The sequence below is a fragment of the Lactuca virosa genome, chromosome 2 (genome assembly GCF_052849685.1).
Source record: "Lactuca virosa cultivar CGN04683 chromosome 2, Lactuca_virosa_CGN04683_v6, whole genome shotgun sequence".
Lineage (NCBI taxonomy): Eukaryota > Viridiplantae > Streptophyta > Magnoliopsida > Asterales > Asteraceae > Lactuca > Lactuca virosa.
The window spans coordinates 51,859,793-51,931,881 of record NC_136427.1 but is presented as its reverse complement, the minus strand read 5'-3'; the positions used below and the strand labels follow the sequence as shown (position 1 = coordinate 51,931,881).

The following is a 72,089-nucleotide window of genomic DNA, read 5'->3' as shown; positions in this document are numbered from 1 at the left end:
TTTTGTAGCATCCCTTTCATGTGCCCGGAAGTCAGCGATCTCCTAGGGAGTTGCAGTGGTCTCATCAATCTCCTTAAGCTCCTTGTCAAGGACATATTCTTTGTCCTCGTAGCGGGTAATCATCCTGATGTTTCTGATCCATTCATTGAAGTTAGATCCATCAAAAGTGACTTTCCCACACAAGTTCATAAGGGTAAAGGAGCCATTACGATTAGAGCCAGAAGCAGCATTGTTTGAAGACATCTGAAAGAAGAGAACAAGATTAGTTTAGATATTAAGAGAGTCCTTAATAAAACACCCAAATGTAATATTAAGGCTAGGATCCAATCACAATATATTATAACTTATAAGAGGTATGCCGTAATCCAAGCTATAACATATTTGAAAGGTAGGTGAATGACGATTCACCAATTTCCACCATGAAAAACGAAATATAAATATTAGGTTTTTAATTGGTTCTTAGAAATTCCTAGATTCTTTTGAGATTCAATGAACTTTTCAAAGGCATGTTTCAATCTCGAGTGTGCCCTCCAAGTTTTGTGACTGGGATACCGAGGATCACAAAACGAGGTGTGAAGTAACCATGCAAATCACTTGGTACCCTCAAGGTTTATCACTCAATCGATGTGCCGGTAAACCACACACGCTCCACCGATGCTATGGTAAACCTTAAGTCACCCTTTACCTACCTTGTTAAGTCCAAGTTAGTGTGCCGGTTAACCACACACGCTCCACCAACGACTTAAACAAAATGTAAAGTGTAATTTCATTGATTAGCACCTTATTCACATTTTCCTAAAGTAACTAAGATTGGGAATTTAATAAAAGCATTTAGTTACTTTATAATATTCATCATACTTTTAATGAGAATTTATAAGTCCTTGTCTTACCCGTTCGGCTAACGACCCTCCACCGATCAAGGAAGCGGTGGGTGAGAGTGGACACCCATTAAGTTGCCATTTTATAGGCAACAACCTTATACCCCCCTTATAGACCGGCTTCGTGAATGAGGCGTACTAGCGGTAAGACGACTTGACGTTATACATATATATATTAGTAACTTATAATATTATAAAGTATAAGGGTTGAATTTTAACTTTTAAAATTCTAAGGGTTGGAACTAAAGTTTTAATCAAGACTTTACATGTTCCAAAACTTGAGGGCAAGTTTTGTAAACTTCCAAAACTTTTCATTTCTTATAACTTATGAATTAATTGAGTAATAAAAATGAAGACTCTTCATTTTTATAACTCTTGTGTTCTTTTAATGGCTTTAATAAAAGTGAGACTTTTGGTTTTCCATAACTTGAGGACAAGTTATGGACTCCATTAAAACACATTATGATCATGAATTAAACTACCGTGAAGGTTACAAACAATTCCTATGATCATCTAATCTTTATAAGTTCAAGAACATGAATATGAACACTTTCAAGAATCAAAAATTACACTTAAAAAAAAACTTGTAATTTTAACAATTGCCATTGTAAATGGATTAGCATAAACATTACACCATCTAAAACAAGCTTTAAAACATCAAAACAGTTTAGGGTAATGTTTCTAGTCCATTTCCAGCAACAAATGTGCAAACTTTCATACGAGCAGAAAACAGAAAAACGGTTTTTTTTCAAGCTGTTTGCACACAAAAAAAAACAACAAACGAACCTAGGCTCTGATACCACTGATGGGTTTTGAGCATTCTAACACTTCCTAAGTGTACATGCAACCCTAATAACCTTGGATCTATGTTTGTCTAATAATCATGCAAAGTTGAATTCCAAGGTTATATTCCTATCTAGCATACATGGGGAACATTTTTAACTTGAATGAAAGATAGAATAACTTACCTTGTTGTTGATTATGATCCTTGAAACCTTGTGAGCCTAGCACCCCAAGTGTGATGCCTCAAATGCTTCACACAACACCAAATGCAAAGGAGTAAACTTTGAGAGAATCTTACACTTGCAAAATCGGCTCTAGCCCTCTTGTTTCTTAGTGTAGCCTATTTTGGTGGAGAATGGGTTTCTTATATAGTGTTGACACATCTAGGGTTACACCATGTAAACCCTAATGTGTCATGACTCTTCATTTCCATGACCCATGGGTTTGTAACTCCCATGGAGCATCTATGGAGCATCCTATGGTTGGAACCCAACTTGATAATCCATGGAGCCTCTTAGCCCACTATATAAGATATGGAAGATTTACATAATCTACCCATATATTTAATTAGTTATCTTTTGATCACTTAATTAATTCTAAATTAATTCTTGATCAAACTAATTAAATAATATTATTAATATATTAGAACTTATAATATATTAATAAACCATAAGTGTTATTTCTCTCATTTTAGTTTATCTAATTGCATGGTGCCATGCAACCCAAATGGACCATGCCGGGTCGGGTCAAGTACATACCAGAAATAGTTATGGACTTAGTCACCTTATCCAACAATACCAATACATGATAGGATCTTTACTTTATCTCACTGCAAGTCGACCAGACATCATGTTTTCAACATATCTCTATGATTCATTCCAGGCTAATCCGAAGATGTCTCACCTATTAGATGTGAAACAAATTTTCTGATATCTCCGTGGAACCAAAAGCCTCGGAATCTAGTACCCAGCCAATGACGGGTTTTTAAAAAAATACCCCAACTCAAATTATGGAGGCGTACAAATCGATAGGAAAAGTACCATAGGACGATGTCAATTCTTCTGTGGTAGAATGGTAAGCTGGACGTCCAAGAAGTAGAATTGCATTACACTTTCTACAGCGGAAGCAAAATACATTGTTGCTGCAAGTTGTACTTCGCTAGTTGTATGGATGAAGTCCCAATTGTTAGATTATGGTTTTCGGTTTAAGAAAATTTCCATCTATTGTGACTCAACAAGTGCAATCACCATCTCTCACAATCTGATTTCAGCACTCTATGACAAAGCACATAGAAATGTGATAGCATTTCATGAAAGACCATGTTCTGAATGGAAACATAGAACTCATTTTTGTTCCATTTTATGATGAAATTGCAGATATCTTTACTAAGGAATTAGACGAAACCAAGTTCAATTATCTCTTGAACAAAATGGGAATGATACGTCTAGATCCCCAATTCTTCAAAGAAGTTTACACTCACTGATGTTCTCATCCGAGAGTCAAATTACTCGGTGTTCAAAAAATTTCTCACTATAGAAATATTGCACCTTAGAAAAATAAGGATCATTTTCATGTCCTTTTAGTCTAACTTTCGATTTCATTTGAAGCATCTTTTAGAAAGTCCTAAATCAAGTCTATCTCTTCCCGAGAAAATGCATCCGATGAAATCAAGAACATAGATCAACCGAGAAAAATTGACAAATCCGAGATCTTATTTTCCAAAAAAGAATATTTATCATAATCAATCTCATAATTTTAAACCAAAATAGTAATGTTATCTCGATTCTTTGTATCTTCAGAAGTTTGTTTAATCAAATCTAGGATGGCCTCATGTCTCTCTATTTTTCAAAAATTTCGACCTATAAGGTCTTCTTACTTCATTTTTCCTTTGATAACCAGTTAACAAACTTTATTGTTTCTCATATCAATATCATGTATCTAAGGTTTTTTTGTTTCTCTAAAGTATCTTATGCCATAGTTGCAATCTATTTCAGAAATCTTGAAGTCGAAGTTGGTCTCTTTAAAATAAAAAAAATTTACATTTTATTTTCATTTAATCTCCAATTGGGACAGTGTCGCTTTATTTACTTGCTTTACACATGGCAAATTTTAACTCTGTGATTGATTCAAATTCAAATTTCATGCTAAGTTATAAAAAGGGGCTTTAGATGGTTCCATTTGATCTTTTCTGATCTCCTACATTCTCACAAGAACCCTAAACCTACTTTTCTCGATACTCTGTACGATTTTCATCTCGATTATCTTGTCAACTGCGCAACCTTCTGTCGATCACTTCAACACAACTAACGAGGAAGTTTATGTTCCTCAGATAAAGATTCAATCAAACAATTTTTTGTTTAATCCTAACTTGGCGGCGTAACCGGTTGAACTGAAGATGCTTGTTCAATGTATGAACAATTTAGTTTTTCTCGTGCTTTGACATCTTCTTTTTCTATTCCAATTTCTTGGTTGTCACTTGCATGTTCAACAAAAGTATTCAACAAAGATATGAAAGGTTTTACATTCCAAATGGAATCAAAAGGAACCAAAAGATTATGGAAGAAGCAATTTGCTCAGATTCTTCACTTACCACCTGAGGGTCCATTTGAAGTTTTTCCTCGGATCAGATACTTCAAATGTTTAATGAAGAGGGTATAATCCTCCAATTTCGGTTATTAGCAGTTTTAAGAAGTTCGGTCTTCCTATCAAGTGGAATTTCTTCTTTAGGGTCACTATTCGATGTTTGACGGGAAGGAATTGTGGTTTAGACAAAGCCAAACGTCAATTTTATTTTCTGATGGCTGGTTTGTAATATGGTCTTAAAGTGGACTTTGCTTATCTATTATGGGATGAACTCACCACTCATGTGAAGCACTCGAAGAAGTCAACTGCGATTGCTAGTGCTCGATTTTGGAGTTTAATTCTGCGTGAAGCCTACAATCAATATAGCATTATGATTCCTGAAGGAATTGAAATTGCTCATTTTTTTCACATCTACAGATTCCTAAGGTTGCAGTAGATAATTCTATTGCCTTTCCTTCTGTTGGATGTGTACCAGATGCAATGCTTCGACTAGTGTATGATTCAAATCAATTGCTAATTCAATACAAAGTTGCTTTGCATCTTGCTCCTTCTGCTTCTATTCCTAAGAAGGTGACATTTCGAGCTAAAGAGGGCTCAACTCAAGAGACACATGTTGTTTCTTTGAAGAATAAAGCATCATCTAATCCCAAGGTAGCGATTGTTAAAGATGTTTATAAGAAAGACTGAGTCTAAAGGTGTTGTCATCAAGGAGATTACAGATGAAGAAGAACAGCGAAAGAAAAGGCGAAAAACTCTAGGTTTAATGAAAAGGTTTTAGAATATCATAGCTCAAAAAAACGGAGACCAACCTATCACAACAATGCCTCAGAAGAAGATAGTTGATGATGATATGGTTCAAGTTTAGACAGATAATGAGTTCACTAATACTGAAGATCAAATACATAATGTTTCACCACGAAAGGATGCCTCTGTCGAATAGAATATCAAGAAGACAAGCAACTTGGATGTCACTGTATACACATCTAATTTGGATACAAACATCATCAATAGTGAAACTACTTCGACTTTGATTCATGAGTCGACATCTATTATTCCACATGAAGTCCCTTTTTCCAAGTCCAATATGGAAGATGATAGGTCTTCAAGTATCCTTGAGAACTTATCTAATAAGGACTTAAATGTTAACATGGGTGTGAATCCTTCGACTTCTGCTCCAAAATTTTCAAGTGTCTTACCACCACCTTCATCACCACAATCAACTTTGATCATTCAGCCTACATCAGTTCTTTTTCATTCACCTACTTTTGATGGAATCTTGACTCAACCAATTACAACTTTATTTTCTTCTCAATCAACTGATCGTGATATGAAGAATACTGAGGAAGAAGAACATATTGAGTTTACTGAATTGGAATTTGATCATGAGGAAGAAGATATTGAAGATCATGTAATCATGTATGGGAAGCAATACACGATTCTTAATTCAAACTTGAATATAGTTCTTCAGTTCTTGAATAATTCTTCGGATTTTTCAAATTCTCCTTTGAGTAAAGACGATGCTGAGTTTATTTTAAAGTCTCAAGAAACAAAGACGAAGACTCTTATCACCAATGAAGTTACACAACTTGAGACTCGTCTTACTGACAACATGACTTCTTACACGTTCGGTATTACAGAAGTTCAAAATGTTGCTCGTGAAAGACATGGGATTTTTGAGAAGATGTTAACTTCTTCAAAGGAGTCTATTCTTTTGAAGATTAAAGATTTGGTTAATATGGTTACAAAGGAGATTACAAAGCTTGATAAATTCTGTTTAGGAATTCAGCAGAATATTGATGTTCTAATTGGAGCTACGAGAACATTAATCAAAGACATTTTTTCTTTCAACAAAGCTTATGCTGCTGAGTTGAAGTTAAAGAAAGAATTTGATGGAAATATGTTTACAAGCAGTGAGAGTTATCTTATGGGTTTTAATGATTGCATATTTAAGTTTGATGTTAAATCAACTTCTTCGATTTCCGAGGAACAAATTTCAAACGTTTTTTTCTTTAGTGGAGTATTTTTTTAAACCATATCTTGCTCCCATTCTAGATCTCGTTCTTCGATTTCCCACAAATGCTCCACGTCCATCGATGTTTGTGTCACAAGCAAGAGATAAGGGTGGTTCATCGAAGTATAGAGGCGAAGACAAGGGAAAGGTAGTTGGGAAGGTTTTTACCACACAAATTCCAATTCCAATTTCAGTGAAACCTATTCTGACAGCTTCGACAACAACAACAACTCCAAATATCAAAGTTGAGCTTCAATCAAAGAAGGGCTTGAAGATAAATGAAGGAGGTTCAGGTTTTTCGACTTTTAAACCTGTTGCAATCTTAGTACTGGAGGGAAAAGGAAAAGGTGTTCATGTGGAGCCATCTGAACAAAAGAAGAAAATACTACAATAGGTGACAACCGACAAGCTTCTGGTCAAGTCAAAGTCAAGTCAAGGTCAACGGGTAAATCTGGTCAACTCATCTAGTGATTATATGTTAGGGATTACTTTATGTTTACTAATGTATGACTCTAAATCTTAATGCGAAGTGTCACTTGAAAGTTCAAATGTTCAAAAATTCTAGATCCAAATCAGGATAAGGGTAGTAACAACTCTATAAAACGCTATTACGTGCCCTTCGGGGGTGTATAATACTCAAAATGGGATGTAACTGAGTCTAAGGTCGTTGCCCTACGAAGAAAAACATTAATAAAGGCCCCCGACAAAGTCTCTCCCAATTCTCTCCCAAATCTCTCCAAGTATATGAAATCTCTCCCAAATCTCTCAAAGTGTATGAAATCTCTCCCAAATCTCTCCAAGTATATGAAATCTCTCCCAAATCTCTCCAAGTATATGAAATCTCTCCCAGATCTCTCCAAGTATATGAAATCTCTCCCAAATCTCTCCAAGTATATGAAATCTCTCCCAAATCTCTCCAAGTATATGAAATCTCTCCCAAATCTCTCCAAGTAAATGAAATCTCTCTCAAATCTCTCCACGTATTTCAAATCTCTCTCAAAATCTCTCTATGTACCTTCCTCAGTCGAAAACAACTCAAAACCTAAGGAGAAAACCCAAAAGGACCCTATTGGTCCGGAACCCCTCTCTACTTTGGATCTTCTGATGGATTCCGGAATGCCCTAGTTTACTTCGGACAATCTCGCAAGCCCCGAAAGGTTGACTCCGGAATAAGCCTCTCATCCGAACCACATCATTTCGGAGTCTTCAGGTTGCTTCGGAACCTCGCACCGGAAGAACTAGTATCGTTTCGAAAATTCAAGCCGGCTTCGCACCTCCGGTCCGGACCTCCAGATTTGAGCAAATGGCTTTGGAAATTACCCAGTTGACTCCAGATTTTGCTAAGAGGCTCCGGAACTCCCTTAAGCACTTCGGACCCTCGCAGGAACAAGGCTACACTCCGGATTTTTGTCCATTTCAGACTTTTTCTTCAGTTTAGGATATTTTGACGTCGGGAATTCCTCCAAACTCGTATTTTTCATGTCTTAGACCCCTTAAACCCCTATTTTATGCCAAAATTGATTATTTTAAACACATTTATATAAAATAATACCCAAGATTTATAAAAGGAATCTAAGTAGATAAGGGGGTTTGACTTTATGATGTGATGTAAATCCCTCATTTCCCATGCAAATCTCAGTAAAACACATATTATCCATAGATAACTAAGCCTTGTACACCAGTCCTCCAAGCAAATGTCAATTCACCCCTTATCCCTCCACTTAGAATACGTGAACTCCTTTCCCCCATATTCCACTTCTTATTTTCATACTCAGTAAACTCCTAAGAAGTGCTCTCAACTCATTCAAGCTTCAAGTCTCATTCCTTCAAAGAAAATTCCCAGATTTCTTTTTGTAAGTGTTTCATCTTCTTTGACTAGTGATTCTCCACATTATTCCTAAGATTTCATTATATTTACACATAAAATTGTTCTTAGGATATTCTAAAGTTCAAAGAACCTTTCAAGTGTTGGAACTTGGAAGCTCCTTAACACTTCTTCAAATCACCCAACAAGCTAAACCAAGGTGAGCTTCATACCCCACCTTTTTCAAAGATTTTATTGTTTTTGGGGGAGAATACAAGTCAAATCTTGTCTAAATCTTTGGATAATTGCATGTATTTGTATGTTAAATGGGTGTATTAAAATATTATTATTTCAAGATGACTTTTCACGCACGTGGGATTTTACAAATCTCATGAAGTTGGGAGTATATTTTAATCACCACATAAAGGATATTCTATTTACAAAAGTACCTCCCTAATGTGTGGTTGTGTCCAGCAGACTCCCTTATTCCATGACTTCATGCCTAGAAATGAAAGTTGCTGAAATAGACCTTGATAAATTGACACTATTTCTAGAATTTTAGAAATGTGGAACTTTTTGCCATATTAATGACTTTTTACAAACTATTAGTGATTATTCATAAATACTTGATATAAATAATTTCATCAAGAAAATATACAAATAGAGCCCTTATGACAGAAATATTTGCATGTCATAAAGCTGCTGTCATAACTTCACACAAGTCATAGTTTTATACAAATCTAACTTGACACCTTCCGACAAATTGGGTCTCACTAGTAAATTATAAAGGGACGGGCTATTTTGCCGACTTCGATAATATTGGGTCACTTTGATAAATATTCAAAGTGGATTAATTCCAACAAACGAAACGAAATATCTACTCAACGAATACAACTATTATTATTTATTTAGTCAATAATGGATTTCAACGATTTGCTCAAAAAGCTGTTAGTATTCTAGTCAAACAAATCTTCACAGTACATATATTTATATATAATAATGTACGCTTAAAGTCCTGTAAGAGTTATAACCAGAGTCTCCTGGAGGGGGAGCGTGAATTTGTGTATAGATCTATACGGGGTTGACACCCCGCACCTTCGCTGTTCGCTACTGCTAGACTGGCCAGTCTAGGGTGACAAATGTCTTAAACAAAACCAACGCTTGAAGAACGTCATAACAGACACTCCGTCATATTAGTATGGTTATAACGACTCACTAGAATATGTCTGAAATGTATTTATACATATTTCACCTTTGGTTTACGATCAACTATGTTTTGATTACCTCAAATGAGACCTTTTTCACACAAGTTTTATTGTTTTGTTAAAGCTACTATTTTATACATCAGAAAATATAGGATTTTCTGGAGGAAACGATTTTATACGATTTCGAAAACGACGAACTAAGACACACATGCAACTATACTCGATTTGAAACAAGACTTACAACTATTTTGATAAGAAAATATTGGATTTTCTGGATTTCTAAACTATCATCGAAGTTTTACACAAAAATGCTTATGAAATCACCAACATATTTTATGTTGACGCTTTTCAAACGACTTGTGTTCTTAGGAAACCAATAAGCAGGTTATGGATCGCGGACTCAGGATTATTTTGCTGTATTTTGGGAATTGCTTACTGATGTTTCTTTTGTGTAAAATTTGAGAACATAAACATGATGTAAAACAATGTAAGCTTGTTCTATTGATGTATGATGTTTGGATTTGCTATGTTTCATTTATATGCAATTGTTATGATACTACACAATGAAGTCACCCGCCTCCGGACGTTTCCGCCGTTCTGGTCCGGGGGTGTGACAGATTTTGTATCAGAGCATTGTTTATAGTGAACTAGTATATCTAGCCATACAAGATATACAACTATAAATACAATAGGACTAAAACACTCTGACTAATAGTATACATACTTGCTAGGACCATATCATAATAGGAATATAACAAGATAACTTAAAAGTTGAACACTGCAGTCAAACCTAGACAGTTATGTACTCATAGCTGGGATAAATATAGCCTGATCAACTATATTTATTTGAGATATGACCAACATGTGTTCGGGAGTGGTAGTAGTGTTGCAACAAGTCTAAAGATTTCCAACTTGTTGCCCAAAAGTTTTAAGGACCAGACCTAAAATAATTAAAATACTATAGGAGTATTTTGGCATTCTATCTATTTTCTCGTACTCATATATTCTTGCACAGACGACATGGCAGGGTTCCACCTCCCCGGAGACCCTTACTTTCCTAATCAGGGGAATGGGGGCTGGATTGAGGAAGACCCAGAAGAAGACCCCGAGGAACCCATGGAGGATCCCGAAGAACCGATACAGTTTGAAGAAGAGGACATCGATGAAGAAATCGAGGAAGATGACGAGGAAGAGGTTGAGGAGGACGAGGAATCGGACGCAGAGTCTGAAGTTATCAACCCTCCCTACATGGAAAGGGTACCACCGCATAGGATGGGCTACAATGGCCCTACACCTCCTTGGGCTGATGATATCGAGAGATGGGGCCGACGTCAGGGCCAGCAACCACCATTTGGGATGAACCGAGGTTACTACAACCTCCAGCATGGAGGACCAGCGGATCGCGCACTCCCTGTCGTGGTCAGACGTATTAGGGACATCGGTGACCAGGCTCAAGTGACCACCGACCGGGTAATGCAGATGCTGACGGCTATGCAGGTTACGGATGCTCGCACGCGAGACCTAGAGCGAGACTTCTACCCAATGGAACGACTCATAGAAGATCTTGCCACTGCACGAGCGGAGGTCATAGAATACCATGAGAGACACACCGCTCTGGAAAAGCGTGTACGGATCACCGAGCATAGGTTAGCCGAACTCCAGGGCGCGTCTACCTCATCGTCAGCACCACCAGGCCCTACTAGTATCTGTTTATTTGCTACCGTATCGATTTTCCTTTGTGCATTTCCCTATGTATTATCGATGACATGATTAAGTGATTACACTACTCATGGAGTCGTTACTCTGTATTTTATTGCACTTCATGTATTTGTATGCCTTATGAAGGCAAATTTTCATGTACTTAAGAAATTAACATCAATGAAAAACGGATATGTATATTTTCTTATGATGTGTTATCTGTGATGTGCTCTATTACTATTATTACATGTTAATTTTATGTCCACACTTGCTTGTATGCAACCAATCAAGAAACCATGAAATAAAATACATTGGATACTCATTGTCCTTCTGATCCATGACAGAAAGATGTCGAGGAGACCAACCCGAAGGAATAACAACACAGCACCACCATCGCCGCCCCCGCCGGAAATGAACTCTGCGGCCTTTCAGCCGCAGTGACAGCGGCTCTAGCCCACATCTAACCCGGAAATAATGGTGGTGGACAAGGCCAAGGGACATGAAGCTCCTACCACGGGATGAATAAAGGGCCTGTAAAGGCCTGTACCTATAAGGAATTTTCCAATACAAGACCCCACACATTCAACGAGACTGGAGGAGTCATAGCTCTGAAACGATGGATCGAGAAGGTGGAGTCGGTGTTCGAGATATGTGAATGTCTGGAAGGAAGTAAAGTCAAATTCGCGGCCTGCACTTTCATCGACCAGGCACTGTCATGGTGGAATGGTCACATCGAGGACATGACACTTCCCATTGCAAACGCTATGTCCTGGGAAGAACTCAAAGAAATGTTAGTCTCCGAGTACTGTCCCCGAGGGGAAGTACAAAAACTTGAACAAGAACTGTGGAACCTTACGGTGCAGAACTCGGACATTGAAGCGTACATCTCAAGGTTTAATGAACTCGCACTTTTGTGTCCTGGCATGATTACATCCGAGGGAAAGAAAGTCGAACGATTCATCTGGGGATTGACATCTCCCATTCAAGGTAACATGATTGCCTCAAAACCTGAGACCTATGAAAGTTCCAAGGGCCTAGCCAAGAAGCTTTATGATCACGGTGACAAGAAAAGTACCAAAGCGACCGGGGGAGAAAGAAAACAAGAATGAGGTAACAAGAAGAACTGGAGAACAAGAGTAAAGGACGACAGAATCCAGAGCCATCCAAGAAACCACAGACAATAGCGGTCCATTCTGCTACCGCTCCAGCTGCACCAGCTCCAGCCACCCCAGCCTCAACCACAACCGCACCAACAAAGCCATACGCGGGATCCAATCCCAAGTGTGACAAGTGTAACTATCACCACTACGGGGAATGCAAGGATTTCCAATGCACCAACTGCAATCGAAAAGGACACATTGTCCGGTATTGCAAGATGCCCCCACAACAAAACAAGTTGGCCAATGACAACAATGCCGGAGCCAGCCGCGCATGTTACGGATGCGGGGAAACCCCATTTTAAACGCAACTGCCCCAAGAACAACAATCAGAACGCAGGAAGGGTCTTCACCATGGGGCAAGGAGAGGCGGTCCAAGATCCAACAGTGGTGACTGGTACGTTTCCCCTCAACAACTCTTATGCGTGCATTTTATTTGATAGTGGTGCTTAGCGAAGCTTCGTAAGTCACGGATTCAAACACCTACTCAATCAAAATCCTCACAACTTGAACGAAACTTATACGGTCGAAATGGATAACGGTAAAACAGAATCAACCAATGATATCTATGTAGGGTGCACACTAACGTTAAATAATCACTCCTTCCCAATCAGTTTGATGCATGTTAATATTAGGAGCTTTGATGTGATTGTTGGCATGGATTGGTTAAGCCCCCACCATGCTGAAATTATGTGTCACACGAAGGCCGTTCGCCTTCATCTACCCAACGATGAAACCCTAATAGTTTATGGCGATAAACCCGACTCAAACCTCCGACTTATTTCTTGCATCCAAGCACAAAAGTGCTTGCATAAAAAGAATCACGCCTTTCTTGCTCATGTTGTGGATAAAGCGAAGGAGGAGAAAAACATTAACGATATGCCTGAAGTATGTGACTTTCCTGATGTATTTCCTGAGGAATTTCCAGGAATCCCTCCCGAGCGCCAGGTCGAGTTCCGAATCGATCTTGTACCTGGAGCCACTCCAATCGCCAAATGACCCTACAGGTTAGCTCCTGCTGAAATGCAAGAGTTATCGAGTCAACTAAGTGAGCTTCTCGACAAAGGATTCATCAGGCCGAGTTTTTCACCCTGGGGAGCTCTGGTTCTGTTTGTCAAGAAGAAAGACGGGTCTTTCAGAATGTGCATAGATTATCGAGAATTAAATAAGCTCACCGTCAAGAATCGATACCCACTTCCCCGAATCGATGATCTATTCGATCAACTCCAAGGAGCCAATTACTTTTCCAAGATAGATCTGAGATCTGGGTACCATCAACTAAGAGTACGAGTGGAGGATATTCCAAAGACTGCCTTCCGAACCCGACATGCCTTTTGGTCTCACAAACGCGCTTGCAACTTTTATCGACCTGATCAGCCGAGTCTGTCGGCCGTTTCTCGACAACTTCGTAATTGTTTTCATCGATGATATACTCGTTTACTCTAAGAGTAAGGAGTAGCACAGTCGACACTTACGACGGATTTTGGAAACATTAAGAATAGAGAAGCTCTACGCAAAGTTCTCCAAATGCGAATTCTGGATTCGCAGAGTGGAATTTCTGGGTCATGTAGTTAGTGAAGAGGGAATACATGTGGACCCTACCAAGATCAAATACATTGAGGGATGGGCAACCCCAAAAACCCCAACATAAATCTGACAATTTTTGGGCCTTGCTGGTTATTACCGAAGGTTCATCCAAAATTTTTCCAGAACCTCCAAAACTCTCACCACTCTCACCCAGAAGGGTGTACCTTTCCATTGGAATGATAAGCAAGAAGCTGCATTCCAAAGCCTGAAACAAGCCCTCTGCAGTGCTCCGGTGTTGTCCTTGCCAGAAGGAACGGAAGACTTCGTAGTATACTGCGATGCTTCTAGTCAAGGGTTAGGTTGTGTGCTTATGAAACGAGTAAAGGTGATAGCCTATGCATCAAGACAACTAAAGACCCATGAAGTAAACTACACCACTCACGATCTCGAGCTGGGAGTTGTGGTCTTCGCTTTAAAGATTTGGAGGCACTACCTATATGGTACAAAGTGCACCATTTTCATCGACCACAAGAGCCTCCAGCACATTCTGAATCAAAAGGTATTGAACATGAGACAACGAAGATGGGTCGAGCTGCTAAACGACTATGAGTACGAAATCAAGTACCATCCAGGCAAAGCAAATGTGGTAGTCGATGCCTTAAGTCGAAAAGAGTACTCGGGTCGCCGAGTAAAGACATTAACAATGACCGTCCATTCCTATCTATCCTCACAAATCAAAGGGGCTCAGTAGGAAGCCTTGAAGCCAGAAAACGTCGCCAATGAGGCATTGCGCGGAATGGAGAAGAATCTGACGATCAAGGAAGACAGAGCATGTTATCTTATGGACCGAATCTGGACACCGAGGTTCAGTGGATTTCGGGACGTGATAATGAATGAGGCTCACAAAACAAGGTACTCTATCCATCCGGGTTCCGACAAGATGTACCTGGATATCAAACAACATTATTGGTGGCCGAATATGAAAGCGGAGATTGCCACTTACGTAGGCAAGTGCCTCACTTGTGCCAAATTTAAAGTGGAGTATCAGAAGCCCTCGGGTCTACTACAACAACCCGAAATACCCGAGTGGAAATGGGAAAGGATCACAATGGATTTTATAACCAAATTACCCAAGACGGCAGACGGTCTGGATGCTATCTGGGTGATCGTTGACCGACTAACAAAATCCGCCCATTTCCTGCCAATAAAGGAGACGTACAAAATGGAAAGGCTAACGCGGATATACCTGAAAGAGGTAGTGAGACTCCATGGAATCCCCATACCTATCATCTTGGATCGGGATAGCAGATTTACCTCTCGTTTTTGGCAGTCGCTCCAGAAAGCATTAGGAACCCGACTGGATATGAGCACTGCCTACCACCCTCAGACTGATGGCCAAAGGGAGCGAACTATTAAGACTCTAGAAGACATGCTCCAAGCATGTGTAATAGATTTTGGCAAAGCCTGGGATACCCACCTACCCCTTATTGAATTTTCATATAACAACAGCTATCACACAAGCATAGGAGTTGCCCCCTTTGAGGCCTTGTAGGGCCGAAAGTGCAGATCGGTCCTTTGTTGGGCTGAAGTGGGTGACACCCAGCTAGTAAAAGAGCAATCGCCAAACAACACTCTCACAGGACCCGAAATCATACGAGAAACTACAGAGAAGATAATCCAAATCAAAGCCCGACTCCAAGCATCGCATGATCGACAAAAGAGTTACGCTGACAAACGATGAAAACCTCTGGAGTTCCAAGTCGGAGATCGAGTGCTATTAAAGTTCTCTCCCTGGAAAGGGATGATCCGTTTCAGGAAATGAGGAAAGTTAAACTCGCGATACATTGGGCCATTCGAGATTCTTGCCTAAATTGGTCTGGTGGCCTATAAGCTGCAGCTACCCTCCGAGCTCAGCAACGTGCACCCCGTGTTCCACGTATCGAATTTGAAAAAGTGCTTATCGGATGAAACCCTTGTTATTCCTCTAGAAGAGATTGAGATAAACGAGTATCTCATATTGGTCGAAGAACCAGTCGAGATAATGGATAGGGAAGTGAAGCAAACATAACAGACTCTCATTCCTATTGTGAAGGTTCGATGGAACGCAAAGCGCGGACCAGAATTCACTTGGGAACGCGAAGACCAGATGAAGCAGAAGTACCCCACCTATTAGCTAACCCTTGAAGGCTACTTCAGAACAAATTTCGGGAGGAAATTTCCTCTAACAGGGGGATGATGTGACAACCAGAAAGCTTCTGGTCAAGTCAAAGTCAAGTCAAGGTCAACGGGTAAATCTGGTCAACTCAACTAGTGATTATATGTTGGGGATTACTTTATGTTTACTAATGTATGATTCTAAATCTTAATGCGAATTGTCACTTGAAAGTTCAAATGTTCAAAAATTCTAGATCCAAATCGTTATAAGGGTAGTAACAACTCTATAAAACGCTATTACGTGCCCTTCGGGGGTGTATAATACTCATAATGGGATGTAACTGAGTCTAAGGTCCTTGCCCTACGAAGAAAAACATTAATAAAGGCCCCTGACAAAGTCTCTCCCAAGAGAAACAGATATGACCTCAGAAGGTCGTTTGACCATCTCATGGAACAAACTCGCCGAGTCCATTAGAGGACTCGACGAGTCGGATCGTGTTGCACCACGGTTCGTGTTCAGTGGTAACCCGTTGAGAGAAAGGCTAACTCGACGAGTTGAGTGAGGCCTTAGGAGGATTTAGAGGACACGTATGGACTCACCGAGTCACCCGAGTGCACTCGACGAGTCTGGTCAAAGTTGGACCATTGACTGGGGTTGACTTTTAGGGTTTAGTCAACTTTTGGACAGTGGATCATTGGAGGGGTAAAATGGTCTTTTCCCCTTCTGAGAGAATATAGGGAGGGATTATTCTAGCCTTTGAGAGTCGTGTTAATTAGAGATACTTACTTTATGTGATTAGGCGGAGGCTAGAGCAGATATTTGAGTTCGAGACTTTCCGAGATTTCCCGAGGTGAGTCTTCTCACTATACATTACCTAGACTGGTATCTATGTGCAGACCGGAGGGTCTTATGTGTTATGTGTATGTTTGAGTTTATGTGCATTGTGATATATGTATGCTATGTGTTGTATAGACCGGACCGGAGGGTCCAACGATATAGACCGGACCGGAGGGTCCAACGAGCTAGACCGGGCCGGAGTGTCCAACAAGCCACAGGACTGGAGGGTCCCGCCGAGACACATTGACCAGAGGGTCATACCGAGTTATAGCCTCGAGTGGCTTATGTGTTGTATGTGGTATATTGGGGAACTCACTAAGCATTTATGCTTACTGTGTTATGTGATATGTGTTTCAGGTACTAGCGAGGATCGCGGGAAGGCGTCGGCATGATTTGTACACACTGGCAGGAGATTTTGTATTGAGATTCTGGGAATGTTTTATTATGATGACATTTGATACATGAGATTTGAGAATATTATATGAGCTTTTATTATGTTGAAGAATGAAAAATTGTTTTAAAAATTTACGCCGTTACAAAATCTCTCCCAAATCTCTCCAAGTATATGAAATCTCTCCCAAATCTCTCCAAGTACATGAAATCTCTCCCAAATCTCTCCACGTATCTCAAATCTCTCTCAAAATCTCTCTATGTACCTTTCTCAGTCGAAAACAACTCAAAACCTAAGAAGAAAACCCAAAAGGACCCTATTGGTCCGGAACCCTCTTGGTCTGGAACCCTCTTGGGCCGGAACCCCTCTCTACTTTGGAGCTTCTGATGGATTCCGGAATGCCCTAGTTTGCTTCGGACAATCTCGCAAGCCCCGAAAGGTTGACTCCGGAATAAGCCTCTCATCCGGACCACATCATTTCAGAGTCTTCAGGTTGCTTCGGAACCTCGCACCGGAAGAACTAGTATCGTTTCGAAAATTCAAGCCGGCTTCGCACCTCCGGTCCGGACCTCCAGATTTGAGCAAATGGCTTTGGAAATTACCCAGTTGACTCCAGATTTTGCTAAGAGGCTCCGGAACTCCCTTAAGCACTTCGGACCCTCGCAGGAACAAGGCTACACTCCGGATTTTTGTCCATTTCAGACTTTTTCTTCAGTTTAGGATATTTTGACGTCGGGAATTCCTCCAAACTCGTATTTTTCATGTCTTAGACCCCTTAAACCCCTATTTTATGCCAAAATTGATTATTTTAAACACATTTATATAAAATAATACCCAAGATTTATAAAAGGAATCTAAGTAGATAAGGGGGTTTGACTTTATGATGTGATGTAAATCCCTCATTTCTCATGCAAATCTCAGTAAAACACATATTATCCATAGATAACTAAGCCTTGTACACCAGTCCTCCAAGCAAATGTCAATTCACCCCTTATCCCTCCACTTAGAATACGTGAACTCCTTTCCCCCATATTCCACTTCTTATTTTCATACTCAGTAAACTCCTAAGAAGTGCTCTCAACTCATTCAAGCTTCAAGTCTCATTCCTTCAAAGAAAATTCCCAGATTTCTTTTTGTAAGTGTTTCATCTTCTTTGACTAGTGATTCTCCACATTATTCCTAAGATTTCATTATATTTACACATAAAATTGTTCTTAGGATATTCTAAAGTTCAAAGAACCTTTCAAGTGTTGGAACTTGGAAGCTCCTTAACACTTCTTCAAATCACCCAACAAGCTAAACCAAGGTGAGCTTCATACCCCACCTTTTTCAAAGATTTTATTGTTTTTGGGGGAGAATACAAGTCAAATCTTGTCTAAATCTTTGGATAATTGCATGTATTTGTATGTTAAATGGGTGTATTAAAATATTATTATTTCAAGATGACTTTTCACGCACGTGGGATTTTACAAATCTCATGAAGTTGGGAGTATATTTTAATCACCACATAAAGGATATTCTATTTACAAAAGTACCTCCCTAATGTGTGGTTGTGTCCAGCAGACTCCCTTATTCCATGACTTCATGCCTAGAAATGAAAGTTGCTGAAATAGACCTTGATAAATTGACACTATTTCTAGAATTTTAGAAATGTGGAACTTTATGCCATATTAATGACTTTTTACAAACTATTAGTGATTATTCATAAATACTTGATATAAATAATTTCATCAAGAAAATATACAAATAGAGCCCTTATGACAGAAATATTTGCATGTCATAAAGCTGCTGTCATAACTTCACACAAGTCATAGTTTTATACAAATCTAACTTGACACCTTCCGACAAATTGGGTCTCACTAGTAAATTATAAAGGGAAGGGCTATTTTGCCGACTTCGATAATATTGGGTCACTTTGATAAATATTCAAAGTCGATTAATTCCAACAAACGAAACGAAACGAAACAAAATATCTAGTCAACGAATACAACTATTATTATTTATTTAGTCAATAATGGATTTCAACGATTTGCTCTAAATGCTGTTAGTATTCTAGTCAGACAAATCTTCACAGTACATATATTTATATATAATACTGTACGCTTAAAGTCCTGTAAGAGTTATAACCAGAGTCTCCTGGAGGGGGAGCATAAATTTGTGTATAGATCTATACAGGGTTGACACCCCGCACCTTTGCTGTTCGCTACAGCTAGACCGGCCAGTCTAGGGTGACAAATGTCTTAAACAAAACCGATGCCTGAAGAACGTCATAACAGGCACTCCGTCATATTAGTATGGTTATAACGACTCACTAGAATATGTCCGAAATGTATTTATACATATTTCACCTTTGGTTTACGATCAACTATGTTTTGATTACCTCAAATGAGACCTTTTTCACACAAGTTTTATTGTTTTGTTAAAGCTACTATTTTATACAAAAAAAATATAGGATTTTCTGGAGGAAACGACTTCATACGATTTCGAAAACGACGAACTAAGACACACATGTAACTATACTCAATTTGAAACAAGACATACAACTATTTTGATAAGAAAATATTGGATTTTCTGGATTTCTAAACTATCATCGAAGTTTTACACGAAAATGCTTATGAACTCACTAACATATTTTATGTTGACGCTTTTCAAACGACTTGTGTTCTTAGGAAACCAATAAGCAGGTTATGGATCGCAGACTCAGGATTATTTTGTTGTATTTTGGGAATTGCTTATTGATGTTTCTTTTGTGTAAAATTTGAGAACATAAACATGATGTAAAACAATGTCAGCTTGTTATATTGATGTATGATGTTTGGATGTTCTATGTTTCATTTATATGCAATTGTTATGATACTACACAATGAAGTCACCCGCCTCCGGACGTTTCTGCCGTTCTGGTCCGGGGGTGTGACACAATAGCTTAAAAGTGTGAAGATGAAGCAGCTTAACAGTATAATGAGACTGAGAGCAAATGACCTACATGGTCTTAATAAAGGAGATCCAAATAAAGTGTGGTGTTATCAAACAATTGTGAATATAGCTTATTGCGAGGTTGATGCATTTGGAAAACAGCCAAAGAGATGTTATGGCATCGAAAATTCAGACTTTAATCGGTTGGACTTTCCATTCAATGTTTACATTTTCTCAATTCAAGTTTGCTGAAAATTTTCATGTTTCTAAGGAGTATAAAGGTATGAAGATATGATTTCATGCAGTTCTTGGACAAGAAGATGTTTGGTCTCTGGTGAAAATTATTAAACTTGTATCGATAACTCAAGATGTCATGTTTGAAGGAGTCATTCAAAACGATAGATATAAGGTTGTCAGGGCTAATAGCATACTTTTTAAGTTTACCATTGATGACTTTCCATTGATAAACCTGAATGATCTTATCACTTTTATGAAGATTACGGGAGACTTTAATAATGATCAAGTTCAAGATAGAGCATCATACATCATTGGATATAGTCACATCAAAAGCATCATGGACTGTTACTATGCTCATCTAGCATTAACAGACTTCGAGTTTGTCACATCTTTCAAGAAAAAGCCAAAAGTTCCCAAGTAAATGTTGAAAGGGAAAATGAACATCGAAGACTATGAAGATGGTGAAATTATTAATTAACCAAAAGATATTATGTTTTAGGGAAAGAAGATGATTTGAGGGATATATAAATACTTCTTCCATATTGACAATAGAGAAAGGTATTTAAATCAAAATCTTTCTAGTGTCCTTCTCCTAATCAACAAATGTAAGAAAAATTCAAATGAAGACAAAGTGGAAATTAGGAAGATTATCGTTTGGTATATGGAAATAAGAAGAATTTGGTTGAATGTGATAAAGACGCTACCCACAGTTTAAAGATTCAATATTGATCACAAAAGGGGAGATTGTAGAGTCAAATGTGTTGTAGAGTCAAATGTGTTGTGATATATCGAAGTCTTAGATAGTAGTCAAAGTTTGTCAATATCGAAGGTCTACATGGCTTCGATTCTATATGTATTTTATTAGGCATTTATGTTGTTTCTCTTTCTATATCAAAGTCCTGATATACTTTTTATTATCTTTCAAGTACACTATAAATAGTGTAGGTACTTAAGTCATTTGGACTTTGCAATTCTGAGCTTAACTCTCTCACAAATGTACTTGTATCTTCTCTAGATTAATTGAGCTTGAAACCTGGTTATATTTACATCTTTGTGTTCATATTAACTATGATTTACATATTCGATTGATTTCACAACACTTCATACTGTGAACCAAAAATATAATCCTAACCTTAAATTTTTGTTTTCTCATGGAATAATCAACATTGAACGCAACGCCGTCCCCGCAAGTTAGGACATTGAACTGGTAAACCTCTTGTTGACATAGATCCAAATGTACCAAAACATAATCCAACATTGCAAGTTGAACCAAAATTAAAGCACCTAAAAATCAATATTCTTCCTAAAATTAGAATCATAAACATCGAGAAATCCCTAAAAACACTAACATGATTTGAACTCATAACAAAAATCAGGGGATGGTAGAGGCAAGACATCACTAAATGAGAACACATTATGACAAACTCCAAGAACACCATATTTCATCTCTATTGGTAGGATGCATTTCCAGTATAGAATTTGGTATTAAGAGGAGTCCCTACTGTCGTACCCGCATCTGAACTCTTTATACATTCAACAAAAACCATATGCTTCTTATCCCAAAGTCTACTACCTAATATTCTTATTCTTCTTCACCGGTTGCCGACAACTCCTATTATAACAAGATATCCTTCATAAGCTTCTCATCCCAAAGTCTAATAGCTAATGTTTGAAGATTATTTAGGCTTTCTTCAAGATATTGGATTGGACAGATAAGATTTTTAACGAAAATAAAATAAATTAGAATCATGTTTTTGGTGTGTGTGTGTGTGTGAGAGAGAGAGAGAGAGGAACGTTTGTGAGTGAGAGGAGATTTGGGTGGGTGGGGTAGATTTAATAGGTTTTTTTATTTAATTTAAATTTAAATATATAGAAAATAAAAATTAATAAAAAATCATATTATGGGTAAATTAGTAATTTAAGAAGAATTATGAAACCAAATGAGACCATAGGGACTAACCACACAAGATTTTGAACATACAAGGACCGTGTTCATAAAAAAAATTAGTATGGACTGAAGTTGTGACCTTTGGTAAACCACATGGACCATTTAGGTAATTTTGTCTAATATTTTTATTAGGAAAAATTATATAAATGGTCCTTGTGGTTTACAAAAATTCACAAACATAGTCCCTGCTAATTATTTTTGATGGATATGGTCCTTGTGGTTTCTAAAACTTTTGTGGTTGATCTTTTTTTCTCACAACTTAACTTTTCAGCCGTTAAACCCTATCATGTGCCCCGCATATGGGAGTAATTTGTTCTTTTCAAGTTTGTCTCTTTCCTTTGTTTAAAACGCCTTAGTTAATAATGTTTCCCCGTAGCTCTCTTATCTCTCTTGATGCAAATACACAAACCTTCAAGAAGTCAAGAAAATTTAAACTGAAAGATGTGCAATAAAAAAATCAAGTTCTAAGCTTCTTTTATCCCGTTTCTTGATTGAGCCCATTTACATAAAGATGAATTCGATTTGAACCCACATGAAGTTTCATGAAGAAATATCAACCTCACTGCAACTTTCCTTAAAGATTTGAAATCTTCAAGATAAGTTTCCTAAACTAGCCTGCTACTTTGTGGGTTAGCTATCTTTATTTTACCATTTATTGTGTCTCTTTGTTTCAACCGAACTACTTGGGCATAAACCGGACCAAGCCCTTCATCTCGCCATTTCATGAGCTCCATCAATGCAATGTGAGCTTCTTCATATGAAATGAAGTTTTTTATAAGCCTTTCTAAATCCCTTTTTCTTGTTCAGATGTTAATTTTTTTAACGGTCGCAAGTATTTCCAAGTTGCAATGTGAAGTTTTTCTTATTCATCAATAAATTCATTTGATTTTCGAATTCATCTAAGTGATGATTACTCTTTGATTTCCATCTGTCTAACAAGATTTGGAAGAATATTGTGTCGTGAATTCAAGCTTTGGGTTCCATTTTGGCCTCTTTATACTTGAAATCAAGTCGTCGTTCTCTGGTGGTTCAATCAACAGTTAAAGAAACGGAGTAAGTGGTTTCTTCAGGGGAAAGTGATATGGTTTAATGGATGAAAATACCAAATTACCCCATATATGGGGTACGTGATAGAGTTTAACGGATGAAAAGTGACGATGTATGGAAAAAAGACCAACCACGCGAGTTTTGAAAACCATATGGACCATATACATCAAAAAAAGCAAAGACTAAGTTTGTGACTTTTAATATGCCACATGGACAATTGATGTAGTTTTATATTTAGATTATTAATAAAACATAATGGGACCCATATCCCACACACTCCACCACCCTCTCCTTTCCTATATCATCTTCACTGTCTTAGCCTATTCTCGATATACTCCGGCATCTTCACTGATGACAATAAATAAAGAACTAACCCAAACAAGAGAAATTCAAGAATACAATCTGCAACAATAAATTGTGAATCATATACATATATTCAACTTTTTGAGCCAAAATAAAACTTAAATACAACCATCAAAATCGTAGGTTTGAATTGAACACTGTAACATCCATAAAATTTCACAAATAATTAAAACTTTTTAAGATATTCAAAAGCCATTAATTATTACAAATGTTTCCAAAATAATTCAAATCAAAATATCCCATAAAACAAAATCATAACATGTGAGGAAGTGTACGGTCACGCCTTCGCCTTCCCGCGATCATCAGAAGTACCTGAAACAAAACTCATAAATGTAAGCTCGAAGGCTTAGTGAGTTACCCCCGAAATACCAACACCATACAAACCAGAACAATATTATATCAAACAGTATACATATAGAGTCTACAGTATGACTGGACCGCCCTCACCCCGAGCCTTCAGTGTATCTGGCCCACTCTCAAAACCTTCAGCATGTCTGGACCGTTCTTCGGGCCTTCGGCCTGACTGGACCTCCTGCACCGGGCCTTCACCTATCTGGGCCACCCACCGCCTCAACCCAACCACAATCACACAATCAACATATAGATATCAAAAGCTAGCTAGCATGCGCAAACAGTCAAACAGATCTAACAGATCAATAATCATAGCATCATCCTGTGTCTATGATACAAATCTAACAAATCACTAGGCATAACACTATCCTAACTACCAGGATGCAGATCTAACAGATCAATAAGCGCAACACCATCCTATCTACCAGGATGCAGATCAAATAAGCATATCATGCAATAAAGCCGGATACAAATCCGAAAAGGGCCAGCCTTGGTGCCTTAGACCCTGTTTATACAATGAGGAGAACTCACCTCACAAGTAGCTCTAGATGGTAATATCAACCTCCCGAAATACAACTCCAAACTTAAACACCTACAACCACCATAGGACCAATTCCATCAAGACCCAAATTACCAAAATACCCCCAGAAGTCAAAATAGGTCAACCCTTGGTCAAAGTCAAAGTCAACGGTCAAGGTCAACAGTCCATGTTGACCCAACTCGTCGAGTGCAGCTACTGAATCGTCGAGTTCTTCAAGAACTCAGTAAATCGCTAAAATCCGAGTCAACTCGCCGAGTTGGCTATCCAACTCGTCGAGTCCATGCAACGTCTAGAATATCGGGGAAAACCCTAACCACTCGTCGAGTTCATGCAGAATCCAGAAAGCGAGAAAACCCGTCTCAACTTGTCGAGTTGGCCATCTAACTCGTCGAGTTCCTTCAGAATATTTCTCATTCAAACGTTTTTTAACCAACCCAAACCTCCAAATTGTAGATCTATCCTCCTAGGGCATAGTTACCACGTAAAGTTGCAAACTTTACGTGCATGCAAGGCCTTAAATGATAAAACCAAGTTTATGGAGAGGCTTAGGGTATGGAGAAGGGCCAAAGCTTGTTAAAGTCAAGAACTTTATGTCCATTAGGGCCTAGAGGAGTCCAAATCTAAACTCCTCACTTCTCAAGGTGCTCAAAACCAGAAATGACACAAGATTAGGCTAGAAATTACCCTAAACTCTTGAATGAGGAGATCTAACAAGGGAATGATCAAGGTAACGACTTGTTACCTTCAAAAGAATGCCAAGATGAAGTAGGTACTGGATCTACAAGCTTCTCCTTGATCCAAGCTCTTTAGTCTTCAAGTTTCTTTCACTAAAACCACCTTCCAAGCTTTTACACATATAAAATGAGGAGTAATACACGATTAGAGTTTTCTGAGGTCAAGGGGGACGTTAAGAGAGACAGAGGGTGGCTAATGAGCCTTTAAATAGGGTGCAAAACCCTGGAAATTAGGGTTTTATATTCCAGCTCCAACTCGTCGAGTTTTTCCAAACAACTCGTCGAGTAGAGAGATTCCTACACGTCGAGTTGAGGCCATCAACTCGACGAGTTCCAAGTCAAATTTTCGTTTACAAGATAAATTCATATACTTGGGAGTCGGGATGTTACAAACACATATTGTTACTTTCAAACATTGATATTCCTTATAGTACCCTAGTAGACAATTAGAGAACAATGGATGAATACGAGGAATAATTGTTGTTTCATACTAAAGAATTCTCAGAGGAAATATCTCACTAAAGATGCAACTCTACACCACCTATATGTTGCTTCAATTTGGTTATTTCTTGCATACATAGATGAACCAACTCTCTACACCATCATAGATGAATGGAACGACAATTGTGTCAATATCATATGAAGATCTAGAACATATAGATGTTGGCAGTCCTTGAATTTCTTCACTACACCGACAACCACCTCTACACCACCCAAGATGAAGGAGACGATGACGGTGGTTGTAGGTTTGTAGACGCGATGGCGTTAGAGTCAAATATTTCTTTGCTTCGCCAAAGGTCCATAATGTGGACATGTTGAAGATTAAATCGTCCTTGTGGTTGTAGGTTTGCATACACGGATTGAAGTCGTCGTCGACGACGACAAATTGATAAGAGATCGACGGTGGTAGGGGCATCTCGGGTGGCTGTATTTTGAACAAAGGGGAGGGGAGGTCGTGAGAGGAAGGGAGAGGGGAGATTCGTTAGGGTATCTCAAATGGGTTGCTGATAGTCTTAGGTAGATGGGTTGGGTTAGGAGTGGGGTGATAAGTTTAATTGGGTTCAATTGTTTAGGAACAATAATAATGTGAAAATAAGGGCAAACTTGTCATTTTACTATGGTTAGTAGAGAAAACTAACGGTTAACACAGAGTCATGGATAAAACATGTAAGGTTCAAAATATCAAGGGAGGGAGCTAGCCACCTATCTTAAAGGCTATCGATTTCCTCCTTGAGGTCGCACCGGACAAAAGTAGTAGATTGGGCCAAACCACAAAGATTATTCGCATAAATTAGTCTTAATAAAATCTTTGTCTAGATGGTCCATAGACGTGACTCGATTTCTCTAATCAATAAACCACATTAATTCCTTGAATTTATTTTTTTCTTTTTCTTCGGAACTTTAATTATCGTATGATTGTGTTTAATTTTTTTGTTAATGGAAGTCCTTAATCCCATCACAACATTATAAAAGTTAAAGAATAATGATGTATTTAATTTTATGGAAAAAAAAAAGTTGAGATAACCGAAAAGTAATCCAATCTACTTTGTTGTCATTTGGCCATATTAAAAAGACTCTGGATGCAAGAAGATACCATCTAATCAAAAGGTGAAGGAGATAGTGACCTCCGTGTTCCTTTATAATCAAAAGTATACATGCATTCTGCAAAGAAAAAAAAAATATATGGTGTGTGTACATGGTGATTGAAAAGATGTGGGAGAGTAATCGTTCCACTGCTTTCTACCGCTTTTTGTCGCGTTTGCTTCTAGTCACTGCCTCACTGGGTCTTGGTCTTCGTCTACGTTCAATCAATGCATTTCTTCTTAATTAAAACCCTTTTGCGCCCTTTTCATTTTGATATTCCTTATTATCCTCTTTTTCAAACACATAATCTTATAACTATTTGTGGCTTCCTCATTGTTCGTTTCTTGGAGCTTAAATACACTTCTTAATAAGGTTTGTCTAAATTTCCTCTGGCTTCTCATGTATTTTTGTTTTTTGTACTGAAATTACTGAATACGCTTCACTTTGATAATGAAGTAACTTCACTTTTACTTGAAAAATGTAAAAAAGTGGCGACTGATTGCTTCTAAAATGTGGTGGAGTACAATTGAATGTGTTACCACCAAACAAATAACATACACTTAATATTAATCTATTATTTCAACTGTTATTGCTGTTTGAGAATGTGTTTTGGTTTTGATATTAACTTGTTGAGGCTATTCTATTTCAGAGACTGTTTTTTAGGGTTGTTTGAAATTGGTTATTTGATTATTTGATTATTGCTATTTCAAGTAACGATTCTATTACAGAATTTTATTTATTTTATTTATTTATTTATTTTTTAAATTACTGTTGAAGTTGAATTATGCTGTGAAGAAGCAGTATTATGACTCGAAATTAACAGTTATATCTTTGTAAGTTCAAATGGTACTTCCTTTAAGGTAAAATACATTACAATTTTTTTAATAAGAAACTCATAATACATGCTTTAAGTTTGCTTAGCTTAGTCATATGATTTCCTGGTTTCATCCACACATTTAGAATATTTCTATTTGTTATTTCGTATGCCATGATTATGTATTTATTTAAGGATCAAATGATTAATTTTAAGTAATTAGTTGTAATAAAATTTATTACCAAAGGGTAAAACAAAATCCCTATAAACCCTTATGACACATACTCACATACTTTATGTATGCTCAATTTAATCATAATTGATTTGGCTCCTTATGGGCACTTGTTCATCTAGTGGGTCACTGTGTACCTGATTTATATCTCTCATTATTACACTTGGTGCTTGATAGATGGACTCTGTTGAAAAAGATGATGCACCAATGTTAACAACTACAAATTGGTCATCCGAGAGCTATGATCACAATATAAATCGAAGAAATTTACACAGGAGCAGAACTGCTGTTTCAATATCCATTCCTTCTAGCTCCATTGAAATGAATCCTGGTGCAACAAATCGTGTTGGCTTTACAGGTCCCTTGCTTAGTGAAAGAAAAACTCGTGATATACAGAGACAAGAGAGGGAGCCTGTGGAACGAGTACGCACTAAAAATTATAGTCATCAAAGTGAGCACTTAATGAAGTCTGGACAATTGGGGATGTGTGATGATCCTTACTGTACAACATGCCCAGCTGCTTACAAAGCACGGTCGATGTCAAGATCCGAGGGGTTTCGCCACCATGTATTGCTCTTTTCTTTCTAAAAAATTTAAATTTTTATCTGTTAAAATCTTGAGTCTTGATGGTGGTTTGAGAAGATTTTGACCTTTAGTCCCTGTTTCGTAGAACAGAACAGTTTTACTGTGTTTGTCGACTAGGAGTGATGTCGATGACAAAATTGCAATTTTTTGTCGGATCAAGATCGGTGGAGCAAGGTGGGATAGGGACTTTTTTTTTTTTATCTCTCCTTTGTGTAAAAGACGTAAATACCCTCCATATCCTCATCAATGAATAGGGTCTTAGAAAGCTTGTCTGGGTCCCATCCTCCCGTCCACTCCAATCTTGTCCCATGTAACAAATGCAGGCTTCAGTTGTATCTTATCTAACTTGTTTTTTAGATACATATTGATTGTGAGCATGTAAAATGAAATTAAATGTCAATATAAGTAGCAACATACTTTCACTTCATACCTAATTTGGTCCTTCGATTTTAAAAATCATTACTAAAAGCACTACATTTTTCAATTTTGATTATTCAGGGTAATGTATGTTGATCGCATACCTGTAAAATGTTGACATCATTCAATGGATTTCATAACGAATGATAGTTTTTTACAGTTTTGAAAATTAAATGATCATATAATGGTTTTTGAAACTTGAATGATCTTAGTAACGATTTTGAATTACTCGAAAAATGTAAAACATTGTTCTTATGTACTTATAGTGTCCTTCAAATTGAATTGCTTACTTTGTACATGCAGTTATTATGTTTTTTTTTGTTTTTTTTTGCAGTTTGATGGTGTTTGGTATGAAGGTGCAAAGCTGTGGGCAAAAGACAAATTATTGTTAATTAAAAATTTTGCATTCGGGGTCATGAATCCACATGCCAAAGCAGTTCAACAGTGGAACCAGTTCATTGTCATATCGTGCTTATTTGCCATTTTCATAGACCCCTTATTCTTTTACCTGCTGTCAGTCAAGAAGGTAACATTGCTGATATAAAAGGATTCATATTTTTTGCACAAACAAGAGATTGAGAGCATGTTTTTGTCCTACCTTCTTCCACAGTTTGAGTTTGACAAATAATTGTAATTTTTATCCCATTGACATCGGTCCCAAGTCCTAGTTCGAGTTTGAGTCCGAGTCACACTTGTTCTCTATTGTACTTGGTAACAGAAGTGGCCTTATTAGGCAGTTTTTTGCTACAATGAGAAGTTGATCTGTTAGGAATAATAACCGTTCATATTTATTAGGTGGATGTACTTGAATGACAAAAAATCAACTTTTATGCCAGTAAAAGTCAGTTTGTGATTTGTCTGAGTCAAACTTAAAACTATTTCTTCACCTAACTATGAAACACAATTCAAAGCCATTTTTCCTGCTTCTACCTTAAACACACATTTAACATACATAATCTTTTTTTATTGTTTAAACTGTGACTAATTTCCTTCTACATGTTTTACTTTTTTGGAGCAGGACTGTAAGTGCATAATAATTAATTGGCCAATGACGAAAACCATCGTGGTTTTCAGAAGCGTGACGGACCTTATATACTTCATGCATATTCTTGTTCAGGTAAACGACTTAATCACCTCTTAGTCTTCATTTTGGCCATGGGGCTTATTGGTATGGATGGCATTTACCCTATGTCCTCCCTAAAGAATACCAATATATTTTTATTTTTTGTTCCTAACCTAGTAGTCTAGTACATAGCAAATGAAAATGTTACATTAATTATAACTTCTAACAAGGGTTAGGCAACTCTATCAACGTAGTAAACAAAGAGGATAAAGATGCACAAATATGGAAAAAACCCTAATGCATCAAACAACCCACAAATCCGAATCACAAGAACAATATTAATTTAAGCGGAATAGGACTAATATATCAAACAACAATCAATCGAATGCAATGAAAATTACCAAGCAAAATAGTAAATCAGAGAGACACAAAAATTTATGTGGAAAACCCAAATCGGGAAAAAACCACGGGCGGAGTAAGCCAATAACCAATCCACTAAAATATTGTAGTATTTACAAAGCTCGATCAAAGAGATTACGATGAACTATAATGGTGATTTGGTGAAAAAGGGTTGAAACCCTAGAAATGTCGATCCAAAATGGGGAAGAAGCAGAAGAATTGATTTTTTGTTTAATATCTCTCTTCTAGAAAATGATATTCCATTTAAGCTACAAAGGAATAAAGGTTTTCCAAAATTGGCAAATATGGACCTTCAACAATGAAGCAATTGCATTTCTAGAACAAGTCCATTTTAGACCCGATACACCCATTTTAGACATGGTGTCCTTTTAAGACCTAATACACCCATTTTAGACCTGGTGTCATTTTTAGACTTGATGCAACCAAATTAGACCTAGATTGCTAGAAAGACAATATAGCCGTTGAACTAAGCAGAACTTGTCAATTTTGGAAGGCATATCTCCACAATCTCCATCTTGACTTCAAAATAGACCATGCAAAATTTCAACTTGTCCAACAATCACCCGAAAACATAAAACGCCAATAGCTTATCGAACTCTAAAACCCTATAAGAACTTGTAATCACCATTTAGTGAAAAATTGATTCCGAAAAGAAAAATACTTCCTCCACCAACAAACCATACAGGCTCAATTTCGATCAGAAACTCTCATCAAGTCCAAACATAGTTTGAACTTAGCTATAGGAAGGTCTTAGTGAACATATTAGCAGGATTATAATCTGTATGAATCTTGTCCATGACAAAATCACCTTTTTTCAATGATATTCCACACAAAATGGAAAGGGATATCAATGTGCTTAGTTTGGTCATGAAACATTTGATCTTTTCTCAAAGAAGATTGCACTTTTATTATTACAGTATATTATTGTAACTTTAAATCTATCATCGAGTTCAATAAATAGACCCCTCAACCAGATATCTTCCTTAATTGCTTTTGTAATCAACATATACTCTGCCTTGGTAAATAACAAAGCAATTGTAGACTGTAACTGAGCTTTCTAACTAATGGCATAACCGTTCAAAGTAAACACATAACCTGTAATAGATCTCCATTTATCCCGATCTTTAGCGTGATCTGAATCAACATATCTAAGCACCCTAATGGTAGACTTACCAAAATGCAGGCACATAGAAGATGTACCTCATAAATATGAAAGATCCATTGCACTGCTTTCCAGTGTTCTTTCCCTGGGTTCGCTATATATATATATATATATATATATATATATATATATATACTAATCATGCTAACAACATAAGCCAAATCAGCGCGCGTGCAAATCATAGAATACATTAAAGATGATAGTAGTAGAGTATGTAACGTGTGCCATATAATCCATATAGTCTTAGTAGTAGGACTCATACGAGATAGCTTCAATTAAGCTGCAAAAGGTGTGTTTATACGTTTTGCTTCATGCATATTGAAGTGTCTTTGGACTTTCTCAATGTAATTTTTGAGAAAGATACAAGACATTAAACTTCCTATCATGAACAATTTCCATACCTAATATATATTTGGCAACTCGTAAGTCATGCATTTCAAAAAATTTCAACTGGTCTTTTAATTTCTGAATCTCAATTATATCTTTCGCTACAATCAACATGTCATCCACGTATAAAAGGAATTAGATCTTCAAACCATCATCAAAGTTTTTGTAATAAACACAACTATCACGGGCACACTTCTTGAATTCGTGATTAGCCATAAACGAATAATACCTCTAATACCATTGTCTAAGAGACTTTTTGAGGCCATAAAGAGGCTTATTCCATTTATAAACATAATTCTCCTTACCAGGAACTACAAAACCTTCAGGTTGTTGCATAATAATATCTTCCTCAAGAACACCATTTAAGAAAGTTTTAGTAACATCGAGTTGCTCTAACTCATAGTCATTAGGAACAACCAATCTCAACAATACACAAACATTAGTATGCTTGACAACTGAGGAATAAATTTCAGTTTATTCAGTACCAGGAATTTGATTGTAGCCTTTAGCTAATAACCTAGAGTTGTAACTTGGTTTCTCATCTGGGTTGACAAGTTCCTTGAGCTTGTAGACCCACTTGAATTTAACTATTCTTTTTCCTTTCGGAATAGGAACTAAATCTCAATTATCTGTTCTTTACGAGGACTCCATCTCACTTCACATTGCAATCATCCAATCACTTCAGTCTTTAGACTTAACAGCCTCATCATAATTCATAGGCTCCATTCTAGACTAAATATCATCAGCAAAATAAAAGCATAAGCAACAAGATTAGCTTCAACATAGCTCTTTGGAGGTACAATATCTCTTCTCGATCTATCTCTTCCAATGCGTGGAGTATTAGCTTGTGGTGGTGAAGATGTTGACTCTTCAAAAACAATGGGCTTATCAGACGAGGAAGACTCTTGATTTTCTACTGAACTTGGAATAAAAGTGGAAGGTGAAGTAGGAATCTAAACCTCCATTTGAGCTTTCTCTTTACTTGCTTCGGATGATGCATCTGAACTTTTAGAAGAGTTGGCAACAGGCTGAATTATAACGGAATCATCAAAAGTAACATCTTTTTATATAATAACTTTCTTTAGATTTGAGCACCATAACTTCTATCCTTTTACACCCGGATTCTACCCCAAAAACACATTTTATTGTTCTCAGTTCTAACTTCCCATTTCAACTCGTGCATAAGCTGGACATCCAAAAGGTTTTAAATTTGTATAATCGACAAGTATCCCATACCATAACTCAAATGGATTTTTCTTCTTAATTGCTCTTGGCGGTGATCGGTTTATTACATAGAAAGCAGTGGAAGCAACCTCCCCCTAAATGGAATTTGGAAATTTGGATTTTGGAATTGGAAAGCATAAACTAGACCTTCTCCATAATGGTGTGATTCATCCTTTCGGCTACACCCTTTTGTTGAGGTGTATGGACTATCGTGTGATGTCGAGTGATGCCTTCCTTTCAGCAATAGGCATTAAACTTTTCTAAGCAAAACTAAAGTCCATTATCCATTAGAAGATACTTTACCACCAATCCCGATTGCTTTTCAACTTGTACTTTCCAATTTCAAAAGGTGAGAAAAAATCTCCCTTATGTTTCAAGAAGAAAGACCATGCCTTTCTGGAGAAATCATCAATGATAGTGACCATATAAATAGCTCCACATTTCGAAGCAACTCGAGTCAGTCCCCACAAATATGAATGGACATAGTCGAGTGGTCCTTTTGCTGTATGAATATCACTCATAAATCTCACTCACTTTCTCTTTCCATATACACAATCTTTATAGAACTCTAAATCAATAACCTTTTATTTACAAAGTAATCATCTTCGAATCAGTTCATACATGCCTTGGAAACTCATATGGTAGAGTCGAAGGTGCCAAATACGACACTTATCTGGATCAGAAAGTAACTTAGAAACAATAACATCACTTGAAATTGTTTTCCCCTCAAGAAAGTAGAGGTATGAAGTCTTTCGTTTGGATCTCAGTTTGTTAGAATCATCTTTGAATACCTTGAGAACTCTACCTTTACCAGCAAACTCATATCCCTTTTTATCAATGGAACTAAGGTCCCGTTTGATAGTTGATGACCGGGAAAATACTGTCCGGGAAAGGGTTGTCTTGGAAAGTTTTCTAACTGAGAAAAAAACCATGATATTTGATTGTACATTTGACTGACTGTGCTGAATGATGAAAAATGACCATATTACCCTGCAGTTTTATACTGCGATGGATGAAGTTGCTGGATAATTATAAAAACATACAAAATCAAAATTACACAATAATTATTTAAAAATACAAATACAAATTGTTATACAGAGTAATTAAACATAAATCAATTAAAATCCAAATAGAATGTCGATTAGGTTGTTTTTAGTTTATTGTTTTTCAAGTGGATGTCACGTTATACTTTCTAGTCATTTTAGTTTTTTTATAACCCAACATGTGATTCTTGACCCAATTTATGTTCGATAGTGGTAGGATGAATGAGATTTTTTTAAATAAATTAGGATGATGGTGTTGTCCAAAAAAAGAATTAATCGAATAAAAATGAAGTAAAAAATTAACTAAAACAAATTAATAATTCAATAAAGTAATATTTATTAAGATATAAATATTAAATATTATAAATAATATTTATTAATATATAATCCAATAAAAATTAAAAAAAAATTAAAAAAAAGAATTATTTAAAAGAAATTAATATTCCAATAAAATAATATTTATTAAGACATAAATATTATATATGAAAAATAATATTTATCTATATTTAATAATCCAGTAAAAAAGTAATAATCCAATAAAAATAAAATTTAAAGAAATTAATAATCAAAAAAAGAAAGATGCAAGGCTTAGAGCACAACTGTCTTTCCGACCCATTCAACCAAAAATATACGGTTTTGGGGCTTTTTGGGAAAGACATCTTATCGGAAAATACCTTTTTTGTGCAAATCAAACAGTCTTTCTGATCCATTCAGCCAGAAAGATTTGTTTGGACATGAAAAGATATCTATCAAACGGGGCCTAAGATATAACAAGTTTCTTTTAAGGCCAGGAACCTATTTAACATCCCCTATTATTCGGATAATTCCATCAAACATACAGATTCTGACTGAACCATGTCCAACGATTAGACATATAGAATTGTTATCCATAAAAACATAGCCATGGTTAACCATCTCAAACGTATAAAACTAACTTCTATTATGACACATATGAAAAGTACAAACGGAATTGAGTCTCCATTCACCAATAGAATCCAGTTCATCTGAATAAACTGTAAGAAGTTCTCCAATACAATCAACCTCAGCAACATCGGCTTCACCATAAGAACTAGCTTGTTTATCATTTGTTGTTATTTTCTCTTCATTATTCAACTTGAAGCATTGAACAATCAAATTTCCTTCTTCTGATAGTAATTGTAAAACATTCTTTTGCCTTCAGACTTAGATTTGGCCTTGTTGGAAGATTAAGAGGTTTTACCTTTATCTGTTGTTCTTCCTCTAGCATTTAAACCTTCGGCTTTAACATCACTTGAACCACCACAAGTAATATGCTTCATATTCTCATTTGAATCCAAATCTATAGAACTTCATCTAAAACAAGAGTTTCATGGCTGTAGATGATAGTATAATGAATATGGTTGTAGGATTCAGGCAACGATGACAACAAGAATAAGGCCAAGTCTTGATCTTCATATTGAACATCCATATTCTCTATGTTAATGACCAACTCTTTTAATTTGGAAATATGTTAAGCTAAAGAAACTCCTTCAATCATCTTGAGATTGAACAATTGTTGCTTTAGATGCAACTTGTATGGTTGGATCTTAGTCATCAATAGTTGCTCAAACTTTAATCATAAAGTAGCCACTAAAGTTTCTTTCAAAACAACTTGCAAATTCATCTGAAAAATGCAAATGAAGTTTCTTTTAAAACATCCTGCATATTCATTTAAGTCAATTTGTTAAAATCTAAAAGAGTTTTTTATTTTATTTTATTTTAATTTTTGTTAAAAGCTAATTGAATTAGCTTTTGCATTTTAAGCTTTTTGATCACTAGACTAGATGTCCTGATCTCTCATTTGTGGTTTACAAGATTTGTCTATATATATGTCAAATCCGCACAAACCGCATCTGAATGCCCACATCTATTTTTGATATGTTTGCGATACTATTGACTTTGGATTATAGCTTCACCATTCATGTACAAAATGCCAAGCTACGGTCTACCGGTCTAGCCCATTAGATATAGCCCATGTTGTATACTTTGTATAGCTACCACCATCTAATTATTTTGGTGTATATTTACCTAGCTTGAATGAAAGAATCATTATGGAGAATATTGTAGCGTAATAGTAATATTGTCTTTGCAGTTCAGGTTAGCATTTGTTTCACCTGAATCAAGGGTTGTAGGAGCTGGAGACTTGGTTGATCAACCTAGAAAAATCGCGTTACATTATCTTTCTGGATTTTTCTTCCTTGACTTATTTATTGTATTACCGGTTCCTCAGGTGAGATTTTCTTTCAATGATAATATCTTATTTTTACCATCATTAGTTGTAATTCGTCATAAGTTAATTTACTATGCATGCAGATAATTGTATTACTTTTCTTACCAAGTGCGACATCCGGAGCTACTTATGCAAAGAATCTCTTGCGATCCGGTGTTCTTAGTCAGTACATCCCCAGGTTATACCGATTTCTGCCTCTTCTTGCCGGCCAGTCTCCAAGTGGTTTTATATTTGAGTCAGCATGGGCCAACTTTGTCATCAATCTTCTAACCTATTTCTTGGCTGGTCATGTTGTTGGATCATCCTGGTATCTGTTAGGGTTACAGGTGAGTGAGATCATGAAATATTGAGTTATTGACCATGTTTTATCTATGTTTTATATTCATTTTCTTATATCAAAAAAAAAACAAAATTGAATTTATATATTTTAATCACAATGTTAATCTTAGACAAGGTGAATATGTTATTTACTATAAAAACAAGTTTACACATTTCGGCCTTGTGCTTTGTCAAAGTTTATGGCTATAGTCCAGTAGTCTGCCTTTTTTGCTTGGTCCATAAAACATAGTTTGGCCACTCTTTCAGTACCTGGGCCATTAAACTTAACTGTTTAGCCGTGAAAATCTTTAAAATGACCATTTTTATTTTCTTTATCTCCTTCATTTTTCTCTTTAATAAACCCTAATGTCAAACGAAGCTCATCCACAACCCCCAAAACAATCCTAAATTAAAACAAAACAAAATATGAAACCAAAAGAAAATTCCAAAATAAAACATAAATCTGGAGGACTTTGATGTCGTCTGTTATAGAGTTTTAAGGAAGAGAGAAAGAAGATGAGAGCAAAATGTTCATTTACATAGACGTAACACCCATTTATAAACAACGTGAAATTATAGGGACGAGCGTCTCCAAACATTGTATTAGGGATGAAAAAAGCAAAAAGACAAACTATTGGACAATACCCATGAGTTTTGATAAAGGACAGGGCTGAAACTTGTAACTTAATCTAAAACTATTGCACAATAGCCATAAGTTTTGATAAAGCGCATTTTCTAAACAGCTTCAAAGTTACAATTTCGTCTCCAAATATTTATATGCTATTATTCATGTCATAGTGTATTAAAGTTTGCAGGCTAGTACTAATTGTTTTTTCCTTTAATTCTTTCCAGAGGGTGAGTGAATGCCTTCGAGAAGCTTGTCGTCAATCTACAATATTGTTCCCGAACTGTTTGAAGTTTATAGATTGCGGGCGTGGAGATGATTTTCAATACTTAGCACGTGATCGACAATGGAATAACTGGAAACAAGATAAAAATTCGAGTTCTTGTTTTAATGAACAGGCCGGTTTCCCGTATGGAATTTACCAGAAAGCTGTCAATCTCATTGCCGAGGATAACATAATCAGAAGATATGTATATTCCTTTTTTTGGGGGTTTCAGGTATATATTCAATTTTTTTGGATAAACTTTGTTCGCCTTTGTTCTTTGTGAGGGCCCTTTCTTTATTTCATTCCATTTCTTATATTACCTTGTGTTAATAAGTAACTATTATGGAAATATCTAAATAAATCGAAAACTTTTTGGCATGTAAATAAATCTGAATAAATTAGTTCGTGGTGTTTGCATGTTATTAGTTTTACTAAGGAGAGGGCTGTTATGCCAAAATAAGGGATTTGATATTTTATATATTGTTGCTAGAGTTATGGGATTTAGCTAGTGATTAATTTAATAGGTAAAAAAATGAAATGAACAATGATGTAATCTAAAGAAATAAATTAATACACTAATAAATGAAAGTGAGTTGCTCATTTTTGTATTTAGCCTCAAACTTTTTGATGTTAAGTTCTATTTCTTTCTTCTTGTGTTTAATTAGGATTTCTTATATTTTACGGGGTTGGAAGGAATTGTTTTTTATTAGTGTTGCTTTGATTAATGATAAACTCATGCATTCTGAGAACATTCTTGTACATGAAATTATTTATGTCAAAGGTAATAACAAAATTCCTCCTAATCCTTTATTTGCTGATGATTGTGAGAAGCAAATCAGTACACTGGCGGGCAATCAATCTCCAAGTTACTTTGTTGGGGAAGTCCTTTTTACGATGGGTATAATTGGCCTAGGGCTTCTACTTTTTGCACTTCTTATTGGGAACATGCAGAACTTCCTTCAAGGTCTTGGACGCAGGTGAACCATTTAATGCGGTTATTATGGTAGTTATAACCACTCATTGAATTATGATATAAATACTTCTTCCATGTGCATGATCCATGGACTTTTAATATTATCTTAGACGGCTGGAAATGTCACTTAGACGACGTGATATTGAGCATTGGATGGGACACCGACATTTGCCAGAAGACTTAAGAAGGTATATATCTCATGCCTCATTACTTTCTCTATGTAGAGTGATTAATCATAAATCCACTGCCCACTTTTCCATAAAAATTAAAATCTAGCCGTAACCTCAAGTGATCATAAGATTTTTTTGGGAAAATGATCTCAGAGATTCCCAACAGCCCGCCAAGTGAAAAAAATTGTAAAATAAGAACATAAGGATATACGTGGAGAACTCAAACAATTGGAGGAAAACCACATCCTCAAAAGAGGAAAAAAGACATTGTATAAAAAACATTAGAGAAAAACCATTTAACGATTTGATATGCAGAAAAGTTCGAGAGTCGGAGCATTATAATTGGGCAGCTACCCGTGGGGTTAATGAGGAGATGCTAATGGAGAATTTGCCTGAAGACTTGCAAAGAGATGTACGCCGGCACCTCTTTAGTTTTGTCAAGAAAGTGAGAGTCAACCCTCCCTCTATGTTCCTTTTTGGTGACTATTATATGATTACATATCATTAAAACTAAGGGTAAATCCAAGAAATAACAACGTACCTTCAATTTTTTTTATGTATTATAGCATTCTGCTTTCATTCTTTTCTATTACAAGTGTATTTCCATTTTGTTTTCTTATTATCTGAAACTTCTACTCAATTATATATTTGTTTTCATTTTAGGACATTATACTTCAAAAATTCTACCCGATTACAATGAAAATTGTTTTGTATTTCGATAACGATGCTATAATCGGGTAGTTTTTTTAAAGTATTATAATGCAATATAAAGAAAGTGAAAGTAAAATGGTATAATAAACAAATTAATGTAAGTATGTTGTTTCTTGCAGTTACAAATTATAATCACAACTTTTTTAAATCACAGGTCAGGATTTTAGCAGTGATGGATGAACCAATTTTAGATGCAATATGTGAAAGGTTAAGGCAAAAGATATACGTCCAAGGAGGCACACCTTTATATCAAGGAGGGGTTGTGACGAATATGGTTTTTATTGTCAGAGGAAAGATGGAGAGCATAGGAGAAGATGAGAATCATGTTCCATTGTCAGAGGGCGATGTATGCGGTGAAGAACTTCTCAGATGGTCCCTTGAACATTCATCAGTTAATGGAGGTATAAAGTAGATGGGATGGACAAATGGCAATAATAACAACATAATATTAATTCATTAATAGTTTGGTCATTGGACTATAAAATTCATTATTAACCATTGTACTTTCTAAAATTGATTAATTTGGGTAATTTTGATAAAAAATAAAAAAATCTGTAAAATGGTAACATGGACGAATGGGTTCTATAACAAGTTTCAAAACGTGACTGGTTTCAGTAACATTTTCTAAAGTCCAGCGGGAAAATTTGGAATGAAGTGAAAGTTTGTTGTTATTTATTTCAATTTCTTGTTAGTTTAAGAACATGAACCTTTAGATTTTGATTCCTTTTCACTATCAAATGTTACTTCCAGATACAAGAAACGACAGAAAACAAGGAGGCAGATTGCTTAGCGACAGGACAGTGAAATGCATAACGAATGTGGAGGCATTTGTTCTACGGGCTGCAGATCTTGAGGAAGTAACAACTCTTTTTTCTGTATTCTTAATGAATCAGCGTGTTCAGTTTGCCATAAGGTAATGCATCTTTTACTTACACAATATTCTCATTGTGGCACCAGTTAAACACTTATATTTACCACAAATGTTCCACATTTTACGAATTTGTCCAACCTACACGCATCATGCAACTATGTTTCAACCGGTGTAACATGCTCAAGCAAAATCTTTCTTATTTCAATCACAAAATGAAATGTGACTGCTTTATATTTCGTCATAAAAACAAGTTTGTTGCAGAAATGGCACTTTTTTATTATGTGTTTGCATGCTTTGGGCAGGGACATGGACTTAGACCGATGTGAATGGGACAAAAATTACATTTTTTTTTTCATACCCAAAAAGTGGAACAAAGTGGGACACTGACTTGTCCTTGATCTTTAGTCTCTGTAAAAGCCATTAACGCAATCCTAATCTCATCACATAGCCCTTGAAAGCTTGTCGAGTCCTTTGTCACAAAGACAACCTTATAAATTTCCACATCCTTATGCAAGGACAAGCATGTTGGGACACATTGTAGTAGTTTGCATTTCCAAATGGGATGCACAGCTAGTTTTCACATGTACTTTATAGTAATTGTGCATTTATTTAGAATAGCATATCATAGTTTCTGTTTCGCTTTTTATAACTACATGGTCTGCACATTTTTTGCCATCTCCAGGTACGAATCTCCATACTGGCGGGTCCGGGCGGCAACCACCATCCAGGTGGCATGGAGATACTATAAGAAGCGGAAAACCCGTGCAAAAACCTCACATGGTCGTACTACTCTTCCCTCCAACTGGTCTGCTTCGCAGCAATGGGTATCGTCTCGTTAGTTTTCATGTATGTGCCTACAATTTGGTGATACCGTTGCCTAAACTAATGCCTATTTTGTAAACCCTAAACCCTGCATTTATTAGTTGTGGGAAGCTAGGAACTGAAGACGTGGGTGTTTACAAGGTGTTTTTGCATGTTTTCTTGTAGTGTTATGTTTAAAGCATGACATATTATTGTAAAGGGTTCACCTGTGAGTGTGCAACATGTTATTGATGCTTTGTGAGGTTGTAACACTAGAAGTACGTTTGCTCTTATGTTCAAAAACAAAATGTATATATTTTCTTTTCACTAAAGTTCGGGTTCTATTTGGATTTTATTTCCATTCAAAAGACCTAAAAAATCATATTTAAGAGTGAAACTTCACTAAATTTAGATATAAAGAAAAAAAAGTAGTTTCATTGTTTTTTCCATTTTGAATGTTGTAGAGCCATACATATTCTTTATAGAAAGAAAATATGTAGAATGTTCTTCTGTACTACACTAATATCCCTATCAATCTGAATGATACTACCATTGAGCAGCGTCTTGCTGAAATCGAAGGATAGAAGGCTCTTTTGTAAGAATGTATATAACTTGAGCAACAGTAACACTACAAGAAAAACGGTTATTTGCATCGCCATTAAGGTAATTGATAGCGATCCGTGTAAGTTCTGATCTCGTAACCCAAACCCTTGATTGGTGCTTACATCCAACGACCGGAAATGCTTGTCGTTGAATAGCAGTATCGGGGACATTAATAGCGGCAACATGTGTCACCACTAATGCTTGAAAAAAAAGAATCGCGAATAAGTTCTCTCCAATCTGTCGCCGTAATTGCTTATATGTCGTCACTATTACGTTGGCGTTGATGCTAAAAGCCATTGCATACAAACACTTCAACTTTCTTTCTTCCCTCTTCTACTTCCATTTCTCTCATTATGTGACGATCCCTTCGACTAACGATTTCGATCTGCGATGACTTCGACTTTAACATCCCAAGATTTGTCATTTATAGTCTCTGAGGATAGACGGGTGAAGCCATGAGAAGCCTAAGGACTAAATTGCAATTTTGGGATCAGGAGGAGTACGCTGCGCGTACTTAAGAGTACGCTGAGCGTACTAGGCGTGCCCTAGTACGCTAGGCGTACACTTGTCTACCTTGGGCGTACTCATGACAGAAGGAAACCCTAATATTTAGGGTTTAGGTGCTATATAAACATCCTTATGGCTCATTTCTCCCATCACTTTCAGCCTCCATACCCTAGAGACGTCCCAAACCCTAGCCTTGTGTGTGAGTGTGAGTTTGTGTGTGTTTTGAGCACTTGAGGGAGAAGGTGTTGCACCAAATAGTTGGAGAAAGAAGGCAAGCTTGACGATCTGAAGTTCTCTGGTCCTCTAGAAGCTCCAGGAGGTAAAAAGCTTCTAGCTTGGCAACTATTTTGAGTAGATCTTGTCTTGTTTAGCTTCTCGGCACTTTTCTTGTCCCAAAAACCCCAATATGGTGCATGATGCATTTTGGTCATATTAAGCTGTCCTTCCAGACCCTAGAAAGGGTCCTAGGTGATAAAAATGATGTCCCAATAACTGAATGTGTCCCATGCATGGAGTAGGAAGGTCTTAATGGGTTAAGACCATATATTAAGAACTTTCTGGACGTCCAAAGTCTTAAAGTTCAGGACTTTATGAGTCTTAGGAACATTTGGCCGATGGATCTGAAGTTTGGGATTAAGTGCTTATGTCATTAAGCACTTATGAGAGTTTTGGTTCAGACTTGCGTACGCCCCCCATACCACGTCAATGGTCCTGTTTTTCAGTCAACACGAGATGGAGTACGCCCTGCGTACCAGAGGAGTACGCCCAACGTACGCCTCCTGTTGGGCTTTTTCAATTTGTGCTTCGGGATTAGGCCACCTTTGGACTAGTTGGACTTGGGCCTTGATGGGCTCTCTGAATAAGAGTATTTTGGGCCAGTTTTGGTAGTGAGTCTTTGAATGAGGCCCAATTTGGAAAATTGGGCCAATGATGGGCCTTGTATATGTGGACTTGTAGATCATGGATTTGGTATTGGGTTTTGGCCCAAATTAGAGGAAATGCAAAATGGAGTATTATCATAGGGACTCTTGGTCAAGATTAGTATTCCCATTTATTGACTTAATATTCGTTATTTTAGATAGTTCGGGATTTTTGGCGAGACAGCGATTCGGGAGTTCGATTCATCAGTTGGGATCAACATTGCAAGGTGAGTTATCCTCATTGTACTCAAGGGTCTAAGGCACCAAGGCCGGCCCTTTGGATTGATATTCGGATTGGTTATTGTTGTAATATGCTAGATTGATATCTCGGTAGATAGGATGGTTATATTCTATTGTGACCTAGTTAGGTCAGTATCCTGATATATAGGATGATGCTATGTTAGAGATCGGTTAGATCAGTATCCTGGTTATAGGATGGTTGATATATTAGTGATCGGTTTGATCGATATCCTGTTTATAGGATGGTTGCCATGATTAGTGATCTGTTAGATTTGTATGACTATCTGTACTTGCTAGCTAGCGTATGATATGTATGTGCACATGTTTGTTGGTTTGGGGGAATGGGTTGAGGCAGGTCCTGCTTCGTGTTATAGGCCAAGATACTCAGGGCGGTCCGGATAGCCTATTGACCCAGGAGGGCATGTTGATCGGATCGAAGGCCCGACGAGCTGTCCGGATAGGATGTAGTCCCTGCGAGGCAGTCCAGACGTGCCGAAGGCTCGGAGAGCGGTCCAGATAGGCTGAAGGCCTGCGAGGCGGTCCAGTCAGTCTGAAGGTTCATTATGCATGTTGTTTGCTTATATGTTTATATTATATGGTTATATCTGTAGGGCCTGGGTATTCCAACCCGATGGTTGATTGGACCCATAGTATGTTGGCATTCCAACCCGATGGTTGAGGGCTTGGGGTATTCCATCCTGATGGATGATTGGACCAATAGTATGATGTTTCTTATTGTATGTGTATTGTTGTGTGTATGGGTATTTTGGGGGTAACTCACTAAGCCTTCGAGCTTACATTTATCGATTATTGTTTCAGGTACAACGGATGACCGCGGGAAGGCGAAGATGTGACCGTACACTTCCTCGATTTATGATTATGATTTCTGGGAACTCTGATGTTTAAACTATTTTGAAAACAAATTGTAATAACTGAATGGTTTTAAATGTTTTAAAAAGTTTTAAATTGGCTCGAATTTTATGGATGTTACAAGTTGGTATCAGAGCCTTGGTTTGAGTGAATTGGAGGAAACACTCGCGTGTCTCCGGTATCAAACTGAGGACAAGATTTTAAAATGATTTTTTAAAATGGTTTTCAAAATAATAAAGGATGATGCAAGTGTACGATCAGCCGGAGCTCACGGATAGACCCCAAAATACCTTACAAATTATTTGATTGTGTGATATGTTAGAACAGCATGCTAGTACTAGGCTAGGGATCTTCAGGAATGGCATGATAGAATTGCCTGATTATATGATGCCTGATAGCCTAGGGTTTTCCTTATATGAAATTGACATCATTACTGTAGTTGCTTAGTGTATGCATCACGACTATACATAATTAAGATCTTATAGCCTGAGAATGTTTAGTTTGGTCTTATTTCTTGTTCTCGTCTGATTAAGGGCTTAGGATAGGATCAGGTATTTGAAAGTCTATAAGGTCTAGCGTTATGTATGGCTAGCATACACGAATGCTGTAGGGTTGGTGGAAGTTTCATGGTTGGGTTGTGAGAGGCCGGGAGGCCAGTTATGAGATATTTAGCATTCCTCTAGCAGTGAGGATTGAGCGCTCGATATGTTTATGTATATTGTTAGGGTGTTGTGGTGATACTTGAGACAAATATAGGTAGGTGTGGAAGGTAGTATGGGTCCGTACTACTGAAAGCACAGGACCCATACGCGTAGCAAGGAAGTCACAACCCCTGGGTTTAGTTGGGAGTTGGTTCCCTTTTGTTGTATGGATTATCCGAGATCTCTCTGGTGTATTATCAGAATGGTGGTTACGAGATGTCCTGAGACCGGATCCGGGTTAGGATTGGGAGCTGTCAGCCAGGATAGGCCAGCATTGACAGAGGATCGTGTCAGGGAGATCATCCGCGATGAGGTGGTCGGGATTATCCGGGGTTAGATTCCAGAGATGTTTGGGTCTATCAAGACTGCCATGGTTGAGTATTTTGACGAGAGCTATGCAGCCATTGCCGAGACGGCTGTCGCAGCAGCTACAACGGCTGTAACAGTGGCAGGGGGAGGAGCCAGTCGGGCTTTCCAGTATCGATACTTTGATAACGCGAAGCCCCAACTTTCGATAGGGTTTAGGACCCGGTTATAGCCATGAGGTGGCCATCTGACGTAGATGGATGTTGCTTCACATGTTCATGTCCTACTGACTAGAAGGTCAGGCACGCTCTGGACCTGCTGAGGTCCGGGGCGAAGGACTGGTGGGAACTTGTTACTGGATCATATTCGGATGAGCAGCGCACTGTGGTTACTTGGGATCGATTTCGGGATATGTTCCGTACTCGTTACATTCCGTGGGTTGAGCGAGAGAGGCTAGCACATGAGTTTTTGGATTTGAGGCTTCGGGGGTTTTGCTCGAGGCCGGAATGCGAGTCGCGGGGACTCCAGAAGGGAGTGATGATTATGTTTAGCTGGAGTTATGCAGCTGGAGGTAGAATTGTTAATTGATGGATTGGAATATCGTTTTCTAGGGCAAGGATTGTGTCACACCCCGCTAAAGCGGAAACACGAGGCGTGGCAGTATAAAGGGTTTCATAGCAAAAGTTAAAAGACTACACCAACCATAGTATTAAAAATCATTACAATTTTACAATGGGTTTGAACAACTTATAAAAGAAATTACAATGTAAATTGAAATACAACACATGCGAATGCTCCTAAAAGTGAAGTGTCCCTAAGTGCCACTTACTCGATGATTCCTGAAAAAGCATGTAAAACAAGCGTCAACTATAAAAATAGTTGGTGAGTACTCACAGATTAAAAATAATATAAGTTTCATGAATCAAAATCAAAGTTTTGATAGAGTTTTCCATAAATAAAAATATATTGCAAAAATGAGTAAATAAGTTGTATAAACAAAGTTTGTTGCCATCGTGAGAAATAAAGTTACGTTGCCCAAATGAGATGCAACGTTCATATCCTTATGGAAATAAAGTTCGTTGCTAAAAACGAGTAAACAAGTTTCATTGCTATAATGAGCAATCAATTTCGTTTCTAAAACATGTATATAAGTTTTCAGTAATAAAAGTTCGTTGTTGTAATGAGAAACAAAGTTCATTGCTATTATGAGAAACAAAGTTGATTGCTATAACTGATAAACGAGTTTATTGCCATAATAAATAACAAGTTTATTGCTATAACGAGAAACGAGTTTGTATGTGTATGAGCAAACAATGAGTCTCAACCAAACCTATGACTGAAGCCCTATCAAGATCTATGCTTATCGTTCCATAGATGAATATGGTATCATGCACTCCAGCAATAGGGCGAGTGAGGAGTTGTCAATTCCTAATAGCGCTATCCATAATGACCATTGGCTCAAAGAGTTAATTGTTAGAGATAAGGGAAGGGCCTTAGTACGATAAGTTCTCATGTTCCGTGTTGCATAGACATACATAGAGAGACATAGCAATAAAATAGCAATCATGTTTGATACAAATAAATTTAAATACAACATTCAAATAATAGTTTTTCGGGACATGCTTTTCCACCCCAAAACAACGAATATAAATAGTTTAGGACATGTTTTTCCACCCCAAAACATTTAAAAACCGAAAATAGGGGAGTGGTGAATACTCACAATATGCAAAATATAGTTATCAAGTTTATACGAGTCAATTAAATATAATGAACATAAATAGTTTAGGACATGCTTTTCCACCCCAAAACATTTAAAAACCGAAAATAGGGGAGTGGTGAATACTCACAATATGCATTGAGATGATGCAAATGGTGCCTTGACTACGCTCGACACGTACCACTATCGATTCCTACAATAATGGTATTCGCTAGTGAGTCTCTAATCGAAATCTAACACTAGTATACTTACTACTACAATAGAATTATGCCAATAATGTGTTAAAATTTAATATTGATAAGTTATAAACATTTTTCTGTGAAAATTAAATTTCAATGAATCAATTGTTATATAACAATTTAAGCGTAATTTCTCACTATTAAAATGTTAATATTTAACATTTTAAGAGGCGTTCTAATGGTTAAATATTCAAAAACTAAATCAATTTAGTTCTAAAATTTCCCAAACTTTTCATTTCAGTTTTAATTGAAGTCAAATACCTTAAGATAAATTTTCTTGAATTTTTGATTTGTCTAACTATTTTTCACCATTTTAGTTTCTTGAATAACCATAAAATCATGAAAAATACTAAACAGTTAATAAAAATTACCAAACTTCAGATTTTGGTTTCAAATGTACTAAACGACTTCTAGATAAATTTTCATGGATTATGAATATGTATAACCATTTTTCATATATTTAATTCTCTAAATAGATACAAATTCATGAAAAATAGAAATCAGTTTCCAAAATTACCCAAACTTTTTGTATTACTGTTATTAAACATTATTAAGCTGGGAAAAATATAAAAATTGATTTCTAAACTGATTAACCAAATTTTATGAGTTTTGAGCATTTATTTTAATAAAAATTAAAATAAATAGGAAACAGTTTCCAAAATTACCCAAAATTTTTGTAACACTTTTATTATACATGTAGAAGCTGTGAAAAATATAAAAGATATTTTTCAATTAGTCTTTTTATTTTTCCTTGTTTAATCCTCTTAAATAATCATTAATTGAATAATAATTATTAAACAGTTAAAGTAAATTACCAAAAATTTGGTACACTTCATTTATAGAGTAAATAATCTGGGAAAAATACCAAATGTGATTTTTATATACTGAAATCCGATTTTGTGTATTTAAGTGTATTTAATCTTAGAAAATATTAGAAAAATAGTATACAGAAGAGAAAAATCATCAAAAATTTTATGTAGCATCCTAATGTACTACAAGGTGTTCTGGTAAATTTGTATGAATTTTGGATAAGCAGAACTATTTTTCCTGTTTTTAGTCCATAATATACACAAAAATCGGGGAAAAATAGGAATACATTATGAAAAATTCTGAAAATATTTTTCTAAGTCTTCCACAGAGAGTATAAGCTGTGAAAATTATTATATAACCTTTTCAAATTATCTAAAGCGGTTTTATGATTTACTGGGGCTAAACAAAAAGAAAATTCAAAACTATATTAAACAGTAACAAAAACCGATGAAATTTAATGTGGGGTCATTTTTAGCATAGGAGTCATCCACGAATTTACCTAGGATTTATAGACCTCAGAAAATATTTTATATGATTTATTGCCCTATTTTATTTCAATAATTATAACAATTCGAGAAAAATGAATTATTTTCTGAAAATTTGTTGAACATCTCATTTTGTTGGTGGGAATCTGGGACAAATCGGATTTGGTCAGAAAAGTTATTTTAGATATTTATTTGGGAATAAATCCTTTATAAACCTATTTGAAAGCTTTTTAACAACAAACTTTGATCATCAACCATCTAAGCTTGAAGATCATCACATGCATATTGGTTTGAAGACCATTCATGAGTTTGAAATGTTCAAAAATCGTTTTTGATAGAAAACTTTGGATGCATGTGGTGTTTTTCATCCAAAACTTATAGAAAAGGTGCATTATGTTGATTTTGACTTAGGTTTTGGTCCTTGGATTTCACCATTTACAACATGCATGTTGTTTTTGGGTGAAATCCTACCACCATCATCATCAAAATCGTGAGTTTGAGCAAGTGTTCATGATTTTACCATAGAATGGAGTAGAAGAAGGAGAAAGTGTAAGAAAGACCTTCAAAACTAGAGAGAAAAGTGAAGGAAAGTAAAGGATTTTCGTGTCTACCTTTAAGAATAACATCAAATGATGAAGATTTTGTGCTTGAGAAGTGTTCTTGGCTGTATAATTTTCATGAGTTTAGAGAGAGATTTGAGAGAAATGAGTGGAGTGGGTGTTGGAGTGTGAGAGAGAGTGAAGAGGGGAAGATGGAGTGTGAGGGTGAAGTGAATGATTAAAAATTTTGGGAAGAGGGTGCCTAGGAAAGAGGGGGGACGAATTTTGATGAGGAGAGAGGTTCCCTCACTCTTCCATTTTTATAAAATTCTAATTATTTTATAAAAACACCAAATTTTTATAAAATATGCACCTTAATATAGTTTTTACTCATAAAATATTGATTTTTGACTTATAAATTAAGGGTAAATGTTAATGACTTAAATTTTTATTTCCTTGATTATATTTCCTTGAATTTAATTATTTTAAGATAATATTATAAGTTTCATAACTAATTTTATAAAATTCTTGATGTTAAACTTTATAAAATTTAGGTTTTAGGGCTTTTAGGGTTTTGCAGTTTAATAAACTTTGAATATCAAAATAAATTGAATATTTGAGACTTCAAATTATCTTATGGTATTATAACTCTTTTATAGTTATAAATAATGTTTGTAATTTATTTTTATCGGTTTATTGGCATTCTATGTAGTGATTCCGAGATTCAAGCGAAATTGAGGAATCAAGTATACTAGTCTTAGTCTTCAACTTTGACTTAAGTTTCTATGAGACTCTGACCTAATTTCTACCACTAGGTAAAGGGCATGATGTGTGTATATGATTCATGAAAAGGTGTTCGAGTCAAAGAGTGACCTAAATATGGATATTCACTATAGTTAAGTAGTTGTAGAATTCACATATCAATGTGAAATCTAAGTATACTATCCGTTGATTCTAATTGTTTCCAAGCTTCTAGTAGGTTATAACTTAGTTTCTAGTTACTTAGTCTAGTATGTGTCGTGCCTATACGTGCAACTAAGTTTAGTCAAATCTAGAACCGAATCGAATTTTGACGGTTGTCACAGATTGTGCCCTTTCAGTTTTTCGAGCTCGAAGGAGTGAGCAGGCTTGTGACTCCAGGATCAGGTTGTATTCCAACTCGGGGTCAGTAAGTCGCCAGGGTTGGCGACATCATTTCAGTGATGGTGAGCGCAGATGGGTTGATACGTCATGAGTATCTTGTGAGGCATACACGATTACCGTCCCTACCCATAGGAGCTAAGATCCGATTCGCCTTGGATCTCTTGTATCAGGAGGTAAGGGTTAATTGTGCAATTTATTGCACTTTTGGGATCGGAGACTATTATTGGTAGTAGTTTGTAGCCTGGTATAGGGCAGAGGTTGCTTCAGCTACTGCAGTTCAGCTGTGGACGACTGAGTTGGTGAGTGAGTCAAGGAGCGAGATCCTGAATGATATGATTTCTAGAGCCCGAAAGAGGGAGATTTATTTGGAGCACCTTGGGAAGAGGGGTATTATGTGGGAGGTCTACGGATAGGGTCCTACAGGATGGTTATTTAGCATTTTCAGGATTCAGTGGTTTTGGTAACCGTTATTGATTGGCAGATGAGAGCGCCAAGGGAAGTAGCTCGTTGCTGAGATATTAGTTGGAGCACCTATCTTTAGGTCTTCAAGATTTGAGTGTGGGATCATTCAAGTATTAGGGACTGTCGGTTTCACTGGGATTCAGGAAGTGTTCACTAGTTCTTGGAAGTGTGTGATGACTTGGGATTGGCTGGTAATGGAGCACTAGTTGGAAAGAGTTGGCATCAGATCGATCATTGGAAAGTGAGAAGAATTGGGAATTCTCCAATTTTCATGTAATGTGAAGACTTAGTCGAATCTAAGTTGGGGAGAATTGTCCCGGAATGCAGAAGCAGGAGAGATTTTGAATCTAGGATAAGTTTCGCATTCCCGTCAGGGAGGAAGGCGGCCCAAGTGGCTATTGGTTTGGGGGTTCGGTAAAACTCCCCAGCATGAGAAACGCGTCTTCTTGGTGCTTGATAGCAGAATTTGGGGAACCAGGTTGGGGTTCTAGTCATGAATTGAGTTCAGTTCGGGCGTTCGGTCAAGTGTGTGCTCGACTCTAAGGGTCTTTGGATTGATAGATTGAGGTTTTGTTTAGCTGCCAGGGCTCGATAGTACATTCAGCACGAGTGTGCAGGTTATTTAGCATAGGTGGAGATACGCGGGTCAGGGATCAGATCACGGAGGGCGGACGATCAACATGAGGTCTAGAGTTAGGCCGGGATTATAGTCTACGGATTGGATCAGGAGTTCGAAACCCCAAGTGGGGGAGAACTAAATATATGGGAGAGGGCATCAGGATGGGTCCAGGGTTATGCTCAACCGACTTAGGGCGGTCCGGATAGGCTGTAGGCGCATCGGGGCAAACCAGTTAGGCCGAAGGCCCGGAGAACGGTCCAGATAGGCTGAAGGCCCGGAGAGGCGGTCCAGACATGTTGAAGGTTCTTAGAGTGGTCTAGATAGGCTGAAGCCCCGGTGAGGCGGTCCAGTCATACTGAAGACTCTGTATGTACTTTGTTAAATTTATGTCGGGTGTTGAGCATGTTGCTTGGTGACAACAACTCGTAGAACTATATGTTATTTATGCTCGCTAATTATGGAATGCCCTTAGGGATTGTCGGTGGTTATGTAGGAAAGTCTTGAAACTCTTTGGGTAGCAACTTGTTCTATAAGTGGATAGTGTATGGTGAGGTTTCAGTACTGTGGCACTTATTGATGTTGTGAAGGACATTGATTAGGCCTTCTTGGGCAATGGCGGAGGTGAGTATCTCCAGGATGGAGTGTTGGGAAACTGAAGTGACGACAGCAGTGTCGATAGATTATCGGGAGCATTCCAGTCATGAGCTGAGGGCCGGAGAGGGCATACCAGACTCATGCTGTGGGCTCAGAAGCAATTCAGACCTATGCTGAGGACCATGTGAGGGTATTCCAGTGATAGGCTATAGGCATAGAGATTGTGATGGTTATGTCTCTTGTTGGAGCGCGTTCGGAATGGATGTATTGTTGAGATTTGGGTGAGTTGTACTCGGTTGTGACGAATCAGAGGATTGTGGATGAGACGCAAGGATAGATCCTTGGATCTCAAGTTATGAGTAGACCCGAGTTATGTTCATAGAGGTATTCCAATCTAGGGTATTCCATCATGAGGATGACCGGACCCTATGATTGATTGGACCTGACATGTTTGGTAGTCCAACCCGAGGGTTGATTGGGCCAAACATGTGCGTGATAAGAGGGTTGATTAGGCCATGAATGAGTATTCGTGCTTATTAGTGGGTTGATTACGTATGTTATTTCGAGAGCTGAAGGACGCATTATCCTGTCAGCACAAAAAGGGTTCACTTCAGGAAGAGGGAAAGTTGGGTTTCCGATACTTTGGATCATCCGGATAATTATCAGGTTTGGCAAGGTGGCATATAGGTTAGACCTTCCGAAGAAGTTCGGTTAGATTCACATCACTTTTCACGTCTCACAGCTACGAAAAGATGCATAATGGATGAGAAGACGGATGTATCGCTGAGTGATATTCAGGACTGAGAGCACTTGAACTATGTAGGGAGACCAGTGACAACATCGGAAAGGATCCGAGTAGAATTAGGAGCCGCAGTCCAAGATACGGGAGCATTACCATGAATTGTTCGCCGCAGCAGGCTTTGAGGACGAAGCCTAGTTCAAGTGGGGGAGAGTTGTAACATCCCAAGATTTGTCATTTATAGTCTCTGAGGATAGACGAGTGAAACCATGAGAACCCTAATGGCTAAATTGCAATTTCGGGATCAGGAGGAGTACGCTGCGCGTACATAAGAGTACACTGAGTGTACTAGGCACGCCCTAGTACGCTAGGCGTACACTTGTGTACGCTGGGCGTACTCATGATAAAAAGGAAACCCTAATATTTAGGGTTTGGGTGCTATATAAACATCCTTATGGCTCATTTCTCCCATCACTTTCAGCCTCCATACCCTAGAGACGTCCCAAACCCTAGCCTTGTGGGCGAGTGTGAGTTGTGTGTGTTTTGAGCACTTGAGGGAGAAGGTGTTGCACCAAATAGTTGTAGAAGGAAGGCAAGCTTGAAGATCTGAAGTTCTCTGGTCCTCTAGAAGCTGCAGGGGGTAAAAAGCTTTTAGCTTGGCAACTATTTTGAGTAGATCTTGTCTTGTTTAGCTTCTTGGCACTTTTCTTGTCCCAAAAACCGCAATATGGTGCATGATGCATTTTGGTCATATTAAGCTGTCCTTCCAGACCCTAGAAAGGGTCCTAAGTGATAAAAATGATGTGCCAATAGATGAATGTGTCCCATGCATGGAGTAGGAAGGTTTTAACGGGTTAATACTATATATTAAGAACTTTCTGGACGTCCACAGTCTTAAAGTTCAGGACTTTATGAGTCTTAGGAACATTTGGCCGATGGATCTGAAGTTTGTGCTTAAGCCATTAAGCACTTATTAGAGTTTTGGTTCAAACTTGCATAAGCACCGTGTAGAGAGCAGTACGCCCCGTGTACCTAGTCAACGGTCCCGTTTTTCAGTCAACACGAGATGGAGTACGCCCAACGTACGCCCCCTGTTGGGCTTTTTCGATTTGGGCTTCGGGATTGGGCCACCTTTGGACTAGTTGGACTTAAGCCTTGATGGGCTCTCTGGATAATAGTATTTTGCGCCAGTTTTGGTATTGTGTCTTTGAATGTAGCCTAATTAGGGAGTTGGGCCCAATTTGGAAAATTGGGCCAATGATGGGCCTTGTTTATGTGGACTTATGGATCATGGTTTTGGTATTGGGCTTTGGCCCAAATTAGAGGAAAGGCAAAATGGACTATTATCATAGGTGGGACTCTTGGTCAAGATTAGTATTCCCATTTATTGACTTAATATTCATTATTTTAGATAGTTCCGGATTTTTGGCGAGACAGCGATTCAGGAGGTCGATTCATCAGTTTAGATCGACATTGCAAAGTGAGTTATCCTCACTGTAGTCAAGGGTCTAAGGCACCACGGCCGGCCCTTTGGATTGATATTCAGATTGGTTATTGTTGTAATATGCTAGATTGATATCCCGGTAGATAGGACGGTTATATTCTGTTGTGACCTGGTTAGGTCGGTATCCTGGTATATAGGATGATGCTATATTAGAGATCGGTTAGATCAGTATCCTGGTTATAGGATGGCTGCTATGTTCGTGATCGGTTAGATCGATATCCTGGTTATAGGATGGTCACCATGTTTCGTGATATGTTAGATCTGTATGACTATTTGTACTTGCTAGCTAGCGTATGATATGTATCTGCACATGTTTGTTGGTTTGGGAGAATAGGTTGAGGCAGGTCCCATGCATGTTGTTAGCTTTTATGTTTATATGATACGGTTATATCTGTAGGGCCTGGGTATTCCAACCCAATGGTTTATTGGACCCATAGTATGTTGGCATTCCAACCAGATGGTTGAGGGCCTGTGGTATTCCATCTCGATGGATGATTGGACCCATAGTATGATGTTTCTTATTGTATGTGTATTGTTGTGTGTATGGGTATTTTGGGGGTAACTCACTAAGCCTTCGAGCTTACATTTATCGATTATTGTTTCAGGTACAACGGATGACCGCGGGAAGTTGAAGGCTCTGACCGTACACTTCCTTGATTTATGATTATGATTTTTGGGAACTCTGATGTTTAAACTATTTTGAAAACAAATTGTAAGAACTGAATGGTTTTAAATGTTTTAAAAAGTTTTAAATTGGCTCAAATTTTATGGATGTTACATCGACTAACTATTTCGACCACTGGCTTCTATCTCCACTATCGGCGACCTCTTAGTGACCACCATAGGTTCCTCTTCTCCATTTTTTTCTCTTTCTTTTTTTCTTTCTCTTTCTCATATGACCTTTATAATTTGCTTAATCGAAATAATTTTGGGTTTCAGGCCATCAATTGTCTTTCACCTCTTTCTCATTTGTTAAAGTCGATTGCAGCTCACCACACCACCACCACTGATCACAGGTTCTTTTATACATGATATGTAATATATGTGTGTACTGTTTGTTGTTCTTACTGAAATCTGAGATACATACAAAATTTGTGAATGGTTGGTCTTGTGTTTGGTTAATGTGATATACAAAATATGTGACATATGTGTGTATATTTGGTTTATGAGATATACAAAATCTGTGAAAGTTTTTATGTGCGTGAAATTTGTGATATATTTATTGAATTGTATAGGATTGGTATTAGGTTTGGTTTGTATATGTGTATGTGTAATTGGTTTGCAATATTATGTGGATTGTATGTGTATAATGAATGTATATGTGTATAATGTGTATTTGTATGTATGAACACAAGAAAATGTGTATGTATATGTGTATTTGTATGAAATGTTGATGGTATGTGTATATACTGTATGTATATGTGTATTTCTTGCCATGTTTTATTTATAATAGAAACTTTATTTGGATTCCTAGATTAAATAAAAATGTTTATACCTATGTAATGTGTATTTGTAATAGAAACTGTATCTGTATATCTTGTAATTTTTTAGGTAATGATATTGATTTGCATCTTGTTTTTTACACCATGGTTGTTATGGGTCGTGGACATGGGGGCGATGGAGCCGGGGATCAACCACACCCAGGAAGACGGTAGAGTTCCTGGTCAGCATGAGTAGGATGATAAGTGTAACATCCTAAAAACCATGATAAAATATTTCATTTTTATAAAACATTTTCACAAAAACCATAAGATAATCAACCATTGTTTTCAAATCAAATCCACACAATCAGAGTATCAAATAAACTCTCAAACATAAATCACCAGGAGGATGTTTACAATCATGCCTTCACATTTCCTTGATCATCTAAAGTACTTGAAAAACATTGAAATCCACAACTGTAAGCCAAATCTTAGTGAGTTCCCTCGAAATACCCCACATAATAATATATATACAATGCATGCACCCCAACCCAACAACATAAGACTAGATTGACCTCGGGCCCACATCAGAAGACTAGATTTCCCCTCCCGGTCCTCAATTTATGACTGGATTTCTCTCGATCCGACAACTTAAGACGGGATTTCCCTCCCGAACCTCAGCTTTTTGACTGGATTGCTCCTGGTTTGTTGGCTTACAACACAAATCAGTATTGCCGTAACCTAACCGCACCATGTCGACATATGCAAACCAAAATCAATAACAAAAAAGTACAGGTAATCATAAAAATCTACCAAATCTAATAGATCACTACAATATACACACATCCTAAACACAAGGACACATACTGCAGTATAAAGTATAGTAAGAAAATTCACCTCGCAATCTAAAAGATAACAATATTGATCACAAATCCAATAACCAGCACTACAGGTCACCTATAAAGCAAACAAAGACCAAATCTCAAACTACAACCCAAAACCGTAAATTTGACCTAAAGTCAATCTTGGTCAAAAAGTCAACGACCAAAGTCAAAGTCATCACCTAAGAGTCATTCAGTTGGTCGCGACGTCATGACCACCTGATTGTCACATCGTGGCAGAATGAAGACAAAATAGTCATAAAATAGGCCGTCGTCACGTCGTGACGACCAACCCGTCACGTTGTGAAGAACACTCTGAACAACTTAATGCCTTAAGATTTTAATCCTGCTAGCCAAGTAACCAACTTTCCAAAAGGCTTTCTCCATCTCAAAATACCATAAAAATCATAGCTTTCTAGACATGCATGTCCAATGCATGTTTTAAACACCAACTAGGTTAAAATGAAAGGAAAATAAGATCAGATCCCATGCATGGAACCCAAACACACTAATATTCCAGATTAGGGATAAAGGGATACAAAGGAGTAACAAGAACTCATAAAGCTACCAACTTTATGAGTTTCCAACACTCAAACTCCCTCCAAAAGTAAGCAAAGTGAAGAAAACTCTAGATTTAACATGCTTGAGCTAAAAAGCTAGGAACTTGAGGACTTACAAGGATCGTAATGCAGCTCAAGATGATGAGGGAGTGGCTTGCTAGCTGAGATGATGCACCAAAATTCCTTTTCTTCTTCTTCAAGGCTTCAAATCACCAAAAAGGGCTCAAAGATCAAATATGGTGGATTAGGGTTTCTTGAGGGGAAAAGGGAGGTGATGAAGGCTGAGGGTATGCAAACCCTAGCCCCTCACTTCCCTTAAATAGGGGCCCAACCTCAAAATTAGGGTTTTTCACGCAAAGGTTGTGAAGGCGTGACCAACATATGTGTCACATCATGACAACCAATGAGATGTGCGTTCCTCACCTGACACCTTCACTTCATGACAGAAATGTGCCCACGTCGTGACCAAAGCTCCCTTCCATAAAACTAAAATAATTATTCAGAAGTGAGGCTTACCTGGAACTGGGTGTTACAGTAAGTCTTATTATGAATTCTTATTACTATTTTTATTTAGTTATTAATAAATACCGTTTCTAATAATTTTTAATTGTATTTGTAGCTGATCCACTGAGAAGAGTCAGAGGAAAATACAAAAATATTGGGCTCGAAAAGGCGCTCGTAAATAATAAGGGTAAACCAATAGACAAGGATTATGATAGGGATATTACATTTGATCCTGTTGGAAAACAAAAAGACATGTTTGCACGTGAGATTGGGGAAACAATGTGAAATATAGTCCCTTTTGATAGAAGAAGATGGAAATTTTTTTCCTTTTCATTAAAAGGTGCAGCGATACAACATATAAGGGTAAATTATATAAGAATAATTTATATGTTTAATTATGATTGGTTTTTAGTTTTTACTTAGCTAACTTTTTCGTTTTTGTTGACAATTTTTGATATGGATCGGGTTTCCCTGGATCTAGAGTGTACTAGGTTGTTAGAGAGTTTTGATGTGGCTTTATTAAAACGTCTTAGAGATCGTAAAGCTGACGCAAAAGAATATTTTTTTACAGTCGGTGGGCATAAGGATATCACGAGAGCATTAGCCACCCCCTGTATGATATGAATATTGATAATAGGAGGAAATTAGTTGAGTATTTCCAAAGGGATGAACACATAACTGCTTCGAAAAGAAACAAAAAAGTCTGTGAACTGCAAAAGTACACAAACTATGGGTGGTCGAGCTTATATAGCAGTACTTGCTATAAAAAGGAACCGTACGATATATGTAATTATTTATTTAAAACATAATCTAATTTTTAAAGTTAAACATAACCTGAAGAGAGTTGAAATGTTCCATATTTCTCATACTGACAAGAAGGGTATATTTGTTAGTGATATAGCCGAGCAACAATAATCTAAAACCATGTGTTGTTTCTCCACACTATTATTGAAGAGTTTAATTTTCTTGACTTGATCATTAGTGCTTTCATCAGCAGAAGCAAGAGCTTGAGCAAGTTTGGCAGACAAACGTTCTACTTGTCTAGCTTCTTTCTTTTGTTGAATAACAACATTATTCTCAATCATGATCTCTCTTACTTCATCAACAGTTAAACATAAAAAATGAGCTTGCTTTTCTTGGAAGGAGGGGGTGTTGAAGCATCACCAACAGAAGAACTTCCAGCTTCAGCGTCATGAGCTCCATTTGAGGAGGAAGCCTTCCTCTTTCGAGGATTGAGTTGATCAGACTCAATGTCACTATTAGTTCCTTGAGGAACCTTCCCTTCAAAGTATGAATCAGGGTAGACAACATTCAAAGGAACAACAGGCACATCAGTAGGTGGCATGAATCCTAGATCAATAAATCCTTCATAGTCATCAGTTTCTGATTGATCACCAGTGTCTGAAATGGGCTGATCAGTTGTTGTATCAATGTCTGGAATGTCAGCAACAACAATTTCCTTTTGAAGGATTGTTTCAACCCTTCCAATATCAAACATCTCAGGTTAAGATGGAGTTGGTGCTATCACCACCATTTCCATTTGCTGATCAATACTTACTTGATTTTTCTCCCCCTTTTTGGCAGCATCAGATTGGGGAGGAGAACTAGATGGTGGAGGAAGATTTGTAGATGGTGGAGGAGTTGGAGGCAAACCTGATGATGGGTAAGGAGGTGGATTTGATGATAGAGGTGGAGGAGGAGGAGGATTATCACATGGTGAGTTTGGTGGGGTGTCATCAACAACCATACCATCATCATTATCATCAACTAAGGCCATAAAATGCTTCATATCAGCCACATCCTTTTCTACTTTAGTCAACCTTTTTTCGAGTGATTGAGTTAACTGCACTATTAGAGAGAGTTGAGAAAGCATAGCAGTTTGAAAGTTGGAGCTGGATTCTTCCTGATCATCCTGATGAAAAGCAGCAGTCTTAATAGGTGTTGGCATAGGAGGAACATTCTCAGCTTGAGGAGAAGGATATGCTGACTCATCTTGTATCATCGGCTCAACAGTTTCCACGGGAGGTGGGGTTGATCCACGTTGTACAACATCATCTGCAGAGGGAGTGGATGAAGAAGTGGATGATAATCGAATGTGATTGTTCGTCTTTAGAGGAGGTTTCATTCCCTGGGCAAGGTCTTCTCCCTTATCAGTGGCTGGTTATTCTTCATCATTATCATTGTCTTCTTCTTCATCAGTAGCTTTTTCATTACTAGTGCCTTCTTCATTATCATCCTCATCATTCTCTTCTTCACAGTTAGAGGATTCAACCACATAGGGTTTGTAAATCCATTTTGCATCCTCATAGTAATATACAAATCATCTTTAGTAGGAGCAGTATTAATGAACTTTGAGGAGAGGGAAAGAATTGGAATGATAATCCCATGACTTTCAACATAGCCTTGCTTACGAGCCAAGATTAGTCCAAACCAATGGGGATAGGGAGCATACACTGGCTTCTTGTTTCCTGTGATGCAATCAATCACTTGATCAAGAAAAAGTTGAGCAAAATCTAGTCTTTTGTTGTACACAATATAAAACAAAATCCTTTGCTCAAAGAGATTTAGTTGATCCAAACTCCCAGTCTTGTGTCCAAGACATTTACCAATAAACCCAGTTAAATACTTCCATCCTACACTAAAACACTGACGAAGAGTGTATCTGTAAGGATCGATGGTGGTTCCCTAAAGATTAAAATTATACCCTAATTTTTCACGAACAGACTTGCACCTTTCTTCCGAGGGAGGTTCAGAATAATTTTCCAATTGAGGAAGATGAAGAGTAGTTAGAAAAGATTCCACATCGATTGTAACCCCATATTGACCATTTCCAATGGTTCTAGTAATAGTTTGAGCATTAGTATCAACAAATCATGAATAGTAGAACTCACATACTTGTTTAAGGTAGAATGGATCAGGGAAGTCGTAGAATGCATATCGAGGAGGACTGCTCTTGACATAGTTGATGAAGTCTTTGATTCCTGAGTTTGCAAACTGCTTTGGGATTTCATTATAAAACACCACATTGTTCGCTTGAATGGTGATGGGAGAGTCAGGGGCATGAGGACTTTTGACGACATTAGCGTTGAGGGGAAACTCGTACAGAGGCTTTGAGATGTTGAAAGTTTAAGAAAGATGATGGTTTAGAGAGCCTTTTTCGATATATATATATATATATATATATACATATATATATATATATATATATATATATATATATATATATATATATATATATATACATATATATATATATATAGAGAGAGAGAGAGAGAGAGAGAGAGACAGAGAGAGAGAGAGCCAATTGCTTGAATAGCTTGTAAAAATGACCTAGGATGGAGTATTCCCAATTTATACCAAAACGTTTCTTTCTTTTTACGTAATCATGACTGAAGAGATCTTTACCATAAAAATCTCGTGTCCCAAGATAATGATATACCTTTTAATCGTCATCCAAAAAGTTACTGTTGAGATAAAGAAGTTACATTAGTAAGACATGTCATCAGCGGCAATGACCATCAGCGTAAGAGATCAACGAGTGACTTATGATGGTCACCTAGTAAGTTTGTGACGCCTCCTGATAGTGTGGGCTTAAACTACCACTCATTGACATAGTATTACGAGATCTCATCAATGTGTGGTTTCATATGCTCACTCATTAATCATTTTTATTATAAGAAAAAGGGCAAGAGTGGTATGATGTGTGTAATACATTCCAGTATGAAATATACCCATCAAAAAAGAGTGTCAAAGTTTTATCAGTGTATGGCTAATACAGTGAATCATTAACTTCTTAAATAGAAGAATTGTTGGGAAAGAGTGGGTAGGTGCGTGTAATATATCACGAATCTATGTTTTCTCTAGTTATACACCCAATTTGATTTTCCAAAGCATTATCCTAACTAGCATACAAATCAATGGTACTTGAAGAATAAAAACTAGTTAGATATCTTACCTCTTGTTGTTGCTTGTTAACTTGAACCTTTAAGAGCCTAGCACCCCAAATGTGATGCCTCAAATGCTTCACAAAACACCACCAACAATGGAGGACTTGAGAGAGAGTGACTTGCAAAAAAATCGGCTCTTATGATCTCTAAGAACAACTAGGTTCCGATTTTAGGAGCTAAGGGGCTTCTTTTATAGTATGACAAAGTCTAGGGTTTCATCCATGTAAACCCTAATGGACATGACCTTTCATATTACTTAGGCTTCATGGGTTAAACCTCAATGGACTATCCATGGACTACCATATTGATTTAGCCCATCCTAAATAACCATAGGCCCACACTATAGGAATCATTGATTTACCAAATCAATCCATGTACATTTAATTATTCTCTTTTGATCACTAAATTAATTCCAAATTAATTATTGATCAATACTAATTAAATAATATGATTTCATATTAATATATTAGAACTTATAATATATTAATAAATCATAAACAACCTTTACTCAAAAGTCCATCCTTTCAAATTATTCCGGTGAAATGCAACCCAAATGGACCATGTTATTTTTCGGGTCAAGTACATACCAATTATAGTTATGGACTTAGACACCTTATCCAACACGGAATCATAAACAGTGTTAACTCATCAACAAGAAGTAATTTAACTTCTGTATAATAGAGCTAAGTTGCCCTCTAGAACTATAAAGTTCACCATCAATTCATTTAATATGGTACAGGACAAAATAATAAATCGTATAAGAATACAAAAAAGAAGTTAGTCAAACAAGGAAATATTCTAAAGGCGATATGTGTGCACCTTTTTAAGAAACATGATAAAGGCTCGATCCACCAAATCTTTTGAGTTGAATGCCCAAAAATGTACTTCCACTTTCTGAGATATCTTCCCCTCAACACTTATCTATAAAAGAGAGCAAACAATATCAAGTATATCAAACAAACACACAATACATAGTAAATAAAGAGAGATAATGCCTTTAATCGTTGAGATATTGCAGATTGATTCCAAGCTTGATGCTCACCAAGCACGAAGGAACAGCATGAACCAGTCTTTGTAACCAATGAGTTAAAAGGATCCAATCTTTGTAACCTTCAAGTTATAAAAGTCACCAAGACAAAACTCGGAGGTTCCACTCATTGACATCCATGAAGGAAGATAAGGTGGGACGACTGTCTTGTTCAAAATGCCTTAGGATCTATGAGGGGATGGTGTTGTAGTGAAAGAATCAATGGAAATTAGACGTGCTATGCAACCTAACTTCACCTCATCCCATTGAAACATAAATAGGTTGTTCAAGAAAGAAGAGATATGTGCCCTAAAGAACACTTAGTGGCAGCATTCTCTCTTATCTGGTCTCATCAATAGGATGCAACATGTCAATCAACGTGAGTTTCTGCGTCACTTAGAGGGCAATTGGTGTTGAAGAGAAGATGCAGAGTCAGTGTCAACTAGCTCTACAAGGAAGGTGATGCATTCAAGGAATGATATTGATCTTATCATTTAAGATCAATGTCGAGATGGAGACAGAGGATCATGTGATATTCAGAAGGTGAGAGAGAAGATCATGCATAGGTAATGTTAGTAGCAAAATGTACAGTGTATACTCCTTTGGTAAAATAGAAGTTTAAAAAGAATTTTTGAAGTAAGAAGTTATATAAAATAAAAATCTAGCAGCTTATGTTCAAATGTTTAAAAGTAGTGAGGCATAAAGTAAAAAGAATAATAATAAAGTAGCAATGTCTAAATAAACAAAATCAAACCATATAAAAGTTGTTGTCCCTGAGTGCAGTAAGCATAATTTTGTTCTCAGAATCAAAAACCTTTCCTTCATGGCAATCGAAAATAACTTTATAACCAACATCACAAAGTTGACTGATGGAGATGGGATTGCTCTTTAGGTCTTTGACATAGAATACTTCTTTCAGTTTGAATACCCTGCACTCAAAAGTTCCCACTCCCGTGATAGCTTCTTCATTGTTGACACGAAAAACCACCTTGGGACCATCTTTCTTCACAAACTCTGTTAAGAGGGACTTAAGACTGGTCATGTGTCTAGAGCACCCACTGTCTAGGTAACAAGTATGTTATAGATTAAAACTTGATCCTTGGACAGCGTGAGATGTATCAACATCGAACTTGTTGAGATTTCCGTCAGGGGAATCATTGATAAGAGCCATTAGACCCTTAACATCCTGCCCCTCATCTTCAAATGTCTCCTCTTCTTTCACCCATTATTCACGATCCTCTTGTTTTGCAATGAAAGCTTTTTGTAGAGAGTTTTTCTGCTTCTTCATGTGGGACACCAACTTTTTGTACAAAACTTCATAGTTCTTAGGACTTTGAGCTTCTTTCTTCTCTTTCCAGTCCCTGGAAAAATAGCAGGGCTACCATAATTAAAATAATTACCTGAGTTTTTCTTCTCTGAAGAGGATCTCCTCAGTGAACTTCGTCCCTTAAACTGAGCTCTTCGAACCCCGTTTGATCTTATTTCTTCGTAACGTTTGACAATAAGTGCAACGATGGATACAAGTTCATCAGTGAGATCTTCATCACTCTCTTCACCCTGATATGAGTTATCCGAGTCGTTGACGTGCTTCATTGTTTCCTTTCGAGAAAATAAGGCTACAAACTTTTCCTTTCTTGAGTCTTTCATGATTTCTGTACAAAGAGCTTTGGTCTCTTTGTAATTTTTGCAGATTACCAAACAAGGAGTTCAGATCCATGTCATTAACCTTTTCACCATACTTAAGGACATCAGCATGGTGTTCCCAACTTTTCCCAAGATAATCTAGAAATTTTAGAACCAACTGAGAGGAATGCATGACGATTCCCAGCCTACACATACCATTAACAAAACAGTTAAACCTATTAAAGGTTTTGGGTCAAGGACTCACCTTATTGAGCAAAAAAAATATTCATATCTTCGATTAAGGTTGTTGATGGTTGTGGCCTGAACTTCCACAATGCCTTCATAATCCACTCTCAGCGTTTCCATCATCTCCTGGGCGGAGTCACAATTTTGCACAAGATGATAAACGTGATAGCGAAGAGAGTTTCCTATCGCTTCTCTAGCTTTTACATCAAGATTAATCATCCTCTTGTCATCGTCGTGAAACATTCCAAAAATTCATGACCAAAAATTTCGTATTAAACCATTAAATAGAACCATAGTTATCAAAACATTCGTCAAAAACATAAGTCAAGTATCCAAAACATCATAATCAGAGTTTCCATATCAAAAACATCAAAGTAAACATCCCAGGCTAAACATCATGGTGTGTGCAATGCAGTCATCTCGAGCTCTTCCCTTTGCAACTGGAAGTACCTGAAACCAAAACTAAAAATCATAATCACGAAGCTTAGTGAGTTGCCCATACTACCACATACCATACACATAATCACAAAAACTGGGCCCCCACTCCTTCATCGGGACCCGCCCGGCATCAGGCCCCGCCTGGCATCGAGCCCCGCTCGGTATACAGATCTATTTCTCCAAGGCCCCGACTGTCACTGGGACTCGCCCGCTATACACATACAAACAATATCATATAATCATGCTAGCACATAAAGAATCATACACAGTATATATGTTCCAGTCCTAAGGCCTCGCTTATCATGGGCCCCGCCCCTACTCTGCTAATAATGAGACATGGAACCCCGTCCACGCTCAGCTAGTGATGAGATACGAGACCCTGCCTGTGACAACCCGAAACTTCTATTCTGTATAACTATTCATTTCAGTCAATGTTAAACTCGTTTCTGTTGTCTTTTGACACTGTTTAAGGGTTCGTTTAAGTGTTCTAAGCTTGAGTACAACCAAGGTTGAGATTAGGGATGAGTTATTGTAATACCAGTCAAAATAGGTCAACAACAATCACATGTGATTATGCCAATCATGTAATGTGATTTTGTTACACTATTAATGTGATAAACTTACTATGTAATTCATGTTAAAATATGAACATTCATACATAATTTATGATACAACTCAAAGTATACGTCCATACGATTCCAAAAATATAGAGAACGTCTAAATCTGACTTCACGTGAAGAAGTTATGATAAACCCTAACACTATAAATCTCTATAATAAGAGGAATTTAAAATAGACTTATAATTATCTATTGGAGTCTAAAACAAAGTTGTATTACTCGGAAATACCTACGCGTGGATATAAAGAACGTCAAAAACGGAGTTCGTATGCAAAAGTTATGACCTTCCGAACATGCAGTTGTCTAAGGACATGACACGTGGCAGAAACCCTAGCCGCCTTAAGTCACGACGTGAAAATGAAGTTCACGACGTGAAACGTGTCAGGGACACTAATCGGGGCTAGAAAACACGTGTTAAAGCTACGGGGTGACTCATGGATGTTCGCGACGTGACCCAAGGTATGTCACGACGTGAAATGGCCCAGGACAGCCTAAAAATAGCGATCAAAGCTCATTCATTCCTTACACCTTTTCCTTTCATTCTCTCTCGTTTCCGAAGGCCGTTTCCCTTCCCGAGCCTGACAATGACGAGCCTCTGACCGTTTTGATTCTATAGATCACACTACTAGGGTGAGTTTCATGGCCCCACTTTCTAATATTTTAGGGGAAAACGCATGCTAAATATATTATATACATTACTATTATGTCTATATGATAGTATTTCGTTATAATAGTCTGGGTATAGTTGTTCTAAATATAATATTTTGAATATATACAACTATTATCAACTTGTCAGCATGTTATTATACTAATGTAGATCTTGAGTTATACTTAGGATTATATATATATTTCGTGTACGATATAGTTCCGAAGTTGTATTCGGAAGTTCTATATATAAAGTAGGTTGTTATTATTGGTTTTATGTCAAGATAAAACTTGATATGCTATATGTTGTTATTGATAGTTTTACGTCCAGATAAAACTTGGTATGTTATATATTTTTATTGTTGGTTTTATGTTAAGATAAAACCTAGTTTTTCCTCAATTTATAGTTGTTATACTGCCTAAAGTAATATGAACTTAGGGGTAATGTTTAAAAGCAAAGTCTAATAACTTAGGGTTGTAGACACGAAAATGCTTTTGTTGTTAGAGCTATAGGAAGCCGTCAAAGTATACATGAGTAATTGTATTCATCAACTAAGATTGGGGATCTTAGCGGAAATCCTCTGAACTGTAACTGTTAATCCCGTGTGAGCGAGGAAGTTGTGTATAATTAGTATACGGGTTGACCACCCACTTGTGACTGTTAGCTACAGTCAACCATAAGCAAGTGACGAACTATCCTTTTACTTGTTATTGTTCCAGCGTCGATGAAGCGTGCGGTGTTTCTCATGGAAATCATGAGTGGGTTGTCCTCGTGGAAATCATAAGCGGGTTGTCCTCATGGAAATCATGAGTGGGTTTTATCAGAGGTATTATGTCATAGCAGCGGTTACTGGCTCATGGTAGCAAATTGTTAGAAACATTATACTTTGTTGTATACAAGTATTAATGTTAAGTATAAGTTTCCCCCTACTTATACCCTAGGTACTACTTGTATATTAAGTAGATAATTATACCTAACACACATACTCGTATAGAATTGAAATAGATTTATACGTATCGGTTTACTCGTATAGAATTGAAATAAGATTTATACGTAGCAACTTTCGTTTGTATGGAATTACAAACATTTATATTTATAATATATGAGACTTATAGGTATATACTTATTTGGTAAGTAAACGATTATACCTAGGATATATATACTAAACGTTAGAGAGTCAAAATGATACTGTCAAAACTATACTTTTGAACTTGGAAAATGTATTATTTTTATATCGTGTCAAAACTTGTGGACTCACCAACTTTATGTTGACGTATTTTAAAATGCATGTGTTTTCAGGAAGTTGATAACTATGATACAAGAAATGACGTTACACTGCCCGGTGTTTCCGCGGACGGCCGGGGTGTGACAGATTGGTATCAGAGCTATTAACTATAGTGAATTAGTACTTTCTTAGGAAAGCACGACTATAGTTTAGGGCTTACTCTTTTAGGTTTAGGTATATCCCTTAGCCTACAATATAAAGTATTATTAAATATTCTACTGAAGGACTACTTACGGGAGCGGTGACAAGGATAGACATGTCGATTTCGGTTGCAGGATTTTAGAACGGCTATATGCTAAAATGATCCTGCCCACCGACTGTCCTGACTGGTCGGTGCCTTATCAGCTAGACCTGAAGTAACAAACAATAATTAATAATACTCGTGAATACTGTTGGATAAGGTGTCTAAGTCCATAACTTATTTGGTATATACTTGACCCGACCCAGCATGGTCTATTTGGGTTGCACTTCACCCAAACTGTTTATGGATAATTTTATGAGAATTGTATACTTACGATTTATTAATATATTATAAGTTATAATATATTAATATAAAGTCATGTTATTTAATTAGTTTTAATCTTGAATTAATTATGAATTAATTTAGTGATTAAAAGGAAGACTAATTAAATCATGGGCTATTATATTTATATGGTGTGGGCTAATACTCATTTGTTAATGGGCTAAGCTTATATGGAAGTCCATGGATGATCCATGGAGCTTTTAACCCATGGATCCTTGGAAAGGAAAAGACATGGGTTATTAGGGTTTCACCCTAACCATGCATACTATATAAACAAACTCATGTTGCATGAAATAACACGCTAGTGTGTGTGTAATAGTGGTGGCCGATTTCTAAGTGTTAGTATACTCTCTCATACATTTTCCAAGTTTGTGGTGATTTGTGATTTCCATTTGAGGCATTCACATTATTGGTGCTTGGCTCTCAAACTCCAAGGAATCAACAATCAACAAAAGGTATGTAATTCATCTAGTCCTTTTATGTTTAAAAGTACCCCATGCCATGCTAGATAGGTTATAAACCTTGGAAAATAATATTTTGCATGTACCTTAGACAAACATAGATCCAAGGTTTATTAGGGTTGCATGTACACTTAGGAAGTGTTAGAATGCTCAAAACCCAACAAATACAACAAACATAAAGATCTAGAGTTATGTTGGAATTTGTAAAGTTTCACACACTTTAATAAACTTTAATTCCAAACCCTTAGAGTTTTAAAAGTTAAAATTCAACCCTTATACTATTTATAACATTAATGGTTAATTATTATATATATGTATAAGATCAAGTCGTTTTACCGTTAGTAGGCCTCATTCACGAAGCCGGTCTATAAGGGGGGTATAAGGTTGTTGCCTATAAAATGGCAACTTAATGGGTGTCCATTCTCACCCACCGCTTCCTTGATCGGTGGAGGGTCGTTAGCCGAACGGGTAGGACAATGACTTTAAATTCTCATTAAAAGTATAATGAATATTATAAAGTAACTAAACCTTTTATAAATTCCCAATCTTAGTTACTTTAGGAAAATGTGAATATGGTGCTAACCCATGAAATTCACACTTTGTACCTTACCAAGTCGTTGGTGGAGCGTGTGTGGTTAACCGGCACACTAACTTGGACTAGTAAGGATCACGAAGGGTGACTTAATGTTTATCATTGATCGGTGGAGCGTGTATGGTTAACCGGAACATCGATTAAGTGATAATATTAAGGGTACCAAGTGAGTTTGCATGGTTATTCACACCTTGTTTTGTGATCCTCGGCATCCCAGTCACAAAACTTGAAGGGCACAATCGAGATTGAAACATGCCATTGAAAAGTTCAATGAATCTCAAAAGATCTAGGAGTTTCAAATCCAATTAAAACCTAATAAATTATTTCGTTTTTCATGGTGGAAATTGGTGAATCGTCATTCACCTACCTTCAAATATTTTATAGCTTGGATTACGGCATCCCTCTTCCAAGTTATAAAATATTGTGTTGGGTCCTAGCCTTAATATTTCATATTGGGTGTTATATTAAGGACTTGAATCAACTAACTTGATTTTCTCCCATTGTAGATGTCTGGTTCAGACAACTATGATCTTCCTAAATCGCTTGAAACAAGCTTTCCTCCTGAAGATGATGTCCCTCAACATCATGCTTCACTCCCCCCACCTCCTCCATTTATTCTCCCTGACCCACAAGCCCGAAGACTTGAAAGGTTCAAGATTACTCAAGCTCTACTAGAAATGAAACATAAAGATGGAAGACCTGTGTGCACTCATGACTTAGGAATGAAGTCACACATAGACAGGTTGAGAATGTTGGGTGCTGTTATTTCAAGGAAGTTCGTTGTTGACTGGGTTCTTCAGTTACTTCCTGAGTCATATAGTGAGTTTATTAAAGACTACCATATGACAGATCCCGACATAACCCTAATAGATCTTTCTTATTTGCTTGTTGCTACTGAATCAGCAATGATTTGGCGCAATGGTCAAGCAAATATTGATGGAAAATCTATTTCTCAAACTTCCATGGACATGGACAATGGTAACATTGGAAGTCCAGAAAAGCTTTCTCGTCCCAATGGAAGGGGATCGGCCTTGGTCAACCCGGTTGACTAAAAGGTAAAGGGAAAGGCTAAGTCTGTGATTGTCTCGTGTACCATTCCCAAAGAGTCTATATGTTTTTATTGTCATGAGAAGGGACATTGGAAGCGAAGCTGCCCTGAATACCTGAAATATTTGAAAGCAAGTAGAGACAAAATGTTTGACTCGGCTTCAGGTAAGTCCACTATCTAACTTTGTTAAAGTTCCTAATTGTTGATTCTTATTACATGATGTGACTAGGTTGCATCTTGATGTTTAGCACGATCGAGCAAAAGGAAGGTTAAAAGAAGAGTGTGTTGAATCTGATCACGAAGATGGATTTCTATCGCATGGTTCGAGGATCGGATTTTTGAGCCACTACTTAAAAGTTATGATAGATTGCTAAGAAATATGTAATAGCATAGTTTTCATTTAAAGTTGCATTGTAAGGAATATTTTTCCGCATTTTAATAAAGAAATAAAAGTTTTGTTTAGTTTATTTTATATTATATCCCCTTACAATGGCATTTATGGAAAATTGATGTTTGTATGTTTCTAGCAATATTGGAAATATGAGTTTGATTCTCTCATATGTGGTAGTGTCTGAATTTACCAAATGAGGAAAGGTTCTCATCACCCAAGCTTCAGTTAGACAGAAACTTGGAATCATACAAGTTGTATTGTATGATGAATGAGAATTTTCATCTTTGTAAAATTGAGACTAATTCATTGATCACATGCATATGTGAGTCAATTGAAGGGCTAAGGAATTAGGCACACTGGGTGTGTGCTGGTCAAGGTCCACCACAATGATCAATTGATTTACTAAAGATTAGTAAATATGGTTATACTTATAAGGTTAAGTATAATTCTGTAACATTGGAAAAGTTTTAATGTATGGCAGAACGGATGAGAAGAATCAAATTTGGCAGAAAGATAAAAATTTCTCAAATCTGAAAAGATGGGAGAGTACTTTAGTATCATGTTTTTATGATCATCTTAATGATTATGAAACCATATCACAAATTCATACTCTAAGGACATCTTAGTGCATTGTTATGACTAAGATGAGGGGTCATGAATTGTTGGAATGGTTAAAATAAAAAAGATGGATCATACATGTTTTTATGATCATCTTAATGATTATGAAACCATATCACAAATTCATACTCTAAGGACATCTTAGTGCATTGTTATGACTAAGATGAGGGGTCATGAATTGATGGAATGGTTAAAATCAAGAAGATGGATCATACTTCGTTCCAAAACAACTCTTAGAGTCATAATCCAAGATTGTAACATTGAGTGACATAAAGTAAGGTTTAAAACACTTATCAAATGTAGTGTAAAATGTTTTCTACTCCTGTACATTTGAAATTGGTAAGTTGTGATGTCTTGGATAAGACAAAGACCAACTAAGACCAATTGTGTGAAGTGTTTATCTTGATAAGAATCTGCACTATCCCTTGAATATTTGTTTTGTCAAGGAATGGTGCTTGACTACGGAAACTTATATGTCAAGAGGACAGTGGGAGTCTTAAAGATCCTGAAAGGATTTCAAGATTTAATCAAGAGTAAAACCTGAGTTTTATCACTAGCACACGACTTAAGGTTTGAAACCTATTAAGTTGACATAATTCTTGTTTCTGTGTCTATTCCTATTAAGTTGTCTATGCATATCAGTTCTGTTAGTTCTAAACTGTGTGCATAACAGCTTGGAAGCATTGGTGGGCCTTGTGCTACCAGATGACAAGAAATTAAGATTGAACAAGTTCAATCCATGTAAGGCTGAATTCGTTACTAACCTTGTCTTGTGATTATGGTTTTGACAAATTCACATGGATAGAAACTCATACACTATAAAATCTAAGTGTCATAAGGTTTCTCTCCGATTCATGAAAATGATGGTGAGGAAATGCTTTCACTAAGAAGATTTTAAGTATATAGCAATTGTGATGTTTGCATTCTCAAAGACGTTAGTGGAGCGTGTGTGGTTAACCGGCACACTAACATGGACTTGTGAGAAATGGCAAAAGTCTAAACAATTAAGACTATGATTACGGCATCCCTTTTCATAGTTCTGGAAATTGTTTAGACACACATGTGAGCTATCTAAAAAAGGGTGTACGAATCTAAATTTCAGAAGTCCAGCTGATTTCTGGAAATATGTCAGAGCTAGTGGGAGCATAAGTGTTATGCTGATAATCATCATGTTAGTGGGAGCATG

The 72,089-nt window shown here is 37.0% G+C and overlaps 1 protein-coding gene across 1 annotated transcript; it reads left to right on the top strand.

The window, feature by feature from the left end:
- Positions 1-26,811: 26,811 nt before the first annotated feature.
- On the top strand, positions 26,812-41,431 carry LOC145159110 (putative cyclic nucleotide-gated ion channel 20, chloroplastic). The gene is made up of 14 exons (XM_079078010.1): positions 26,812-27,119; positions 27,971-28,360; positions 29,130-29,321; positions 29,814-29,912; positions 36,205-36,342; positions 36,426-36,668; positions 37,513-37,782; positions 38,382-38,527; positions 38,634-38,711; positions 39,009-39,138; positions 39,559-39,805; positions 40,155-40,317; positions 40,958-41,099; positions 41,199-41,431. Exons 2-14 carry the CDS (start codon positions 27,971-27,973, stop codon positions 41,217-41,219), a joined length of 2,259 nt encoding a protein of 752 aa, XP_078934136.1. The 5' UTR covers positions 26,812-27,119; the 3' UTR covers positions 41,220-41,431.
- Positions 41,432-72,089: the final 30,658 nt, after the last annotated feature.

Excerpts from the sequence above, each read along its gene's own strand:
- LOC145159110 (XM_079078010.1), top strand. The coding sequence starts at position 27,971 with ATGGACTCTGTTGAAAAAGATGATGCACCAATGTTAACAACTACAAAT. Across the intron at positions 29,322-29,813 it reads ACCTGCTGTCAGTCAAGAAG|GACTGTAAGTGCATAATAAT; the intron begins GTAACATTGCTG and ends TTTTTGGAGCAG. Across the intron at positions 38,528-38,633 it reads CTTCAAGGTCTTGGACGCAG|ACGGCTGGAAATGTCACTTA; the intron begins GTGAACCATTTA and ends ATATTATCTTAG.